The following is a 71,375-nucleotide window of genomic DNA, read 5'->3' as shown; positions in this document are numbered from 1 at the left end:
TTTTTTAATACTTTTTATTCTAGAATATAAAAAATATTACCATAAAAACGTTAAATGGTCGTCGATTTTCCCAAAAGTTTTGAAGTTGCACATAGGAAGTAGTGCTCATTAGGAATTCTTATGTAGTTTTATTATCGCCTGTGCTTTTGGCTAAGATGTCAAAAAACAATTGTACGAAATATTTAATCGCCGAAAATCTTTTAAGACAAGTAGTTAAGATTTCCCAAATGGCAAAAGTCGTAGAAATATTGTTTGTCGTCAATACGTAGTACAACTACGTCAGTAGTCTATTATATAATAAGTTCAACTGTCCACGCTGTTGGCGGCAATTTCAAATTAGAAGACGAAATTCGTATCTTTTCAATTTGGAGGCAGGGGTTCAAATTAGCGCAGGTCCGAGGTCCGCGACCTTCCACTTTCGAATTGGTTACTAGCCACGCCCGACGGGCCTTCCACACTGAGACAACTATATCACAGTTATAGTAGTCTCAGTTCCACTTGAAAGAAAATAAAAAATAGCTTTGCAAACCTTTTCGCCAAAGTCTCCAAATCAACGATCTCAAAACTTATTTTAATCATTATTATTCATGACAGCGATGTCAATTTAGTTCAACCGCTAGCTATATACAGAAAATCGCCGACAAAAAATGTGTTAATACGAGTAAAATCGTATCTGACTGACAAAAACAACATTGGAACACAATGACAATGGCTGCCGTGAAAAGACAATTACAATTTCGGATCCGATTCCGGAAGCGGATAATTCCGGGTTTTTGGTGAATCTAGGCAGGTGACAAAATACATCTATACATGGTAAAGGAATATAAACACTAGAATTGAAAACCAAAAGATATATGTAAAAGAAAGAAAAAGCAGAAAATATTTTAAACAGAAACTCAAAATTACTTTTGACAAATTTTAATGTCAAAATCCAATACAATGTGACAGCTGGGAAAAGTATATCTAACAATATATATGTTCCTGGTCACAGTTTAAATTTTCTTTATCAGTGATAAATGTTGATTATGCATGTAAGATGCTTTTAAAGTGTAAACATATTACTGCAATTTTGAAGGGGTATTTTTTTTTCTCAATTTTGAAGGATCAGTTAAAGTAGCTGGAAGATTCTTACTTTATTTTCACAAATAACTACCTGAATGTAGGGAAATCATATGATATATAGGTGGCGTCCTTTGGGCCACTCTACCCCCTCCTGTTTGATAACTTTGAAACGGATGACCTCTCAACCATATACATTCATGTATGGGACTATATATATAACTAATCAAATGTAATATAAGAGAAGTCCATGGGGTGACCCACCCCCTCCAGTTTGGGAACTTACGAAACGGTCGAGATCCCCACCCCTAAACAATATATATTCATGTATGGGTCAATATAACTAATTAAATGAAATATAGGGGGAGTCCCCCTACCCCCTCCTGTTTGAGAACTTGGAAACCGATGAGATCCCCACCCCTAAACCATATATATTCATGTATGGGACAATATAACAAATCAAATGAAATATAGGGGAAGTCCCTGGGGTCATCCTATCCCTTCCTGTTTGAGAACTTGAAAACCCTCGAGATCCCCACCCCTAAACCATATATATTCATGTATGGAACAATATAACAAATCAAATGAAATATAGGGGAAGTCCCTGGGGTCACCCTACCCTTTCCTGTTTGAGAACTTGAAAAGCCTCGAGATCCCCACCCCTAAACCATATATATTCATGTATGGGACAATATAACAAATCATTTACATTTACTATGGGCAGGTCAGTCAAACCTCACCTTTGGTCCTTGTAGTAGTGAACATTTGTCTGATTTGTGTCGCATAACTATTGTACTATAGAACACATACTCAGTTTTCTTTACAGGGAAACCAGTCCATTCATAGTTCATACTATTACATGTTCGTACTAAGTCAACACGTACTACTAACAGTCAACTAAAACCAACGTTAACTACCAACTAGAACAACTACAATCATTGCGAACTTGTACCACTGCAGACTCACCATAAAAAATATACATTTATATATTCATTGCTATTGAAACCTTGATAACAGATAAACTATTTGCCTTAATAATTAATTCATTTGATTAACATAAATGTATAATATATGAATGTTTAATGCCACATCAGAGGCGGATTTAGAGGGTTTTTCAGTGGCCCCCCCTTTTCCATTTTTGAGAAAAAATTTGGTTGATTATATAGGGAATCACTGAAGCATGACTGGAGCAGGTCCCCTGTTAGGCAGGCAGTGGGCCCCCACTTATGAAAATTTCTGGATCCGCCACTGCACATTATTACGTTTGCCTGGTTTTTGGTTAACTGCCTTCAACGCTTACAGCGCTTTGATTTAGGTACAGTAACAGACTTATAGATGGTGCCTTGACATGGGGATCTGTGTTTGAAACATTCAGGGATGGCCTTGACAATATAAAGCTTGTTATAGATGCTCTGCTCAGTCTACCACCAACAAGTGTCAATAACGAAACTACATTCAGCAGAACCAAACTCAGCAAAGGCAAGGGTCATTTGAAGACGGACACATTGAAGGACTTGATCCAAGTCGAAATTGAGACTGCTAATGTTGAGCAGTTTGACCCAAAGCTGGATGGTAATTGTTCATTCAAAATTATTTTTTTGTCTGCATGACAGAAAAAATTGGATAATATTAGCTCAAAGTTGAATATATTCCTGTTTACTTAATTATTTTCAATACTTACTGTCCTCAGTTCACTGTATCATTGTATGCCTTTTAAAACACATACTTAATGTCTTATGTATTTTCTCCCATGCTGTTAAGCTCTTTCAAGACAAAGTTTTAATAAGTTTAAGTTTCCTCTTTGATTACATATTAGTCTGAATAATTGTAAACTTAATTAAAATTTCTGACAAACACTGTTTATTTTTTTTAAATAATTATACCCCCGCTTTAAAAAAGGGGGGGTATACTGTTTTACCTCTGTCTGTCAGTCCGTCCGTCAGTCCGTCCGTCCGTCAGTCAGTCCGTCCCATGAAACTTTGTCACAATTTTCTCAGGAACTACACATCCACCCTTTCTGTAATTTGGTATCAACATTTATATATGTCAGCCATACCGTGTGATGCGTTTTCAGATTCATCACTTGACAACTTCCTGTTTACCGAACACTTGTCTGATTTTACGCATGATAGCCAAGTTGAAAATTTTTGTCAGATTTTTCTCAGGAACTACAATACAAGGATTTCTGAAATTTGGTTTCAGGATTTATATAAGTCAGCTATACCGTGTGACGCGTTTTCAGATTCATCACTCGACAACTTCCTGTTTACCGAACACTTGTATGATTTTACACATGATAGCCAAGTTGAAAATTTTCGTCACATTTTTCTCAGGAACTACAATACAAGGATTTCTGAAATTTGGTTTCAGGATTTATATAAGTCAGCTATACCGTGTGATGCGTTTTCAGATTCATCACTCGACAACTTCCTGTTTACCGAACACTTGTATGATTTTACACATGATAACCAAGTTAAAAATTTTCGTCACATTTTTCTCACGAACTACAATACAAGGATTTCTGAAATTTGGTTTCAGGATTTTTATAAGTCAGCTATACCGTGTGATGCGTTTTCAGATTCATCACTCAACAACTTCCTGTTTACCGAACACTTGCATATTTTTACACTATTAATATTATCCACTTGCCGCGGGGGTATCATCAGTGAGCAGTAGCTCGCAGTTTCACTTGTTTGTCCTGTTTCAGATTACCCCTTCAGACAGAAGAAGGAGAGTTGGCTATTCCAGACCATCACGGTTGACCGAGACACTCCAAACAAACACAGTCGACCAAGAAACTGTTGTGGTTGGTCATGATGAGATTGATACACCAGCTGCTGGTCAAGACATCCAGGTATTTATTGTATTTAAAATACATCACATAGTTCATAAAAGCATTCAAATATTTGTAATTTAAAAAAAAAACATAAATACTTTTAAGATTGAGAACCAGCAAAGATATAAATTTCTGCAATATCTTAATTCTAATACACAACACAGCATAAATTATTTTTCTTTGTAGAGAACTAATTACTATATATCATGCAAATTATTATAGTCCAAAGTTGTTGTAATTATTATACCCCCGCTTTAAATTATACCCCCGCTTTAAAAAAGGGGGGGTATACTGTTTTACCTCTGTCTGTCCGTCCGTCAGTCCATCCATCAGTCCGTCCGTCCGTCAGTCAGTCCGTCCCACGAAACTTTCGTCACATTTTTCTCAGGAACTACAATACAAGGATTTCTGAAATTTGGTTTCAGGGTTTATCTAAGTCAGCTATACCGTGTGATGCATTTTCAGATTGATCACTTGACAACTTCCTGTTTACCGAACACTTGTATGATTTTACACATGATAGCCAAGTTGAAAATTTTCGTCACATTTTTCTCAGGAACTACAATACAAGGAATTCTGAAATTTGGTTTCAGGGTTTATCTAAGTCAGCTATACCGTGTGATGCGTTTTCAGATTGATCACTTGACAACTTCCTGTTTACCGAACACTTGTATGATTTTACACATGATAGCCAAGTTGAAAATTTTCGTCACATTTTTCTCAGGAACTACAATACAAGGATTTCTGTAATTTGGTTTCAGGGTTTATCTAAGTCAGCTATACTGTGTGATGTGTTTTCAGATTGATCACTTGACAACTTCCTGTTTACCGAACACTTGTATGATTTTACACATGATAGCCAAGTTGAAAATTTTCGTCACATTTTTCTCAGGAACTACAATACAAGGATTTCTGTAATTTGGTTTCAGGGTTTATCTAAGTCAGCTATACCGTGTGATGCGTTTTCAGATTGATCACTTGACAACTTCCTGTTTACCGAACACTTGTACGATTTTACACATGATAGCCAAGTTGAAAATTTTCGTCACATTTTTCTCAGGAAATACAATACAAGGATTTCTGAAATTTGGTTTCAGGATTTATATAAGTCAGCTATACCGTGTGATGCGTTTTCAGATTCATCACTCGACAACTTCCTGTTTACCGAACACTTGCATATTTTTACACTATTAATATTATCCACTTGCGGGGGGGGGGGGTATCATCAGTGAGCAGTAGCTCGCAGTTTACTTGTATTCAACCATGATGTACATCCACATCAAATTGAAATGATTAATATTACAAGGTTTTGATATATATTTTTTTCAGATGATTGTTATCAACCAAGAAGAAGATTGCAGTACAGATGAGGATGAGGACAGTGGTGAAGAAAGTGAAGATGAAAATGAACTTGCTGAACAGGAGTTGTTCAGCAAATTGAACAAATAAGTGCCTTAGTGTATGAGAAACTGGAGATAGCATTATATACTGATCCAGAGACAGTAATCATGGTAAAAATGCTGAACAATTACTTATGGTTGTTGGTATGAACAAACACTACCAATAATCATGACATGACTGAGGAATTGTTCAGCAGTTATTTCTGTTAATTTCTCTGAGTCAGTATTTGATCCTATGCCCAGAGTCCCATATAACCACTTGTTTGTATTTTACCAATAACCATGATAACCATGAGAAATTGTTCAGCATTTATTACTGTTTATGTCTGATCAGTCCATAGGTGGATTTTTGAAAGGTCAAATTTCTGATCATATGGGCTATCCAATTTACCAGCCAGTGATCATGGTGATAGTCCAAATTTCCTCCTCATCAAGTCCTATTACAGGACCTACCTGTTGTCTATTTATTTGTTCTTGTCTTGAAAGTGCATGAATTAGTTGCCACTGAACATTAAACAACCAACAATCAATTAAACTTAAGGTTAACAGGGGTAATGCCATCTGCGGTGTTAAAATACATGTAACTACGCTAAAGTCTATTTTTCTTTGCAATATAATGTTTTTTCAAATGCTAAAATTTTATCTTTGTATACATGTTTGCTAAAATTTTATCAATTTTCTGCAAAGCTAAAATTTTATCTAAGTTGTGGATGCTAAAATTTTAGCTTTTGGTCTGAAAAAGAACCAGCTAAAATTTTAGCTCTCCTTTACATTACTTACTGATTTAAGCTAAAATTTTATTTTTTGCTTCAGGACTGATGAAGATTGTACAGCAGAATAAAAATGATTGCTCATTTGGGATTATCTCTTGTCCTTGATATATAGTTAAACAAGTGCAGAGATATTTTTGCCTGAGCTTTTGTTCTTTTTCATCAATGTTCAGAAAGAAGAAATATAGAAGAATAAAGAAAAAATTGGTAAGTTTTTGAATATTGATAAAGTTATAAAATTTTGAGGTAAAATTTTAGTTTTTTGCAATTTTCTTTAAAAAATCTACTCTTGAGAAAATGAGACAGTCTCAAAATATAAAATCCTCCCTTCATTATAGTTTCGAACATCATTTATGTAACTTAATAACTTTATGATCAAAGAAATAAAATGTTAATGGATTTATCAATTTGATACTGTGATGATCCCCAGCCCCCCTCCACCCGCTAAAAAAACCGAATTCAATTTGTCCATCGGCTAATCTATGTGGACATGAAAAATATTTATTTTAGTTTGATTTCAATATATTTATATAGTCTTTATAATTTTGTCTAAAACAATAAAAGAAACCATGATAAATGATCAATAAAAGTATACGATAGCATGGATAGCCTACTTCCATACTCAAAGATGCTTGAATTTTCCTTTTTGTTTTGTTTAAATTAAGATAACAAACCCAATTATGCTTACACTTTTCTCTGGGTAAACATATGTATTTATTGGTTATAATAGGCTGTAAATTAGCTTTCAGCTTCTTCGCGTATATTGTGGTGCTTTGTGTCTGCTTTGTGTCTTTTGTGTCTTTAGTCGTTACGTTAGTAAATGTTTTTTGTTTTTTTTTTGCTCCCCACCTATTTAATTTATTAAGTCTAAGCAATTGCAACTGAACTTAGCATAATCTTATATGATGCAGTGTAAAACGCAGTCCCAATTTGGGTTGCAATAAAATGTCAACTGATATATAAAAAAAGAAGATGTGGTCTGATCGAGACAACTCTACATAAGAGACCAAATGACACAGATATTAACAGCTATAGGTCGCCTTAGGTCTTCAACAATGAGAAAAGTCCACAACTTACTTTACGGTATATGTTTCTCAAAGTGCAGTTATTCGAAACAATATCCGTTTGTCTTTGGTGTAAGTTATTTCATTGTCATTCACATCACATCTCCATAAGATTTCAATATCCAGTTTGTTAATCAAGGTAGACTCATTTGAATTTCATCCAAATTCTATCTTAATTTTTGGAACACGTTTTATAAATCTAAATGTGACGTCACTTTGGGCGTTGCATTGGCTATCGCTAACAGGGCTGTGATTTTGTAATGTATTCTTTTTTATTCAATAGCTAGTCACCAATTCAGTTAAATCATGTATATCTATTATATAAAATTTACTGTTTGGACAACTATGTATTATTTTTGATAATAATGATGTTTTTGTCCAAGGCGGATAAACTTGGCCTCACAATTTTTTGTAACTTTTGGTCCTCGGCGATCTTCAACTTTGTAGTTGTTATGGCTTTCAAACTTTTTACATCCGAGCATAGTTTTGTGTGGACATAGCTCGCGTCTGACGTATACAAATATGTTTTAACCTGTTACCTTTTGATGGCTATTATTCGTTTGTTTCTCTGTCCTATATATTTTCCCATTTATCTGTTTATTTATAGTAACCCAGTCGTGCAATGATGTCATTTTAATATTATAATTAACACTGCCATTAAAACGGGAGGTTTGGCATGCCTCAAAACCACATTCAACCCATCATTTTTCATAAAAATACACTGTACCAAGTCAGGAAAATGGCCATTGTTACAATATAGTTCGTTTCTGTGTGTGTTACATTTCGGTGGTGTGTCTCTGTTGTGTCGTTGTTCTTTTATATTTGATACGTTTCCCCCAGTTTTAGTTTGTAACCCGGATTGTTTTTTTCTCTATCGATTCATGAATTTTGAACAGCGGTATACTACTGTTGCCTTTATTTTTTATATATCAAAGGAGCTTTGGTGATATATTTTGAAACTTTTCAATAGTGGAGAAAAGAAGCAGGAGTTAAGTGTCATTCAATTAACCATAAACAAAATTGAAGCAAGCAGCAATCATCAATAATAATTTTATTACACTTGAAAGTTGCATACATAATTTGAAGGGCTAGACATGAATGTCAAAAAACATTGAATAGTATTATAACAGTATAATAATAGCATAATCTTTTTTCTTACTACTCTACCACTTAAACTGCTTCAAATGGTTAACTATATGTTTTAACAATTAAAACATATAAAAAGGTACAATATTAGAATGATGTTTACCTCTTCAAATTTGAAATCTCAGTGATAAACAATCCAGTCAATCTTCGGACGTATTATGATATCTGGGTCGTTAGAATGGACCGTCGATAGTTGACATCGGTTATTGGTAGGGTTGTAATTAACAGAAACACATGAGGATGTGTGCATACAGTAAATAAAACAATCATTCATATATAATACCACTATGTCATGTGTGGTCATATCTTTCCGAATTTTATAATAAAAAAGTCCGCTAAATATTTTCTCTCTCGTTTCACAGCGTGACATCATTATAATAATCCCGAATATAAATAACGTTCCAAATATGTGTTTCATTTTTGTTGCTTTGTTCTTAATACTGCATCTCTCATAAACACTGAATATCCGTTCACTTGTATTTCAAAGGATGTATATACAATTATTCTTCGGAACTTTTCTCTTTTGAATTGATGAAAATCCCTGATATAAGAACATCTGTTTCAACCATTTTTCATATATCAATTTCAAGTTTATACTAAATGCTAATTTACACACATTATTTAAATTATGCTTTATATTAATATTAACATGTATTTAATATCGTCTTACCGATTTACGTTAAACGTTGTTCCTGCAATACAAAAAAAATGTCCATTGAACACTTAGAAATTATTAAATAATAATATTTATTTGAACCGTTTACCCTTAGTACTCGTTTCGAGTTTATCTGAAAGTTTGATAAACCTTGTCTGTATTAGACGTTTCTTTGACAATCATAGTCTTTGTTGCGTAAATCTTTTCAAGTATAAAAAAAATTGTGAATATATGTTTACTGCAATTCAATAGCACAACCATGTAAAAAATCTTATTACAACTTATTTTCATTAAGAATCAATCAAACTTCATTTCAATCTTATATATATTTTTTTAATTAACATTAAAGAAATCAGTCTATACAAGCCCTGGAATATTGTTTCAACTGAGAGATATATACTCCGTATGTAGGCGCTGCTGGAATGTTACTATATAGAAATGAAAAGTTCACAATAGGGAAACTGAAATTATCTCTTTTGTCAAAATACTTTTGTTTTCAACCGATACTCATTGTTAATTTCTAGATGTAAGCCGAGTTATGAGGCAGACTTAACTGTACAAAGCAACGTTCCGGGAAGATCACCGTCAAGTGTTAACTCAAAGGATAGTAAATGCATGTATAATAGAATCATCCGTTCAACGAAGAAATATTGGATCAGTTCGATTATTCTTATATAATATAAGGTAATAGTCTGTATAAATTTGACATGTCAAACGATCATTTCCTGTCATACATTGACCCTCTATTAATAAAAGATTAACATTCTTTTTGTTTTCTCTATAAGAGGGACATTATTTTGTATTGACAATGAAGATCAAGCGTATATCTATCAGTGCGTTTTTGTGAAACCTTTAAGTTTTTAAATCTAATAACTACATTTAATTGTTTGTTAAGCTGAATAGGTTTGATATCAGTAGTTATTCTCATTTAAAATATGTTAAAACACCAAATCATCACTTCGAGATATCATACTATGCGTTGGCAGGGGACCGTTTTATCCGGTATAGAACCAGCCGTCGATTGACATAGGGAAGCAGATTGTATTCAGCTTAACAAAAAATTAGATGTAGTTATCACATATTACGCATTGATAAATTTACGCTTGCTTTCCATTGTCAATACACAAAAAAACATATCGCTCTTAAAGTCATATGAACGATTGAGTGATGAAAATAATATTTATCCAATTCTTAAATTAATGCATGTTAACATCATAAACTTGGTCTCATGTGCACGATTTTATCATTTTTTCGAATCTATAGCGTAGATTCGTAAAAAAAAACCCGATACTTTAAATAGTAGAAATATTTGATTTAGTCCTCGCCGCGCTTTTTGCGCTCATGCGGAGTAAAGCAAACACCTATCAATCAATCAATAAAAAAACAATTATCGGTCTGTTATAGTGTGAAAATATGGCAGCTTATCAATAGTCGTGTTTTGTGGCCGTAGTTTACCTATTATCAGCTTATAGTGAACAATCCACAAAGAAGCATGGATATTGAGCATGTGTATGATATTTAGAATACGATAATAGTTTATTTCAATGACAGATCCATGCTTATAGAGTTCACCGGATTTTTACGAGTAAAGTCAAGCTGAGTTCAATGCATATGAAAAACATATCGCCGTATTATTTACTGAAAGCAAACAATTAAAAAAAAAGTTTTCTACATTTGGACAAATTATACAACTCTCTTGAGAAAAAAGTATGATACATTAGTTTTATAATAAATACAAGCCATTTAGTAAGAAAAAAATATGAATCATGTTTTTTTTTATTTGAAGTTTCATATGACTTTAAGGGAGAAAGCTAAAAACTATTACTAATAATCTATTATGACAAGGTCAATGTATGGCAGGAGATTATTATTTTGCATGTCAAACTTATACAGACTATTAACTAATATTATATAAGAATAATAGAACTGTTCCAATGTATCTTTGCTGAAATAATGATTCTATTATACATGCATTAACTACCCATTGAGTGTACACATGACGGAGTTTTTCTGGACATGTAGTTTTGTATTGCCTTAAAAACATAAACAGAAATCAACGGTACATTGCTTATTAGTGTAAATTCTTATAATACCGCAGTTTAACCTTGAATTGATTCCGTTGATTTTAATTAAGAAAATTTAAGATTGAGATGAAGTTTGATTAATTCTTAATGAAGATAAGTTGTAATAAGATGTTTTTACATGGTTGGCAACAAGGTCTTGGTATTGAAATCAATTGGACACATATTCACAAAAATGTTTTTTTTTATTCGGAAGGATTTACGCAACAAAGACTATGAATATAAAAAAAACGTCTAATAATGGCAGGTTTAATTAAACTTTCAAATAAACTAAAAACGAGAACTGAGGGTAAACGGTTCAAATATATAGTATTTTCCAAATCATTTCAAAGTGATTAATGCAGATTTTGTTTTGGTATTTCGTGAACAACGTTGAAAGTGAATTGGTGAGAAGACGTTGTTTTACTCAACTTCTTTTTAAGTATTCTTATGAGGCAAATTTATTTGTGTAACTTTGAAATAAGTAACTTTGAATAGATCACAAGATGGTTGACGCACATATTCCTTGTTCAGTGAACTTTATCAGTCAAGTTACTTAGAATAAGTGTATTGTACTTCCTATAAAATACTACACAGGCAAATTTTGTTCACGTGAAATTAGCGTGATATTAACGTGATATTAAACGTGAAAAAATTCACGTAAATTTCACGTTAATCGAGCTTATAAGCGTAATTCACGTGAAATATTGCACGGATATTTAGTGGTTATACATGGTACAGTATTAAGAACCTAAAAGATGAAGTTGATGTTGAGAATGATACTTATTTTCGGAATAATAATACTTATGTCAAATTGTGAGATGAAAGAGAAAATATTCAGCGGAATTTCTGGTTATAAAATACGAAATAATATGACAACACATACAATATTTGTATCCTATATGAATGATTGTTTTATTTACTGTATGCAAACATCTTCATGTGTTTCTGTTAATTACAAACCCAAAAGGAAGCGTTGTCAACTGTCAACGTTCCATTCTAATGACCCGGATGTGAAATTACGTCAAAGGATTAACTGGTTTACTTTTCACTAGACTGGTACCTAGCCGTTATCGGCGTTCCATGCTAATGACCCGGATGTTAAATTACGTCACAGGATTAACTGGTTTACTTTTCACTAGACTGGTACCCGGCCGTTATCGGCGTTCCATCCTAATGACCAAGATGGTTAATTACGTCAGAGAATAAACTTGTTTACTTTCCAGTTAGATTCAACATCAGAGAGGCATTTTACAGCATTTTGATATTCTACCTTAATGTATGTTTTATTGATAAAATATATAGTTAATCATCATGAGCAGATTCAGTGGAAAATTAGTGAGAAAGTACTTATTGTTGATTTTAAGAACCCGAAACGCTCTCGGAAATTCTCGTGTAACCACAAATCATATACTTCACACCGGGATGATATCCAACTCCTCCAAAACCAGCTGTTTGGAAAATATCTGCTAAATGAAAAAGGAAGGCAGATATTAATAGCCTCGTATATATATTTTTACGTAGCAATTTGAAGACTCTTGACATTTAAACCTGATATCATTGCAAATCATTTCGAAGACTTCCGTATTATTCTTCTGCTATTTAAGGAATGACTGTAATATTTTTCCTGTCTATGAAGAAATAACATCACCAATGTGGTGCACACTACAGTCTTTTCTTATAATTTAATTCTAAATTCCATTTTAAACAGGTTTAAACCTTGAAAACACTTTGATGACGTCACGGTCACACGACAAAATTATGTCTATGGGCTGATAAATATAACAACGTCACCCAATCAGAAGACGCGTTACATCCAAAATTAAATTATTTTAATACGTACTTGAAGATACATGCTACATAAGACATGGATCATCAACGGTGTCCGAATTTTGATGCTTGCTCAAAAATTGACATTACATTGTCTGTGGAGAAAAAAAATTATTTCAAAGACAAATTAAGGAAGAACAAAACATTACATTTACACATCATATCACAAATATTTCCGAGACAAAAAGACGGTAAAAGACACAACGCGTAGGAAACAATTATATCTAACATTACATCAACGACCAAGAAGAATACCTATTCGTAAGTAAAATAGATTCTTAGAAGAAATCTTTCTTAAATATCGAAGACACTAATTTATTTACAACAATAGGAACTAATTGTCAGAATAATCTTAATGAAATCTTCTAAAATGTAAATTTGTAATAAAATATCTTCAAAGAATTTCATGATAATGGACTTACAACACTTCATTGACAATTTCACGATTCAAGACAACATAATGCCGATCTGCTTTTAATAAATTTGAGGATTATTTGTTTGTTGTATCCTACAACAATGTAAAACTTGCATGAAATATTTGCTATGTTCAAACATCTATGATCACTTTGTCTAGTATTTGCTGAAGGTATCAAATTCGTTATTAGTATTACATTAACGAAATCACAGTGACTGTAGATTTATAGAATGGTCAACAAGCGGTTTATTGTTTACAGTAATTACTATTTACTATCTGCAGATTGTAGATTGCGTACTTATATTTCTCGTATATAGAAAACTTGGAAAACTATAAATTTAGTATTTATACGGTAAATATAGAGAGCGTGATTCTATTCGTCGAGAATTGTGTGTAAATTGTAAAGCTCCCTTTTGCTCGCATGTAATTGCAGACCACGTAAATGTGATACAAAGATACTGCCATGGAACAAGCATATTATTCAAAATTATATCGCATACTTGGAATTGTTTTGATCTTTACAGTAATGACTATACATGGTAATGTAAAAGAAAGAATCTTTGACCGTCATATGCCTGGATGTAAAATTTTGTGGGATTTTAGTACATATGATATTATTGTGACTGCAGTGGTGGATTGTTTTGTACACTGTATGCAGAACGCATCGTGTATTTCTGTAGGCTACAAAAAGGCTGCCAGTCGCTGTCGGTTGTCTCCCTTTCATCTAAATGAAACGGCGATACGTTGTCAGAATAATCATTGGGATCTTTTCTATTGATAAGTTGATTCGGATGTATAATTGGATTATTTTCGAACTATTTCTTTTGTTAGGAAGTAAACTAGTATTTACTCAATGTATTACCTTAGTGAATAAACATTTCCAGCTTGATAATCGAGTTTGATAACGAGTATGTTGGAAAACAAAATATCACTTATAATTATATCAATCATAAAAAAAAATATCAACGTTTCATCAACAGGAATTAACGTTGACTGTACTTCGTATCAGCTCTATCAACCGAAAAGATCATAATATTAGGTCAAAATTAGTTATTCCGTATACGATTTTCGGGAAAGGACTAATTCATAAGAGTTAAAGTGGAATAAAAGAACTTGTGTAATACGTATTTTTAATCATTCAATATAAAATGTGTTTGAGTTATGAAATTTATGTGTTCAATGTGTACTTTATTTCAAAATTTTCGACTGGGTATATATTAATCTTCTTTGAACCCCGATCATTCAGTCTCTCTTAGGTGATCTGTCATTATCATATAATAAAATGTTTCATTCTGAATTGTGTTGGAAAAAAGAGTTTCTTACCTAAGTGAAAGTTGGCGAGAAAATTGAATTTCCAAAAATTTCTTGTGCCTTTAAGTAATTGAAAAGTGTTGCCATTTGTAGAAAAGTCTTCTTACAATAAGATGATATGTTTTTCATCTTTCAGTTCACCGTTTCAGAATCTAATGTACTCTGGGTAATATTTTCAAATGCATATACGAAAGTGTCGTGATTGGTTAAGAAAGTTCTAAACAATTGAAATTCAACCCTATCAAAAGTGTGGCGTTATTTTCTATTTGTGGTAGAAACACTAAAATTCGCCGTTTCAGAATCTAATGCATCCTGGGTAATATTTTCAAAAGCGTACACCAAAGCGTTTTGATTGGTTTAAAACGTTATAAACAATGGAAATTCAACCAATGACGTAACGTTATTTTCACTTTGGGGTACGAACAATGAAATTACCCATGATGCTTTAGATTCTGAAACGGCCAATTGCTCATTGTCCTTTTGATTCTATAACGGCCAATTATACATATAGAAATGAGAAATTGTAATCTTAAACTTAGAAAAAATATACGCTTTTAATATTTCTGCAAAATTGTTAAGAACCGGATTACATTTTAAACAGTAGATCTTTACAATTTAAGAATCAGATTATGATCGACTCCAATTGTTGAATATACCTCTTTGTATTAGCCGATATGCATACTGAAGCTGATTAGGAAACATCGAGAAGTATTTCATCATTGTCATTTTTTTTTTTGTATTGGAACATTAATGGTGGTCTACATGACAAACTGTCTAAGCCTAACTTTTTGAATTATATATGTTCTTATGGTGTAATTATTTTATCAGAGTGTTGGATTGATAATGCATATGATAATGCTTTGGATTGTTTTACATGTAAACCAGTTCCTTTATTAAAAAGTAAATATAAGCAGGGAGGAGGAATTTTCCCCATGATTAAAAACTGTTTTTCTAACTTTATGAAAGTTGTTAAAATTCTCCATGATACAATTATATGGTTACAAATGACAATTTGTGGTCAAGAGTATTATGTTGGTTGTGTCTATTTACCACCAATTAGCTCAAATTATTATAAAATGTATGAAGATGATATAATTTATGAACTGATTAATTGTGTTGAAAACTATTCAACTGAGTCTTCTAGGGTATTTTTATTAGGTGAATACTAGAACTGCAATAGGTAATGATTTTATTAAACACGATAGTTTGTATGGATCTATTTTTGACGATTTCAATCACATTTTAACTATATGAGTGACAATAATTTACCTGTTAGAAGGAATCCTGATCAAGGTACCAATGAATACGGAACAAAACTCTTAAATTTGTGTAAAATTACTGGACTTCGAATTGTGAATGATCGACACAAAGATGGAACGGTTAACGATTTTACTTTTTGTGGTTCGCGTGGTATGGGTTGTCTTAGATTACCTGATACTACCGTTTGACTATTTTCACATTGTGGAACAGTTTATATTTAGTAACTTGACCTCGTTCAGTGATCATGTGCCTCTTCGCATACGTCTACAATGCAAAGCGCTGTCTTATACACATGAACAAAAAAACCGTAATGTATCTTCAAGTACATTTGACAGTTTTCGATGGAACGATGACTTAAAAGAACAGTGTTCCGAATCCTTAATTTTGAATAGTGGGTTACTCAGCCAAATAGTTTTTGGTGATGCTCAAAAATCACAAGATGGTATTGACAATTATATTTAAATATTTACTAGCCAGAAAACGGACATTGTTGCGCAACTTTTTAGAAGTACCAGTAATAAATCAATTGACTCTCAACGTACTAGCCGAAAATTTGTATGTAAAACTACTGATAAACCATGGTTCAATTGTGAATGTAGAAGGCTTCATCATGTTTACTTAAGTGCGTTAATTATGTTTAATAAAAACAAAATAGCAGAAGATCATCAGAGACTTATCTCTACGAAGAGACAATACAAAGTGTTAGAAAATAAGTTAAAACGGCAGTGTAAACGGCAGTGTAAACGTGAAGAAGGTAACATGCTTAAGCATGTTGAGCATCTACGTAAAAACAACCCTAAAAAGTTATATCGAATGTTCCAAATAAAGCGCTTATAATACAGAAGTCCCCCTTTCGTCAGTTTTGAAACATTTTAAAGAGTTATCATCAAGTAACACTCCAATAGTTAATGACACAATTGTACAATCGACTGACATCCTGCTGTACATGTGGCAACCGTCGTCCTATTCATGCTATTCTAAATCCTGTAAATAGTGTTTTTAGTAGGTCACATTCATGAAAAGGGAAGGGAATTGTAGTTACGCATAAGGAGCATAACCGATATCATCTGTGTATGAAACGTTTATTCCATTAAGCTCAACCAACTCGTGATGGCGTCCGTAAAATTTGTAAAGGGAGGGTTTCAACTTCACCATTTGGAACTCTTAGTTTAATATAGAGCTTTATTGTGAGCAGCAACCCTCTATGAAGGAAATCATGATATGCTACACAGTTTCACACCTAACTAGCGATATGTTTTCGTAGTTTCTTCAATGCTCTTAAACTTTGTACTTGTTTGGCTTTAAAATTATTTTGATCTGAGCGTCACTGATGAGTCTGATGTAGACGAACTCGCGTCTGGCATATTAAACTATAATCATGTGCCTTTGATAACTATCCCAACTTACTAGCGATATGTTTTCGCAGTTTTAAATATCTAAATTCTAGTCGATCGGCAATCCTCGGGTGAATTCGCTTCTGAAGGTACGGAAACGGCCGAGTTGTGACGAATGATAGTCTAGTATGAAAAATAAAAGATGGTGTATTGAGACCAAATGTGTTATTATCTGAAATAATTTATTTTTGGATGTAACGTGTCTTCTGATTGGCTGACAGCGTTTTGTCTATCAGCTCATAGACATAATTTTGTCATGTAGTCGTGACGTCATCGACGTTTTTTTTTTCATTATTCATTCTGGTTTGAAATGGAATTAAGAATTTAATTATAAGAAATGACTAATATTTTCCTGCCTATTTGATATAACATCATAACATTATAAAAAAATAACGCGCGAATGTGATATCATATAATGGTGATCTTTTTTTTTTCTCAGTGAGGACAATCATTCACATAGCTATAAGAATTTGTTTATAAGTCACCAAACATTCAATCCGTGTATGGGACAAACATATTTTGTACTTTGATTGTAAACAAATAATTCTTTTCAAGTACTTTTAAAAGGCACAAGAAATGTTCTCATTTACATTTAAAAAAAAATTCACACCACCATTTCCTACAATCGAAAATGTCTGTACCATGTCTGGAATATGACAGTTGTAATTTATTCGATTGAAGTGTTTGATCTTATGTGTTTGCCATCTGTTTAGGGACTTTCCGTTTAAAATTAATTTATTCGATTGAAGTGTTTGATCTTATGATTTTGCCATCTGTTTAGGGACTTTCCGTTTAGAAATAATTTATTCGATTGAAGTGTTTGATCTTATGATTTTTCCATCTGTTTAGGGACTTTCCGTTTAGAATTTTCGACATATGGGTTGAATCAGGATAAGACTATTTTTTCTGGCCACATATTATAGAATGATTATTTAACTGGAAATGTTTATACAGCCCTTGGATGGTGTAAAACAAAACGTGTATGGTGTATAGAATATGGTGCAAAGGCACGTGTTATAAAACCTTAATGGGCAATATGGCACCAACTATGATCTAGAGGATTTAAAGGATTGAAGATATTCCATATAAGTCAATAGGACAGCAGCCGAACGATAAAAAGACCTCTGAGGTATATTTTGGGATAAAATTAGCCACAGATGGACTTAATCGATGGACAAAACTATGTTAAGCTATTTACCGTCACCGCTATTATAGCACTTTTTAGCATACTGAATATTATGATGTTCTTACTTTTACCACAGGTCCTGATTAAATGTACATAAGTCAAAGGGAAACAGTCAAATGATAAGAATACCTCTTAGGGATAAAATTAGCAACAGGCGAAGGGGCAAAAGTATTCAAATATGCTATGTATCCCACAATTTTTCGAGAAGACTGAATAAAATAATGTACTAACTTTTAGACCTGGTCTGGATAAAAAGTTACCACATCCAATACAGATAGGTCTGTGTATGTTGTTACATCGATATTGATGGGCAGCCTGTAACGCTACAACGGCAATTACTGTAAACCAAAACGCGAAAATGAATAACTCGAATCTTTTCTTATTCAACTATTTCAAGTAAATTAGATAATCGCGAAATCAAATCGGCGCAAAATGGATTAGAAAGGGCTTAACGCGAAATAAAGTATCAGCGAAAATAAGTTGGTTTACAGTATATTCTTGAAATAAACCAGTGTTTCAGTGCTTTGACAATGTGTTTTCAAAGCAGAAATATTTTTAGAATAATCAGACAGGTTTGTAAGAACTCAAATGATTTTCATACTGGACAGTGGTCACCTCATTGGCAATTTCAGTGTTTCACGCCGTGAAATGAATGCACAGGTACAATAAATAACAATGGAAAACACCTGTTCAACTACTTTTACAAGGCGAAAATGAAAGTCTAATCGTGAAGCCAGTAAACAATTGTTTTTTTAATCTAAGCGTGCAAATTGTAGATAATTATATATTTTTTACATTAAACATATTCGCAGAACAAAACCATTTATTAAGAGAGTCCCAGACACTATATTCGTTGACAGTTTTCCTACTAAATCCACGTGTTTCCAAGTTGTAGTAAACTCGAAGTAGCCCATAATGCATTGTAATTCATTGAGTCGACTGGTCAGTTTTTCAAGGCCATGTTCTCCTTCTTTTGGGGAAATTAATGCGCAAATATATTCTGACGTCGGGAAATTTAGAGTTCCCGACCTTTTAAGGGAGAACTACAAATTATGCATCTATTTTGACAGGGTCAATGTATGGCAGGAGATGATTGTTTTGCATGTCAAGTTTATAAGACTATTAACTTGTATAAAAATAATCGAACTATCCAAATAAATTTTCGTTGAAAGAATTATTCTATTGTACAGCTTTATATTGCATTAAAAAACATAAAAAGAAAATCAACGGTACATTGTTTATTAACGTAAATTCTTATAAAACTGCAGTTTGAACTTTGAATTGATTCCGTAAATATTAATTAAAAAAATGTAAGATTGAGATTATGTTTGTTTGATTCTTAATGAGAATAAGTTGTAATAAGATGTTTTAACATGGCTGGTAACAAGGTTGTAGTATTGAATTCCGTTGGACACATATTCACAAAAATGATTTTTTTTTGTCGGAAGGATTCGCCATGAATGGGAAAGAAACGTCTGACACTAGCAGATTTACTTAAACTTTCAAATAAACTCTAAATGAATACTAAGGGTCAATGGTTCAAATATATATCATTGTTCAAATCGTTTCAAAGTACTCAATGAGCTTTACTTTTGTTTTTGTATTGCATGATCAACGTCGCATTGGATCGGTGAGACGACGTTTGTTTTATTCAGTTTCTTTTTAAGAATTCATAGGAAGCATGATTAGAATAAGTTGTGTAACTTTGAAATTAGTAACATTAAATTGATTAAAAAATGGTTGACGCACTAATTCCTTGATCAGTGATTCTTATCAGTAAAAATACTTAGAATAAGTGTATATCCCTCCTTAAAACACTAGGGCATGGATATTTAGTGGTAATAAATGATGCAATATTAAGAAGTTGATGTTGAGAACGATACTTATATTCGGGATAACTGATTAAAACAGATCTTCTTGGACCAGTGATATTTATCAGAGTTACGTTTTTTAAAAATAATTGTGTATTCATCCTTAAAAAATAGTGAATGGATGTTCGGTGTTTATTGAAGATGTGGTATTAATAACCGAACTATAAACATGAAACTCATGGTAGGAACGATACTCATATTCGGGATAATTATAATATTGTCTCGTGGTGAAAAGAAGGAGAAAATATTCAGCGGAATTTCTGGATATAAAATACGAAATGATATGACAACACATACAATATTTGTATCCTATATGAATGATTGTTTTATTTACTGTATGCATACATCCTCGTGTGTTTCTGTTAATTACCAACCCAAACGGAAGCGTTGTCAACTGTCAACGTTTCATTCTAATGACCCGGATGTAAAATTACGTCAGAAGATTAACTGGTTTACTTTTAACTAGACTGGTACCCGGCCGTTATCGGCGATCCATACTAATGACCCGGATGTTAAATTATGTCATAGGATTAACTTGTTTACTTTCAACTAAGATTCAAAACATTAGAGAGGCATTTTACAGTATTTTGATATTTTGAGTTATATTCGAGTTCTATTTCAAACGTTGTAGAGAGATAAAAATAACTACAGTTTTATTTCTTAAATCTAAAATTCTAAAATGGTAACAATGCGTAGGACGCATAAAATTAAAAAAAAAAACAATTATATCTAACATTACATCAACGACCAAGAAGAATATCTATTCGTTAGTAAAATAGATTCCCAGAGGAAATCTTTCTAAAATATCGAGGACACTAATTTATTTACAACAATAGGAAATATTGCCTGAATAATCTTAATGAAATCTTCTAAAAATGCAAATTTGCAATATTATATCTTCAAAGAATTTCATGATGATTGTCTTACAACACTTCATTGACAATTTCACGATTGAACGCAACAAAACGTCGATCTGCATTTAATCAATTTTGAGGATTATTTGTTTGTTGTATCCTAGAACAATGCAGAACTATAAACATCAAACTCATAGTAGGAACGGTACTCATATTCGGGATAATTATAATATTGTCTCGTGGTGAAAAGAAGGAGAAAATATTCAGCGGAATTTCTGGATATAAAATACGAAATGATATGACAACACATACAATATTTGTATCCTATATGGATGATTGTTTTATTTACTGTATGCAAACATCTTCGTGTGTTTCTGTTAATTACCAACCCAAACGGAAGCGTTGTCAACTGTCAACGTTTCATTCTAATGACCCGGATGTAAAATTACGTCAGAGGATTAACTGGTTTACTTTTAGCTACACTGGTACCCGGTCGTTATCGGCGTTCCATACTAATGACCCGGATGTTAGTTATGTTATAGGATTAACTTGTTTACTTACAACTAAGATTCAAACCATTAGAGAGGCTTTTTACAGTATTTTAATATTTTGGAAAAGTAGTGAGAAAGTATTAATTGTGGATTTTAAGTACCAGAAACGTTCTCGGAAAGTTTCGTATTACAACGAATCATATACTTTACAACGAGATAATATCCAACTCCTCCAACTCAAGCTGTTTGGAAAATATCTGCTAAATGAAAAGGGAAGACATATGCTAATAGTCCCAATATTTATTTTTATGTAGCAATTTGAAGACTCTTGACATTTAATCAGGGTATCATTGGAAATCATTTCTAAGACTTCTGTACGATTCTTTTGTTACTTTTATACATACATGAAGATGCACGCGAAATCGCAGTACAATAATGCAAGTTAACTGTTGCATCATAGAGTTTTCAATTTCGCGGACGGTACGTAAGACATGGATCGACAACGATGTCCGAATTTTGATGTTTCCAAAAAAATGGCGTTTTCTGTGGGAAAAAAGATTGTTTCAAAGACAAATTAAGAAGAGCAAAACACATTACATCAACGACCAAGAAGAATACCTATTCGTTAGTAAAATAGATTTCCAAAGGAAATCTTTCTAAAATATCGAAGACACTAATTTATTTACAACAATAGGAACTAATTGCCAGAATAATCTTAATGTAGTGCTTTGAAAAGTTAATTACTTTGAAACTGAGAAGCGAACTCCCTTAATTACTATTAACTATCTGCAGAAATTATACTTATGTTTATCGTATACAGAAAATTTGGAAAACAATAGATTTAGTATATATTCGGGAAAGATAGAGAGCTTAATTTCATTCTTCAAGAATTGTGTGTAAATCATTCGTATGAAATTGCTGAACTCGTAAGTTTGATACGAAGATACACCATGGTACCAGGATATTATTCAAAAATAAATCACATACTTGGAATTCTTTTGATCTTTACAGTTATGATTATACATGGTAATGTAAAAGAAAGACTCTTTGACGGTTAATGTAAGGGAAATATTCGTAATTCCATACACGACTTCTTTTTGGAAAGGATTATTTTGTTCTCTCTTTCAAATGAGTTTAAGTGAAATATAGGAACTTGTGTGATACAATTTTTATAAATCATTAAATATAACTTATGTTTACTTACGGATTAATGTGTTCGGTGTTTACTTTATTTCAACATTGTTCAACAGGATATGTATAATTCTGTTTGGTTTGATACTAAAATGAAAACTTGTATTTCGTGCCTAAAAATGCATTTTGTCTACTAACTGAGGTATCTTAAGGATGTACACCTCTGATGAGACAAAAATTTCTAGAATTATTTTTTTTTCTTTACCTGATTTTTGGGTTTATAAGACTGTAAAAAATATATTGGTTAAGAAAAAATCATATGGTGGTGCACTTCTTTTTTTTTTTTGCTACGGTCCTTTGAAAATACCTAATTTTGGTGATTTTTTTTGGGCTATTATCGTGAAAAAAATCACAATTCTGTAATCATACTTGTTTTCATACTTTCAATAAAGACGATGTGGACCAATAAAAAAAACTATAGGTAGGTGTTAATATAAGAAAGTTTTATCATATTTTGATGCTTTTTGTGTAAAATTTACCATTCTGTTAATTTTGTAAATTTGTGATTTTACTCAATTTTAAGAACAAAATGCATATTATTTCAACTTTTTTGTTATATATGATACACAGCTAAGAAATTTGAAAAGACAAAAATATTATGGGATGTACATGATCCGTGTAAAATAATTTTTTGTACCCCTCACCCATTTTCCCTAAATTTTGGCTATAAAGAATAACTTGATTGGTCGTAAAATTTGAAAACTGGATTACTCAAAAATTATTCATAGTAAACACACAATTTTTTCACAGATTTATGTTTGATTATAAAATTTTTAAAATTCATTGATATTTTCCACTTGTACCACATGTTTTGGAAAGAATTCCGGAACTAGATTTCAACGAGACTGAAACGTCAGCATAATACATCTGTAAGCGAAACTTTACTTTGAACCCCAACCATTCAGTTTTTGGGTTTTTTTTTTTTTTTTTTAGATAGGAGCAGTTGGATGAAGGGTCATTGTAATATGATAGATTGTTTCATTCTGAAATTTGTTAGAAAAAGAGCATCAAAATAAGTGAGAGCTAAGCGATAAATTGAATATTTGCGAAATGTTTTCTTTTTTTACAGCAAGGTATGGTAAGCTTTTTTTTTCTTTTTTTATGTTTTATCTTTTTGCAGTTATTTTATTTTCTATTTAGTCATTTATTATTTTTGTTTATGCATTACCTTTGCTATAGCTGCATGCAGTCATTTGTTTGTGCTTATAGTGTTTAAGTTTGCATGTGCTACTCTGATATAAATACTATATGCTACTATATATGTGCTGATTTTGAACATTTGTTTTAATATATCTTGCTTAGCCTTTTTGACGTATTGAATTTTAAACCTGATGTCTTTTGTTATCTATTATGCATGTGTTTCTTTGCCTAATATGTTCTCCTTTTTATTTGTATTGTAGTCCTGTATTATTATGTTGTCATATAACAATGCCATTAAAGTGCGAGGTTTGCCACAAAACCAGGTTCAACCCACCATTTTTTTCTTTAAAAATGTCCTGTACCAAGTCAGGAAAACCGATTCATGAGAGGACTTGTTTTCCTTATGACTCGGTCGGAACTGGTTTTGAACAAGGAGGATACTCTTGCTAACGAATCTCCATATAACACGAACTTAGAGGGGCGTAACGTGAAATATGTAAACAACAAAGGATAAAAAAAACATATGAAACTGCTGAAAATTTAGGATACAATACATTTGGTGTAGTTTTGGAAAATTCCAGGTGTAGTTTAATATTCTACGTAGTTTTCTGCAAAGTTTTTTTTTTGTCTCAAAACATGTGCTTATATTGGTATCATCCAAAACTTTATTAGCGAATAATACATTTGACATGTATGTATTTCCTCGTCATTGAATATGCTGTCACGTTTTTGAATAGCATTTGGCTAGCAATGTCTATATCAACTGCAACCAATTTGAACTTATCTGAAATTGAACTAATAATTTAGTGTTTTGGGCCTCTTGCAACAATAAATTTTTTTTATAAATATATCTAAACAATTTACTAATAGTTTGCAATTGAATAATTACCAACTGTCTGTAAACAGGAGATAATAAACCATTTATAAATACGGTGTTAACTGTAGTTGATATATGTATGTAAGACGTACAACATGACCAGATTATGCGCTTTTGTTTGTGATTTGATTGTAAAAACATTACCAATACCAAATTTCCTGGCAATAAATCTTTCTTCAGTGGTGCTCGAGGATGAATGCAAGATATTAATTATTCAATATATTAAAGAATACAGATCGAGATCAATTCAACGAAACTATATTTTGAACAAGCAAACAAATTCCATATAAATACTTCTCGTGGTAATCTCTCTGTATCAATACTACGAGAGCCGTGGTGTAGTGATTAGCGCATCAGACTATTAACACAAAAATTCCTGGTCCGATTCCCGTTCCGCGATGAACATTTCAGGGACTGAATGTATGGCACTCTCTTGACACTATTTGCGGGTATGGTCTTGAGGTAACGATGATAGTCCGTCGGAAGGGGACGATAAATGAGTGACCCGTGTTAAGAGAGATCAATATCTCTTGCACGTTAAAGACACCGTTGTAGATTGAAAAAGAGCAGGCTAATGCCGTTACACGGCATCACTCCCGCAAAGTGGAAAGGGATCAATATAAGTTGCAACACTTGTTTCCCAATCCACCATAAACATGATAAATAAATATGTCTAAACTAACACTACTAAAGAAAACATACATTGAGACGAACTATATTTACTCAGCAGTGATAAACTACATCAACATTAAAACCAAAAACAAGCCATCGAACGTATAGAAATTCCATTAAGTGATTCGTTGTTCTAATGGAAATTGTTTCTAACGACTATTTTATTTCTAACATCTGTTATTCGCAGTTTATCTATCTGTTTCCATGGGTATCAACCATTTTGAAAATTAAATTGTACTGTGGTTCAAATATTAAAACCATAAATTAATGTGTTTCTAAAAAAGAAAAAAGAAAAAATAATTGGTTATAGAATAATTTGTCGTTGAAATATATAAAGAATAGAGATTAATGAACTCTCTTTTATACCTGGTCAATATAAAATTATGGTTGACGAAGGCAAAGCCTACATTCAATTCAATTCAATTATCTTATCATATAATGCCGTATACCTTTATGAAGATATATAATGAAATTGAGAATGATAATGGGGAACATGTCTACGGGACAACAACCCCACCAAAGAGTAAATAACAGCCGAAACCTAACCAATTGGTCTTCAAGGCAGCGAAAAAATACCGCACCCGGAGGTGTGTACTAGTTCAGGCGACATGGTTAACTCTGATTATAATTTCCTGAGATCATAAATATGTACCATGTATATTCTCAGCTGTTTGAATTAAGGATAATCTTGCCAAATTAATGTTTGATTGACTTTTTTATATGTTGTTATGTATGTTTATACAATTTTAGCTGCTATATCAAAATGCTAGTCACATTCCCTGTAATGTCTATTGGGGTTTCTCACATAATTCTGTCGACGTAACTATTATCACCTGTCATACAATTGGTAACGTGTTCTTCTGTAGGTCAGTCCATATCGTAAACTTGGATATGTATGATGACTCGTTTCGAAGCTTAGACGTTTTCATATATGTGGTTAAATTTTCGGGCTACGAAGTGAGATTACTTTTCCCGTAAATTAGCAAACCCCGAAAATCCTTTCGTAATGCGGCTCCTCGTTTACACAAAAAGCTCTTTGAAAATTTAAATACTTTGAACACATTTAATAGCTCCATAGTTTTCTACACATTTATTCTATATTCTCCTTCTTTCTAAATCAACACAAATGATTGAGCTCAATCCCTTATTTATCATAGAACCGTGTCCAAGAGAAGAGATTTGTTGTTTACATACAACTTTTGAGTTCCTCATTTGAGGCGCATTAGGAATATTGACGTAATTGGCAGGTTAATCTGTTTTAATCCACAAATTTGTATGTTACCGAAATTTATGATTATTTTCTGGAAGGCATAAATTTTGTATTTGATATCAAAATTGAACTTGGTGTATTTTACCTAATATGTAAGATAACATTTCGTATGCAAGTGTATCTCTAATAAAATGTAAAAACACCTGCAGTATATGTTGTTGATAAAAATGTCAAAATGACAGTCGTAAGGGTTGTAGATAAAATTTGAAATAAATTTGAACATGGATAGTTTCATACGGATTTTTTCTGTTATAAATATACAGCTAATATTTATTTTTTCTACTGGTAAGACTATTTTATATCACTGTTATTTTATGAGTAGAGTACATTTTTTTCAAACTAAAAGCATAAGACAACTGAAGTAATTTGTGACGTAAATAATGAGGGACTTATTTCTTGCTTCTCATGACCAGTGTAAACGTGGTTTTAGGTTCTCTTCAATTTGTACATTCAAAAGCTAACCATTTTCCCTCTTGTACAGCAAACAATACAATATATCAATATAACGATATAACTCAAAAGTCAAAAAAAAAAAAGGTCAAAGAAACGAATTTTTTAATTCATCACCGCCATATGTATCTTGATGTTCACTTATACTCTCTTAAAATAGTGACTTACGATAAAAGTACCAGTTCTCATCATATGTTTTGTTTTACAGAGTCTATATCTCCGCTTAGTACGCAAATATATTCAGAATACATTTCCGTTTCCTGGTCAAGTCAAACCCGACAAAACGCGACATATCATCTTGTTTATGATATCATGGGTACACATCTGCATCGTGTCGTCGATGTGGACAAAGGAGTCACGAATACAACCATCATTTCGGAACATCCTGGATCCATGTACAAGTTAGCATTAGTTGAACGAACTCGAAACGGACTAGAACATGTGATTGGACTAAGTTTTCTAAGGACAAGTAAGTTAGAAAATACTTTATTTCACGATTTTGACTCTGGTAATTCGTCTAATTGGATAAATTGTGAAATTTAGGAAAACGTCAACGCCACCGTTTCGGAGTTGGTGTCAGTGTCATGAATAAATGCAATAGTAGTATCCCGCTGTTCAAAAGTCCTAAATCAATTGAGAGAAACCAAATCTGGGATGCAAAACAAAAACGAGAGAAACACAACAACTATAAGAGTACACAAAAGGAACAGGAACACTGAAATGCAATATAAACAAACGGCAGTATACATAGAAACGAACTATTTGATAACAACTCCTATATTCATGATATGGAACAGGACATCTAAAGCAATATGGTGTGATGTACCTGGCTAACCTCTCGCTTATACGGCAATGTTAAGAAATATCACTTAAATGACAACACTACGTGACAAAATACAGCACAAACACACGCAAGAACACTGACCACAGATAAACACACAAACAAATAATGACGCTTGAATAGTGTTAACTCTTGTATATCAGATTTAATTGAGAATGGAGAATGAAAAAACGATTTAATAATTTACTAGAACTATATATATATATTTTTTTAATTATAGTCATTTTCTTAAAATTAGATTTAATATTATCATTTTAACATCATAAAAAAATTAAGCTAGAATGTGTATATGTCATTCGGAAATGATATTGTTAGGACTTAAATTTGCATATTACGGTCGGGTGCTTTACATGAGGAAATTCAAGTGCAATTGGATTACATATATTATGCTAGTAGTCCATTAAAAGGTGTTGATGATACTATAGGCTATAGCATTTCTAGTGTATCTAGAACAGTCAATTAAGTTTAAAAAGAAGATAAATGTTACTGGTATACTAGTATTTTAAAATTATTAATTTACAAATAGAAGTAAAAAGAGTATATAAAGTTAAAACGAGCATTGCAAAGTTTTTGCCACATTCCTTTAGATTCTTACATTGTGTAGTAGACTCCTCCTCGCCAAGTAATTCAACAGAGAAAAACAAATTGGTAACGGGAAGGCAGTTTGGAAATCATTAAAGTGCTTTTTAACTATTTTATAATTTCAGTGTGCAGTCAATCCTACAGAAACATCACAGTTAGGGACGTGATACTATTGAATTCTGCAGGTTACCCGCATGATATTTTACCCGGTGTCGTCTGCAAATGGCACTTTAACAGCCAATCAGCTGTGTGGTACAAAATATTGGCGGTAACACAGAATTTAACCTCTGCATGTAATAGAGTTCTCACTGTAAATCAAATAAATGTTTGTTGGAATGATTCTTTGACAGTTTACAACAGCTCTATACAGATACTTCATCAAAACAGGCAAGAAATGAAAAGTTATAACATATCTGTAGAAGGTAAGGAACTCACTCAAAGGAACGTGACTTCTTTTTTCAGATCCACTATCTAACATGTAAAACGGTAAAAAAAAATAAATATGATCTCTGAACATTGGTCAACATTCTCGGACTATTGTGTGTGAATATAATACTTTCAATGCAGACTATTTTCTATCAATAAAAAACGTTATGGTGACCTTTAGATGTGCATATTGTTTAAATTATGTTCTAACTATCATGTTCGCCTATATTTCTATAACTTTTCTATATTCATCAAAAAAGTTATCTTTTAAAATCGGGCAATATGGTCATAGAGTTTTGAATAAAGGTCACACAAATTAAAACATCCACTCTGAATTTTTGTATTTGGTTTTTTTTTTTTTTTTTTTTTTGTATAATTTCGCTTAAAGATGATCTGAAATTATAAAATCAGCAAGCAACAGAAATTAAGTCATGAAATGTGCAAGTTAATCAAACATGATGATATAGTTGCCGTTATTTGGAGATAAGCGTATATATATTTTACACTTATTGCCTTGTTCCTTTTTCTTAATAAAAAAAAGCTTGGTGACGTATGTTTATTTTATTTGATATTAAATTTTAAAGGTTGTTTGAAATTAAACACATTTGATTCTATCTAGTGATGGTATTTGTCCTGAATTTTTAGTCCGAAAGATAAAATTCAATAAAAATCTTTTTATTTCAGTTGTGCCAGCTCTTCGTCCGTCGCAAAACATATCCATTTTATCATCGAACAATGCTTTTCACATTTCATGGGATCTACTTTCAACAGATTTTTCTGATTTCAAAGTAGTTGTGTCATATTTTGTTTATCCGTTCAATGGTACGTGGACGGATATGAACCTTGAATCTAATATAACAGGTCACATGGTAGATACATCGAATAACAGGGGAAGCAAATATGGAATTACATTGTTTTTGAGATCGCAATATGGTGAAAGTACCCACACAGACATAATTGATGCTCGATCTGGTAAGAATATAGATAGTTAAAGACGAAACATACTACACATAAAACAATTTACCAAAAGACCTCAACATAGGATCGGGTACGTTTAAACTCAGGCTTAGAATGGGAGAGCAGTTTACTTTCGTGCTATCCTTCATTTTGTTTATAACTACAAAAAGATATATGTGCAATTACACAAAGACAGGAGTGACGCAAAAGAAAAGGCATAATGACCAAGTGATACCAATCGTCTCGATTTGTTGAGCAAATCCTGCTATATATAAGCATAACCTAGTGGAGTTTTAACTGTCCACATTCTTTGTTTTTGTAGCGTATCAGTTGCTTAAATGTTTTGGGTAGCGTGTTGTTGATTGCTATTGGTTCTTCGTCTTATTTCTGTTTGTCATTTGTTGTATATTCGTATTAATTTTATTTTATTTTACACTTTTGGTATCTTCTCTGTTGTTATTCATTCTTTTGATGTGTTTTAGTGTTAAATTTAGTCATATGATTAGGTACTTTTCATTAAGAATTTTCATTAGAGTTCGGTATTTTTGTTATTTTACTTCCACTTTTTTGCCATGATTATTGAATCAATTTTCTTAAAAGATACAAACAACTGATGATCTCACTTTTCTTTCTACTTGTTTGGCTTGATAAATATGTTGATATGAGCGTCACTGATGAGTCTCATGTAGACGAAACGCGCGTCTGGCGTACTAAATTATAATCCTGGTATCTTTGATAACTATTTTCAAGAAATATCCAACATTAATTTATTTCGTTATTCATTAATTCCCCTTATAAGTAGTGAAAACCTAATTTTATCAGTCAATCTAATCAAACGCCGATTCCACTGAATCTGAAATCATTAATGAACGATTGCTAATGAAAACTTTATCCTAATTCGTTCTTATTCAAATTGAATTTTAGTTAAGTAATTATCATTCAACACTTATGACAAACTATAATTGTGCTAACTAAAATTAAACCACAAAGAGTCCTGTTGACACTTATAGGACACTTAATTGAGATCACCCCGGTTTTATTAAGGTTCGTTTCGTACAGTTTATAGTTTTCTATTTTGTGTTTTATAAACTGTTGCTTGTCTTTTCGTCTTTTGTAATGGTTTTATTGGTCTATCTTTGACTTTCGAGCTTGATAGCTTTAGTACTTTCTGTCTCCTATTTTTCTATTAATTCAGGCGATGTTATATTACACGATCTTGTTTTACCTCAAAACTTTGTCACAAGCATTCATGATAGCGGTTATAAGATACAATGTGTTGTATTCATATCTTTTTGTTTTCACAGCATGCGTGAACAACGTTACTTTGAAACCACAACAAAGTTTGGCTTTGGATTCTAAAAACAATGAAAAAGACACGTTTTGTCAATGGAATATAGACGTGGAATCAAACGTTCACTGGCTAAAAATATCGACCAATCATAAGGATTGTACAGATAGTATCTTGGTAATAGCTAACCGGACGTTGACGTGCAAACAATCTAAATACTTATCGTGGATAGAACAAACATCGAAGATACGAATAAGCTACAGAACTGACACAACAATCGATGGCACTGGAATAAGTTTTATTGTATCAATTGTTGGTAGGTAAAGGTTAAATCAATTTGCAATAAAAATAAGTTTGCACCAGCCTATTGATCAGCACTCTGTTGTGAGTTTTAGTATTTCATTCCTATTTTCATCTGTCGTATACTAGTATTGTAGTTAATGTTGAATTATTAAAAAAAAAATCTCCAGACATGACCTGACCTTAGTCGAATGTAGCACAATTTAAAGTTTCAATATTTCCAAGTCTTATGTCAAAATTCATATGCCCTGCATCTTTGAATTATTGGTACTCCCAGTAGATGCATATTGAGCTGGAAAGCAAACAGAAGATAATGTCAAAATACCGAACTGTACTTCATCCGACCTCTGGTAAAACTAACATTTTTTCAGAGATTCGATATTTGGTCATATTCTATGTATGTTTATTTTTGTCAGATAAACCAACGAATCCACCAGACGATATAAATGTAATAACAAGAGGTTCTGCTATCGTGTTATCATGGAAGCGTCCAAATGATCGCCCGGAAGTCATTCAACACTACATAGTAAACTACCAGATAGGTAGCAATTCAGCAGATCATATGATAAGAACAAACCCGAGCCAAACGTTCGTTAACATAGATACAGCTGAAAGTCTAGGTCAGATATTTGCCCTCAAGATAGCATCGGAAACTAATGGTGGAGTTGGTCACTTTTCAAAAGCAAATTTTATTCGCGCAGGTAAGATAACTTGATGCCCATTCGAATATACACCAGGATGCTAATAGTGCATTTGCCAATTGCAGATTTGATTCTTTTATGACATACTATTCAAACAAATAACGTCCCTTTGTCAATCGTAGACTGATTCTATACCGGACGATGCAAAGCATGATGAATTGAAAGTCATCTATCGACGGTTTAACTAATTTTTCAAGAAAAATAATTTCTGATGTCAAAAGTATTTAACTTAACAACAAATTAATGTAATTAAAAGATTTAAAAACCTTAAAGATTACTCACATTACCCACAGGTAAATTTGCTCTTCCTGCTGGCTCTCCAGTGCAAATAAAAATTAATGTCCCTCATAAGAGGACAACTAAAAAAGGGATCACTCATTACAGGGTCAATTACGGGAGTTGACAAATAGACTATTAAAAAACTAAAAACTAAAATACCAAATGACAACTTGAATTAAAACTAATTTACAAAATATATACACAAAAACAACCTAATGATAATGTAACTTTGTATATAAATAAAGTTAATATAGATAGCATAAATACAGAAATTCCCTATAGTCATATCAAATGGGTTATATTTATATTTTATCTACTTCAAGTTCAGTTATTTTGATGGTTAGGGTGGAATTTCATCAAGTTAAAATATCCAATCGTTATACTAATTTATCGCAGGCCATGTAAAAACATTCGTCCGTTCATGAATATCAGCTTTTGGTCAGCAAAACAGAATTCTAATAAGTTAAATGAGACAAGGCAAGAGTGTTCTTTGAAGAGAGTATCATCGGTTCAATAGTCAGTGTTTTGGGACTGACATGATTGGTCGTGTATAGGTTTTTAAAATTCTAAAATGTTCAAAAACTAATAGATCATTGACGTTCACTGTATTGGTTTGAGCGTTCTTGGTGACTGTAAATCAAGAAAAGCGCTAATAATTTTCATTCTCACGTAGATATGTTTTTCAGCTTGTGGTGTTACTAAATTCATCTTACAAAGACAGTCACAAATTATTATTTTCCCTGGACATAGCCAGGCTACATATCTCCCGAATGTCCAGTGCACATGGTCTTTCAACACGAGTGTTTCTCTTTGGTTTAAGATTAACATCGATACTCTGAATTTAGAACATTCTGATGGATGTAGGAAGGATTATCTCCAAGTGGGAAATTCTACATTTTGTGGAAGGTTATATAATAAAGAAATAGTGCATCGTAGTAATACGGTAAAAATAATGTTTGTTAGTGATGGTTATATTGGTGGAATTGGATTCATACTCAGTGTTTCTGCTGTAGGTAATAGTTATATTATTTTCATTTTGAATTTCGAATCATAGAAAACTAACATTACCTATAATTGCGTATAGCAAATACATTCGAATTTTGGTGGATTGTACGTTGTATATAATTGGCAATTAACTCAAATCTTCTTATTTTTTATATAGCAGAGATATGGCATCTATAATCTGATAAATGATCACAATAAACTAATTTGCACTCTTATACACTATCTCGCTATGCGCATGAGTTCTATTATCTACAATTATAGTTGATGCCTGTATAGCACGAGTTCCAGCAGAACATATATACACTATCTCGCGATGCGCATGAGTTCTATTATCTAAAATTATAGTTGATGCCTGTAAAGCACGAGTTCCAGCAGAACATATATACACTATCTCGCGATGTGCATGAGTTCTATTATCTACAATTATAGTTGATGCCTGTAAAGCACGAGTTCCAGCAGAACATATATACACTATCTCGCGATGCGCATGAGTTCTATTATCTACAATTATAGTTGATGCCTGTAAAGCACGAGTTCCAGTAGAACATATATACACTATCTCGCGATGCGCATAAGTTCTATTATCTACAATTATAGTTGATGCCTGTAAAGCACGAGTTCCAGCAGAACATGCTTTGTTTCAAACATTCCTTTATCGTCTCGGCCATCTTATAGTCGATTTTCTTCATTCAGTCATGAAATTTGTTAATTCTGACTCTTTTCCTAACATACACCAATAGCGTTTGTGTATATTTTTAGAGGAGGGCTTTTATTACATGAACTTGCGGTTATGAGAAGTATCATAAAAGATGCCGATTTGCTTAAGTTATAAGTCATAACTAGTAGAAAACCAGACAATCAATAATGTAACCAAAAAATCATATAGACAAGCAACATGTACTAAATAGAACACTTTGGACGAAGCAACACAAGTTTTGCCAAATATTTTATTAGAATTCATAGTCTCGTTGCACGGTGTTAATACCTCATATTAAAATCAAAAAATTGTCAAACCAGATTTTTGAAACAAAACAAAAACGTACCTTAAAGACCATAATGCTTTAAATTTTAATTTTAGGAACACCTCCTGACAAACCACGAAATATATCCATAAAACCAGGAACGTATGGGTTGATGGTCACGTGGGAACGACCTTTATACAAAACAGATTTCATAGAAAGCTACAGTTTGTTTTATGAGCATGAATACACATCGAAACCAGTCAAAATGCTGTTATCAAAACGTCAGTTTTCTTATGTAATTGATACAACCAAATATCCAGGTACCAGGTTTGAGGTTTGGATGAGCAGTAATGGAGATGGAGGTACCAGTTCGGAAACAAGTCACGTGTTTGCATTTTCTGGTACATGGCTAGTCTCTCTTTATATATGCGTGTATTTTAGAGTCTTTAAATTCTTCTTGTCGTAACTTTAAATGAGATTTGAAAAAACCCTTCATAAATTAAAATATATACTCTTTGATAAAATCATCATAAAATTTACAGTTAATTACATATAAATGAATTTCATTTTGAATGTATAACTGCAGGGTTCGACACTAACGGTAGTCCGGTAGTCTGGTGTCCCCCTAAAATCTATGAGGACTACCAAAACATGGTTAATCAGTAGTCCTGTGGACCACCTGGAAATTTGTATATGGTCTGGCTATTTCAAAGCTAAAAATTGGCATAAAAGTCCTCCCAATTATGTTTACAGTGATGGCATTTGGAAGAACGTAAATTTTATATTGTTATTATGAAAGCACTTTTGAGATCCAGATTTCTGATCAGAATCTTCACAGTGTTTGTAACACATGGGATTTTCAATGTACAATGAAAATGTCTGATAACCAAAATGTGAAGAAACTGCGTAATAGACAGCAAAGGTCAGCAATAAAAACGTAAGTGTCAGAGTTAAAAAAAAAATACTTCCCAAATTTGGATAAAAAAAAAAAAAGAAACAGGAAGAGGTAGTTTGAAAAAAAAGCCAACAATATTTTTTGGTGGCTTTCTTATTAAAAAAACACCCATATATGCATGTAATTCAAAATGGTATTAAAGGCATTTTGTTTTAGCAGCATATTCACTGAATTGCTTTCAACAGTGATGATGAAGTTGACCTCTAGTTCACAAACAAAGACATTGTATCACTACAAGAAAAATCTTATAAACTGTTTGAAGAATTAATGAAAACTTTGACTTATTTTTATCCTTTTTTTCTAAATAATCCTGGAATAAAAGGTCAAATAACTCCACCTAACAAGGCCTTAGAAATTGTCTCAGATTGCAGATTTTGCATTTCATTTTTCAAAATTTTCTGACGGTAAAAGTAATAAAATTTATTCACTGAATGTCAACTTTAATTTATCTGAAAAAAAAATATATTTTCAAAACTCAAATGAACATTTGTGTGCTTTTGAGGTGCTCAGATGGCAGGAAATTGCATCTTATTTTGAAAAATTTTCAAGGGGGGCATGCCCCCAAACCCCCCTAGCTAGTTCGGGCCGCGTTACGGCCCTCAACGGTGATAGAGGTGGACTACCAGGACTACCCAAATTTTTTTCTTGGTAGTCCTGTGGACTACATCACCTCTAATGTTAGTGTTAAACCCTGAATTAACTATAACTTTGATTTATCATCTTATTCGTCTCAAAAACACGTGCTAATTCGACAATTGCAGAACCTGGTATTAGATCTTTGATGATCGAAATCAACGATAATGATCGATTTGTTCAAGCTTCATGTATAAAATGGTACAAAAAGTGATGTGATTAGAAGAGTTCTTTTTTTCATTTCAGGGTGTGGTGGAAATATAAACATATCTAACACATCCTCTTTCATTATCACACCATTTTATGGAAACTGGCGCCCACGTGATGCTTTCTGCAAATGGCACGTGACATCACAATTCAGTTTTCTCTTGCAAATTATGGATGTTAAATTACCTCAATCAAATTCGAGTAGTTGTGATCATGTGACTGGCCAGTGTGGCCACCTGACTAACAAATGCGATCGTATAACACTGGAAATCTCCAACTATGGTAAAATTTGTGACCAGCAGGAGGTGTTGAAAACTTATCACATTCATGAGAAAGAAGCTGATTTTTCTCTCACAGCTAGAAACAACAAAGATGACATTAAGTTATTCCTTAGAATAAGTACCAGCGGTATGTTTCTTTCAATTTTTTATATGTGTAAAAATCTAAAATGGAAATTGTTTGTTAGTAATTACGTTTTTGATTTCTCCTACCGACAAAGATGGGTATTGACATTCTACAAGTTCTTAATTTGTCATGTGTATTCAAACAATTGATCTCCAACCTTGCTTTTATTAAGGTGAGTAGTGTTTGGTTACCTGTGAACAGTTTCTAGAGTGTCTTCTTAACATATCTTTTGTTAATTTTATGTCCTAATTTTATGATGCGACTTACAATTTGTTTGCCAAGTTGTTCCGTATTTTTTTAACAAAAAGTTTAGGTGCCGTCTTTATGGTCGACTTGTAAACAGCAATCCACATGCAGACCGTGTAATCAAAATATGCATTCCATGAGACTGGGAAGAAAATTTTGCTTGGGGCTTAGATAAAATTTTATTGTTAAGATCTAAATGCATGTGCAGGTTTCTTGTGATAGGACAATTTGTATGTGCATTGACTGTTCATATTTTACTTCCAGAACTGATGGACACAACATCCCCATCAAGAACAAAGCAACCAGTGTCAATGTCAGGTAAGTCTTTCATTATTTGACTGTATACTAGTTCTACTGTTATCTTTCATGGCTAGTCATCATATAAAAGTTATCTATTTTTAAATTAACAAACGCGAACACCGAAAGATAGCTTGAAAACGGATGAATGATTATGTATTTGAAATATGTCAAATTTTGTATCAGTTGACCAGAAGTAGTTGCTAAAATAAATGGGTTATATATGAGGTTAAGGGGTGATATAAAGCAGTTTTATCAATGCTTATCAAGCCCTTATAAATACAAAACAGAAATAAAATGATATGAAGCATAGAACATATTTATGGAAAGGATTGAGACAACAAAATTTAAAGTTGATTTAATGAAAAAATATTTGAACGTGCAAAAGCATTTTAAATTAAATTTATTGGTAACTTCTTTAAAAAAATTATTTTCTGCTAGGTTCGAAAAAAAATCTACACGAATAAAAAAAAACATGATCACAAACTTTTCAAAGTCATATTGTCAAAAAGCCCGAGCTTTTGCTAGTCACAAAACCAGGTTCAACTCAACATGTTTTCTTTTAATGTCTTGTACCAAGTCAAGAATATGACAGTTGTTACCTAATAATTTCTATGTATGTTACATTGTCGTTTGTTATTTGTTGCATTACAGTGTTTCTATTGTTTTGTTGCTTTCCTCTTGATGAGTTTCAAACAGCGGTATACTACTGTTGCCTTTGTTTAAGATCAAATGAATTATAGGAACTGTCAGATTTGGTTGAAAAAAAGAAAGATCAACACATTAATGCTACTCTTCGTCAAATTGTTTAATTCTTTACTTACTTAAACTAAAATTATGTTTCTTTTATTTTAGGTTGCAGTCAGTATATTCTAAAAACATTTGTGTTATTATGTCACCCGATCGACAATGTCGGGTGACATATTGCTTTTCCTCTGTTTCTTTTTCTGTATTATTATTATTATACTTCCACCTAATTTTGTCCGCCCGCTTTCTCAGAGCCAAAAGTACCAATCCGAATGATGGTGCACTATAACAAGGAACCCTGACTCCCCAGAGTCTGTGCAAAATTGGAACTAAAAAATGGCTGCCATCACCATGGAAACGGAAAAATGGTGAAAAAATAAAATTTTGGAGTTCCTTGAATTATTTGAGAATGCTGGGGCTTAAAATCTTTAGATTTTAATACAATGTAGGTGCCCACTATATACAGGTTTTGGATGATTTTGGCACATTTTGGAACTGCTATGTTGCCATGGAAACTACACCAAAAATTTCAAAAATATGGAAATGCTCCAATTTTTTTGAAACTTTAGCATAACGATGAGCAACTTTGGTAGATGTGGAATTTGGCGTTGGAATTTCCAAAATGTCTGCCGTTTCCATGGAAACAATGCAAAAAGGTCAAAATGCTCCAAAAACTTCCGGGTTTGGTGAATAACTTTGGTATGCTTGAACTTAAAATCATCAAATTTTTATGCAATATAGTTGTCCACTATATACAGGTTTTGAATGATTTTGATAATCATTGGAACTACTATGTTACCATGGATACAGGAGCAAAAATTTCAGAATGCTTCAAAATTGATGAAACTTGATATGATTGTTAACTGTCAAGTCTAGATATGACTTTTGAAGTTGGAATTTCCAAAATGGCCACAGTTGCCATGGAAATTGCAAAAATGTCAAAAATTCTCAAAATGATTTTAACTTAATGAAATTTGATATTATTGGTAACTGACAAGTTAAGATGAGACTTTTGACTTTGAAATTTTCAAAATGGCTGCCGTTGCCATGGAAACGGTATAAATGTGAAATGTGAAATACTTTAAAATGCTCTGAATATACTGAACATTTACAAAAAGATGAATAGCCATGCATATTTGTGCATTTACTGTTAAACAAGTTTGAAATGGCTGCCGCTTAGTGGCAATAGGGGGAAGGGTGACATCCGCTATTGCTTGCAATGGCAATTCTAGTTCACAATTGTTATTTGTCATATTTCTACTACGTAGATTAAAGTTTTGACAATAACCTCATCTTAGTAAAGAAAGTGTGTGCTTCAGTATAAGTCTACAATATAATAAAAATATACAGCGTATGTGGGAATAACAACATTGTACCATACAAGCATGAAACAAACAAATAAATCTCAAAGTTGTCCTTGGATTTCTTAATGGACAGAAAATGATTGTCTTTACATCAATTTGTATTGTTTTCGACCCCCGTTCCTGATGTCTTTTACCGATCCTATAACCGTTCATATGTTACAGGTCATCGTCTTTTGTTATGTGTGTAGTGTTTTGTGGACTTTTGTATCAAGTTGAAGCTGTACCTTGACCTATAATTGTTGATTTTTATTAATTGTGACTTGGATGGAGAGTTGTGTCATTGGCACTCATACCACATCTTCCACTATCTATTGGTTGTCTTTTCGTCGTCTTGTATTTTTTGACATGTTGTTGTCAGTGTCTTGTGGGAGTAAATGTCTCCCTAGTATACCTCCCGTTTTTCTTCACTGTCTAGCCGAGGACATATTATGAAGTCATTCTTTCCAATAGTACAAGAGAAAACAGCGATGAAAATGTATGTTTGACTAACGGATGGACAAACAAGGGATATGAAGTTTGCCCCATTCTTTCATGTAAGATTGAGCATCGGTCAAAAAATGTGCTGTCTAATAAATCAAAGGACTATGGGTAATTTTATTTTTTGAACCGAAAAATAAAAATATTGCCATTTCAATTGGTTGGATTTCCATTGTTTGATGCAGGAGTTTAGACATTTCAGTTTGAAATTCAAAGCCAATGATGCTTGTCATTTTGTTCTACCTTTTAAATTTATGTATTTTTACAGTCATTGTTCTCTGCAACAGAAAAATGATTTAAATCTATGTTTTAATAAATAATATATTCCTTGTTATTTTTCTGAATGAATTTTATTAGATACTAGTAGCCTAGGCAATTTCATGATTTTTTTCTTCAGTTTTCAAACAATGAAAACTGGTGCTAAGTGACTTTGTCAGTACAGTAAAAGCAAAGAAAATAAAAAAGATAGATTCAAGGTAGGGATGGCCATTTCTTTACAAGATGACACCACTGCACACCTCCAACATTCAACATTGAGCAATGACCATCAGACCATTATGAACTCTATAGCTAATGGCAATGGATTGATTGAATGGTTATTTTAACATTTTTTTAGTTGAGTGAATTCACTTTCAGCACGATTTGTTATATCACAGCAGTCAGATTTTATTGGTGGTGGAAGCAGGAGTACTTGGAGAGAACCAACAATGCTTGGAAAGAAAACTGGCAAATGAAACCAAGACATGATGGGGGCTAGATCACACAACCTCAGTATGAAAAGGCAATTGATAAGTGTAAATAAACTACTAAGAAAACTGTCACAAACCATCAGTTGTGGCAACAATATACATGATATAATTTAGTACATAAAATCAACCACAATACAAATATCTTCTATTTTTATTGACATTTTATATATTTATTTATACATAATGAATATTTACAGTGACAACAAAAATGATGGAATTAAAATAATACTCAATGTCGCAATCTTTTTAAAAAACATCAACTTTGTGGTATTTTTACCCAATATTAAAATTATTGCAAAACGTTCAAAATTGACTGTGTAGAATCATTTTTTTAAGGTATGTTTCAACTTATTAGCTCTGACAATTGATGCATTATTTCTTGCAGAATATTTAAATATATGTGTCTATGATTTCCTTGACCCAAGCTTTTCTTTAGTTATTCTGCTGATTAATACTGTCAAATTTTATTTTCTCTCTTGAAACAATATTTTTTTACTTTGACCAAAATATATTTCACACCACCAACAGAAAAAAATTGCATAGAGGATCCAATAAAATGCATCTGAAAATTAAAGATGCATTTCTACACAAAAGACGTAAATACCCATTTGAACCAATTTTAAGAACATTATGAATATTTCATAGTGTTTAAAACATATAGGGACAGTTTTCATTATTTTCAATACATTTTATAGGAAATCTTAAATATCTTCTTGTCCTTTCAGCATATTAAATCAAAATTCAAACACTTCAGGGACCATCTCAAACACATTTTCTTCACTTAGTCTTTCAAACAAATGTCACATTAATTATCGAACACATTGATCAAGGTTTCCATATTTTTAATAGTCCATCTTCTGAGTAAGTCCCCAGTAAATTTTGATGTGGATGATGTGTTATTCCTATTACATCTTTTTCATGTACCTGTAAAGAAAGACAAAAATCTGAATAATTTTTCATGGATTTTATTTAGGGGGTCTCATTGGGGGTTCCGATCCCGGATCCCGCTTACTGTTTTGTCAGATTCCTGTATCCCGCTTACACTATGTACGTAAGCAATTCTCATTTTTTTGTCATTTCCCGGGTCCCGCTAGACCTCATTTCCCGTTTTCACGACACAATAATTTGACTTTCACGTGTCCCGCTTACAAAAAAACGGCAATCCCGCGTCACGCTTGACCCCAATGAGACCCACTGTTAAATACTTCCTTCAGTAGCTCATTATATTTCTGAGTATTTTAAGGAATTGTTGTCTTATAAACATCATCACAATATACTTTTTGTTCTTTTGTGCAATTGATTTATTGATATATGCAAACAAACTCTTTGCCTCACAACAGCTTGATTGTTTGATTGATTGTTGTTTAATGTCACTTTCAATGCTATTGTGATATTTTGTGGCTGTCATTTTTATCTGTCGAGAAAGACAAGAGTGCCTGGAGAGTAGGTAGTAAAAGTCAATTAAGATGTAAGTCTAGCACACCAGCCTCTTGTGGGAATCTAACTCACAACCTTTGTGTTGACAAGATTGTGATACAGTAGTTCAACTACTTACACCACTTTTGTTTCATGCATTTGTTATTGCATATGTTGAACAATTGAAGAAAATGTGAGAATATTATTTGCAATTTCTGGAAATTTTACATACAAAAAAAACTATCTTAATTCAAAATATATTATTTTTCTAGAAAACATCAAACAAATTTCTTAATTTACATCAATTTATTTTTTATTCTGTCATGGTTGAAATATAATTTTACTGAAATTCTAGTATATGAAGATACAAAACAATGTTAAAACTCATCACTGTCAAGCCGTTGCCAAAAATGAAGTCATTCAGTTCAGTAATAATGTTTGAAAAAAATGTGATTTCATAGCATTTGCAAAATAGTTGAAGACAGTTCTTATAATACTTAATATATACTACAATTCTGCACTATAAAAATGCTTGACAAAAATAAAGTCATTCTGTTCAAGTAGTATCTAAGAAAAGTGTGATGAAAATATGATGGAAGAACAGACAAGATGATTGACAAATATAGAATATACTACCGTCTCTAATGAAGGGTATAAAAATACACCTGTTCTCCACTCACAAAATTATTTCTACCAATATTTGAATTATAATAGCATGGAATCTAGTGAATACTTACAGTTAAAGTTCTCTCAAGTTTGCCGGTACTAATACAGAAACAATATAACACCATATCTTCTCCAACACAATAGATCCATTCTCCTCTCGGTGATAATGTACAACAAACAAAATCTCCTCCTTCTCTCTTACCACTGGAGAAACTTCTGACAATCTAAAATTAAAAACCTCACATTTAAGTTGATTTATTATTAATTAAGGTCCTTTTTTCTAAGTTTAACTGTTTCAGTTTTTATAGATTCTTATTTCTGAGACTGTGAACGTTCCTGATAAAAGTAAATCCAGGAAAGCGCCTACACAGCTACTTTTGCATTTAGTACTGGAAATCTACTTTTAATATTCAGTACTATTTTGTTACTCTAAAATTATTGTAATATTTAGGTACCTGTATTTTACAGTACTTTATTTGTACTTGAAATTTAGGTACTACAGATTTTTGGTTACTACCGTTACATTTTCAGCATTTTGAAAGTTTTTCTATTTCAAATCGCTTTAAGTTATGATTTTCAAACATGGAATAACATGAATAATGTATTATTTCTGTACCAAGATATTTAATACAAATCAAGTACATGTACTGTAAAATACAAGTACCTAAATATTACAATAGTTTTAAAGTAAAGAAATAGTACTAAATATTAAAATTAAATTTCCAGTACTACATTTTTTTAGTGCAGAAATAGTACCTATGCAAAAGTAGCTGTGTAGGACACATGAAAATTATATGGTGCTGTTTTCACTTTTTTTATTTAAGTTGTACAGCTTAAAAATAAAAATAATAAACATGAGGGAGGGTAGAAGGGGTCCTGATCCCGAAATCCCGAGCTTAAAAACACGAAATCCCTAAATTCGAAAAAAAGAATTCCCGGATCCTGAAAGGGTCAATCCCGAAATCCCGAGCTTAAAAACACCTGATCCCTGAGTCCCGATAAAGGTCCTACCCCCCCCTCAAACATGTGATCCCTCTAAATAATAACATACCCCTTTTATTAAAGCAACTAATGGCATGACATAGCCTCTTTGTTTACTTAAGAATTAGTACTCTGTAAATGGGAAATTGATAAGCAATGAATGTAGAACATATCACACTCACTTGAAGCTTGATACCAAATTTCATGCTTCAGTTCTTTTAAAGAACATCATAGTGAAATGAATGGAGTAAAGCAGTACAACGCCTCCTTCTGATCTTAAAATTAAAGATCTTTATAAACAGGTATCATTGAAAAAAACAGAAAACAAGAATGTGTCCATAGTACACAGATACCCCACTTGCACTATCATTTTCAATGGACCTTGAAATTCGGTCAATAATATAATGTGGCATTGAAATTAGAAAGATGGTATCATAGGGAACATGTGTACTAAGTTTCAAGTTGATTGGACTTCAACTTCATCAAAAACTACCTTTAACAAAAACTTTAACTTGAAGTGGGACAGGTGGACAGACGAATGAAAGAATAGACGCACAGACCAGAAAACATAATGCCCATAAATGGGGCATAAAAATATCATGTGACATACCTGGCCTTGCATGTTCATAATGACAACTGTATTAGATCTGTTACAGACGACAAACTGTTCAGCGTTCCTCGGCAAAGGATGCACACTATGTACTGTGGTGTCACTTCCTGCTGTACCGCCAAGAGATTTAAACGTGTTTGAACATTCCGTTGTTTTGAGATTCCAAACTTTTATTGTTCCATCTGAACTGGCACTGAAAAAAATACATAAAGGATGTATCTAAATGTCTCACGCAAAATTGATAGGTCATCTCAAAGTTCTATAACTTGTAACTTAACCATAGAAGTCAATACATACACAGTTTTCATGGTTATTTTATCTTGTTAATCAATAGATATGAGAAGATATGGTATGAGTGCCAATGAGACAACTCTCCGTCCAAGTCACAATTTTTAAAAGATAAACCATTATTGGTCAAAGTATGATCTTCAACAAGGAGCATTGGCTCACACGGAGTAGTAAGCTGTTGCTAACAGTAAGCAAGACTATTTAATTGTTTAGTTTAGACAACTTTTCTAATTGGTCATTACAGCAATTTGCATTGAGTGTGTAGGTAAAGGTATTATCTTTGGTTAGCTTGCTTGCTAGCTGAACCGTGAAGTCATTATTAGGTAAGGTATACTACCCTCCTTTAGAAGTAACCTAGTCTTACAGTTAGGTTATCTGTCGGACTAGTCTACTTTTAAAGGACGGTAGTTAACCTAACAGTCACAAAAAGTCTCAATATCTTCTTCAGGATTCTAACCCAGCATGGGATGCGACCTTCTATAGTTGATGATTTTCAATTATTAGTACGGCATTGTCTGGCTATTTTTTTTTAGGAAACGGTCTTATTTATATTAAAATGTGAAACCCTTGCACTTTTGCATTTGATTTTTGACTCACCTTAGTATGTGATGGTTGTCTTGTGTAAACACTGCATCATTTACAAAGGATGTGTGACCTCTGAACTCCTTCAGTAGTTTGCCAGACTTCAAACCATGGATTCTGAAAAAGATAGCCTCTTTACTACATGTACTAGATTGCATCACAATAACCAGACTTAGATATAATAAGGATTAATATGATTCTGATATTTATTCTAATAATATTTTGTACATGAGAATGGGCATAATACATGTTTAAAATTGTAATATGCTGTGTTGCCTTTACACATATACCAAGTTATACTTAAAATATAAAAATAAATAAAAATATCTATCTATCATTACCAAAAATAAGCAGTTAAGAGTAAAAATCACAAAAATACTGACCTTCAAGGAAAATTCAAAGCAGAAAGTCCTTAATTGAATGGCAAAATCAATAGCTCAAACATAGCAACTATCAAAATGACAGAATAGAAGGTTTTTGATCTGTTTGGTATGGACCACACACCTTTAAGGTGGTACCTAACACTACAGGGAGATAACTATGTAAAGTCAGCTAAACGTTTTAATTACGTTGTGGTGTAAAAGGAATATTAAGCTTCTCAATGATCAAAATTGGTGTTTGTCAAACTGCTATATAACCAGTGTAATTTTTCTGACAAAACGGTTGGTTCAAAATTTTTGAAATTTTTATGTTTTTGTTGAAGGGTCAAAGTAAATACATAGTCAAAATTTTATGAAAATTAAACGAGCCAAATTAATTTTAGTGAAAGTGTTGGGTACCACCTTAAACCCTTTGGAAAGCACATATTTGCCTCAAAAGAAAATCTAGATATTAATTATAACAACACAAAGAAAGTTTGTGACTGCTTACCTAATAGCCTGGTCGAATGAACAACTCAGTATTTGACTGTTGTCTTTAGAAAAGTTTACACAGGTTATACCCTTTGTGTGACATCTTTCTATTTTTCGTAGACATTGTCCTGTTAAAATTTTCCACACCTGAAAAATTCCATAATGAAATTTGTAAAACATGTATGTATACAGAAGAATGAGAAATAAAATTTCTAAACTCAAACAATAAAAATATGTGTATGATGCTCAATGTAAACATTATATACCAATTCAATTTCCTTGTTTTATGGTCAAGTTTTATATCTAACATCATATGTTGTCAGTTGTATCAGTTTTCTAAAAGTAAATCACATATTACACAAAAAATAAAATGTGAGCAGACTAAATTCAAGAAAATAACAATTTTGACCAAAAAAATACTGAAATTTAACTGCCAATGTAAACAAGAATGTGTCCAAAGTACACAGATGCCCCACTCGCACTATCCTTTTCCATGTTCCATGGACCGTGAATATAGGGAACATATGTACTAATTTTCAAGTTGATTGGACTTCAATTTTATCAAAAACTACCTTGACCAAAAACTTTAACCTGAAACTCCCACTTTCATTTTTCTATGTTTAGTTGACCGTAAAATTGGGGTCAAAAGTCTAATTTGGCTTCAAAATTAAAAAGATTATATCATAAGCAACAAGTTTACTAAGTTTCAAGTTGATTGGACTTCAGCTTCACCAAAAACTACCTTGACCAAAAACTTTAACCTTAAACTCCCACTTTCATTTTCTATGTTCAGTGGACCGTGAAATTGGGGTCGAAAGTCTAATTTGTCTTTAAAAGTAGAAAGATCAATTCATAAGCAACAAGTCTACTAAGTTTCAAGTTGATTGGACTTCAGCTTCATCAAAAACTACCTTGACCAAAAACTTTAACCTGAACGGATGGATGCACAGACAGACACACAGACGAACAGAGCCACAGACCAGAAAACATAATGCCCCTCTACTATCGTAGGTGGGGCATAAAAAATGTAACCGAATGAAAGAGTGTGAAATCCACAATCAACCAAAGCCAAGTTTACCTTGAGTTTTCCGTCTTGTGCTCCTGTTGCTAACATTTCAGCATCTCTACTAAAACACATACATAAAACAGCATCGTCCATCATCATAAAATTATCCTGAAATAAATAGAATTCATCTGAATAAAAGTATACAGGATTATTCAAAATTTCTCAAAATAATGCATTATACATTTTAATTTACAGAGCTGGTAACATTAGAAAATAAGAGGGTGTCCTTTTCATAATCAGGAGATTAATTTACATGTTTTGCACAACTGTTAAATCAATGCAAACATTTCACTTCTGAAAAACATTAAATCTGGACAATCAAAGCCTTATACAGTCAGTAATTTTGCACATCTCAAATGTTTATATGGCTGCAATTTGACTGTGCATAATAATAGCAAAGATGCAGAATACACCTCAAAGATCCCTGTTCAGTGGGGATAAGGATGGCTAAATATTTTGTTATATACTGCAGCTGTGCTATTTGAGCAGTCAAATTGCATTGACCGTATATTCATATGTGATATACAGTCACTGACCGTATATCACCTTGTTTATGACGTTGACAATGTGTTTCCGTGGAGTTTTATTTATGACGTCAATAAAACATACAGGTTTGCGGCAATTTTACGTTGTCCGCTCACAATTAAAGAATGACGGTTTTTACCCTAAATACTTAATTTTGAACAGTTATAAGAGTTGCAGTATATAAAGAATAACCATACATTGTCTCGAAATATCAATCTGTTATTTGTACTCGGCTCGAAACAGGTAGAAATGCTCGGCACAGCCTCGCTTTCTACCCGTTTCTAAGCCTTGTACAAATAACATTGATATTTCGAGACAATGTATGGTTATTCTATATTTCTCACTTTCTGTGTAGCACTGTATATATTTTCCCTTTTTAGTTTTTGCCATTATATTTGTTTTTTTGTTCATTCATAGTTTTTTTTTATGTCTTCTCATAGATGCCAACCCCCTTTTGACACAATCAGTAACAATCTATCAAATTTTCAGTAATTTTGAAAACTTTTCAGTAATCATTCAAAAACATGCATTTACCAAATAAACACTGACGAATTGATGCAAAAAGATGTGCAAAAACATGTCTCTTCACATACATGTATGTTATCTGTAGTATGTATTCCATTCGTAAGTTGTTCATAATTAGTCTTGTTTCTAATAGACATTTTGATTGACATTTTTGTACCATTGTTTTTGTTTATTGGAATTTGTTAATGTTTACTGGCATGTTCTTTTAATTTATATATTTTGTATGTCCCTTGATGTTAGTACATCTTATATCAATGACAATACTTCAACTTGGGTGTTGGAAGTAGTTTTATAAAAAGAATAGTAAAGTTAAATGTTTTAATGTGACAAGTACATTGTTCATAATCCTTTATGAGTTCACACTGTCAAACTTAAAACATATATAAAACAGTCAATTAAATTCTGGAACTGGACAGTCAATTCTGTAATGCCTGGTATGTTGCTGACTTAGCACTTTTCAATTGTTTTGGTGTGTAAGTGTGTTCATAACACTTCTTGTCTGTGGAGGTCATGTAAGTTTTCACAACCATCAAAGAAGACAGAGTTGACACTGATAAATTAGGCCGAGTTTCAGTTCTATTTTTTCTGACTTGGCTGAAAATTCTTTCACTGTCAGCATTGCTGTGTGGGATAACTAGTATGCCAAGCATTAGTTTAGACAGTTCTGAATACTTTGGTTTTCCATCAGTTCCCTTAATCTTAGCAATCATATTCCAAGTAGTGTCAATTCTCTCTGCTTCAGTGATGTCAGGCGAAAGATTCTCAATTTGATAATGGGAAAATTGGACTTCTAGTTGATCTTTCATGCTGTTTTTATCTGATGCAGTATCAGATACTAGTGCCATTGACAACTTATCAATAAAATATTCTACTGAGCAGAACTTTTGATTTGATCTTACTTTTACATCTACAACTTCTGCATGGTGTAAGAGAGGGTCATTTACAGGAAGTTTTTTTATTATATAGTCACAAGCAGCCATAAAAAACTCTCTGATGGATTGATAAAAAGTTGTTTCTTCTTCAGAAGTGAGTTTGACAAGTCTCAAGTGAATTCTGGTTTCTGCTCCAATGGTAAGGTCTTCCCTACTTTTTTGATTTTTCCTTTCAGTGTAATTAACTTTTAACAGATTACTAGTGGATGTGATAGATGAAGGCTTCACAAATCTGGTGTATAAGTCAGTTAGTAATGCAAGAATTTCTCTCCTTAATACATAGATTAAAGGTTTGTCACTCTGTAGAAATGTGTTAAATGAATCAAATAATGGAATTGTTTGTTTCAGAAAAAGACAGTACAACTTGGTCTTTGGACTACTTAATAATCTGTGTACTCTTTCTACCCTTGATGGCAATATGACTTCCTTTTGTTTAGGTTTAGATGTTTTGTCATTTGAAGCTTGCCTTGCCATAAATGTTGATGGATTGCTTGGTTTAGAAACCGTAACTGTGTTAGTTTTTGATCCAGAAGGTCTTGATTCAGTTTTTGATTTGTCTTTTTTTTTATCAGTTTTTTGTTTTTCTTCATTTTTGTCAGTTTTTGCTTTGCCCTTACTTTTTTCAGATGTCACAGTTGAGGTAGCATTTTTCTTTTCCTTTTTTTCACTAGCTAATTTTTGTTTTTCCTTTTTTTTCTTTTCGATCTCATATTCTTGTTCAAAAAACATTTTCAGTGCATCCCACTGCTCAAGAAGTCTTTCTAAACATTTGCCCAATGAAAGCCATCTTGTAGCAACATGTTTTAAGATTTTGTGGGTTTTTATTTCACACATCAGTTGACAGTTTTTTAATTCTAAATTACGCTTAGAACTTTTATCTAAATAATAGTAAATATCAACAAGCAAATCTTCAAATTTTATTGGTATTTTCTGAGCTGCTTTCTGTGCAGCGATATGTACAAGATGACAAGGACAACCACTTATATAGATATTTTCATTCTGATCGGCTACAAATTTAGCAACACCCTTGTGCTTTCCAGTCATCACTGACGCATTGTCACAACCAAATGAAACACAATTTCCCCATGGTATGTTGTATTTCACAAACTCCCGATTGAGCAAGTTGAAAATATTTTCCCCAGTACAACTTTCATTACAACTTGGCATTGATAACAAAGCAGTCATTATCTGATCAATTTCTTTATTATAATAACGAACTACTATGGGATATAGTTGTGTGTTGACATCATTACTGCCATCTGTAGCACATGCAAAAAAGGTTTTTTGAAGTGTTTCCACAATAGTTTCAATTTTGTCTCTTGAGAGATTGTCAATTATTGCAGACGTTTTGGTTCTTGCACAACCATACTTTTTAGCAATTTCAGTGTCAGGAAACATTTTCCTGAATAAAGGTCCTGCGTGATCACTGACGGCAATTGGGACGTTATGTTCTATAATAAAATTTGTAAATAACATTTCTGCATTTGTGACTTGGAGTTCCATTGGAGATACTCTCTTTTCAAAAAAAGATGAAAGCTTCGAGTTGTTATTTTGGAGATTTGCATTGCTCTCATGCTTTTTGGACTCGACATGCCTTTTACAGTCGTCCCGACCTCCGTGCAAAACACTTACATCTTGATTGCAGTATGTGCAAAACACGCAATTTTCCTTTGTTGACTTTATAAGGCATGGGTATTCGATTTAATATTCAGCCCTATATCGCTGACCCTTGGCTTTCTTTTTAATTTTGGGGGCAGACGGCCCAGACTCTGACATTTTTATTCTGCAAAGGAGAAGAACAGAAACGGGGAAAGCCACTAGAAATCATGGTTCAAATGCGTGTTTGACTCTTCGGAAGTCAGTTAGTTACCTAACGATACTCGATAACTCCCGAGAAAACGGAACTGAAACTGGAGTTTTCTAAAAACCGGACCATGCCGGAGAGGCAATGTAAAAAATCCGCGTTTTTCAAAAATTGAACGGCGGCGACTAGGAATCCGTAAATATTGGACTATTGACCGTAATAGCGTAGTTTTGATGGCAAAATCGTAAAACTACGGGAAAATCGTAATGGTTGGCATCTATGTCTTCTCTTTATTTTGGTATTTTCTTTAAAATAATAAATTGAATCCAGCTCAAATCTATGCTTAAGGCTATAGATCTTAAATATGCAGTTAAACGTTGTTTTTTCTCAATGCATTAAGTCTCACACTCTGATTTAAAGGATGAAAACACCAATAAAAGCACTTTTATCTAAAGCATGTAAAGTTTCTAGAGCCTCATAAAAAGACTTACTTGTGCTTGGTATCTCAAATCTTTTCTTATTTTGCCTGTAGTAAAATTCCAAACTTCTATAAATCCATCTACTGACCCAGTGACCAGATATTGACCATCAGGAGAAAATCTGGCACATTCAATGTGAGCTTTTTGTCCAAACTGTAAAAAGATGAAAACCAGATGATCACATACCAATTTATAATCATGCCATGTGGATAATATTATTTTCTTATTATTTTTCATAAAAATACTGTATGGGTAAACTATGTTGAACTAAATTTAAAATTGATTTTACACAATAATGTAGAATAATTTGTAGTTTTGATTTAATTTTTTATGTATAAAAAATGTATATAGCTATTTTAACCATGCTATTCTGACAAATTGGTGTAGCTTTTCCTTGGTATTTTTTCTCAGTTGTAAAGAATATTTTGATATTCAGTTGTGTAAAGATTTTTTTCTAGTTATCTTTATTCAGTTGTGAACAATATTTTTTAGTTGTTATTTTATTCGGTTGAGTATTGTACTTTTTTCCTTTTTAGATTAGCTGTGTGCAGAGTTTTTTCCTTGATTTGGTTGAGTAAATTTTTATTTTTTTTTTATTTTTCTCAGTTTTGTATGATAGTTTTTCTCAGAATATTTGCATTTTTTGTGTTAGTTTTGAAACACATTTGCAAACATTTTTCTCTGGTTCTTTACCTTAATAGTTTTACTAAGCTGTGTAGGATATTTTTCTTCTTCTTGTTCCTTGACTGCTGCCTTTCCTCTGAATACATCTATTGTAGTTCCTAAAAGATAAACATTAAATAGAATATTTTGCTTATATAAAAATCATGCAATAGGTATGATTACCAATGATACAATTATCCACCAAATTTCAAATGAAGTAGATGTAACACTTTTTTCATAGAAGTTGAAGGTATAATAAATTTCAACAACTTTCTGATGCAGACTTATTTGTACTCAAAACCTATGTTCTAAATGCTCTTAGGAGCAGAATATGTTTCATATAATTGACATGGGGCTGTTTTATAGGAACATATTCAAGTTAGACCAAAGAAAAGCAAATTTCAAATATATATATGGGTGGGTGTTTTTCTACAGTGAAAGTGTAAAAGAAATTCTCATATTGCCTTCAAATCTGTCAAAATAAAGTAAGAAACATTCAATCTTTATTCACTTGACCTTCAATTTAAAATCGTAAGTAGAGATGGCTTACGCATAAATTATGTGTGTTCAGTTATTAAAAGGAAAAAAATGTCTATATGGAAGATGAAACAAAAGTAAATCACTTGATTGACTGATTCAATCAAAAAATCTGCATTCTTATACAGGTAAAACAGATGTTACTCTATATTCTTAACCTATAATACAAAATTAACTTAGAACAAGAATGTGTCCATAGTACACGGATGCCCCACTCACACTATCATTTTCTATGTTTATTGGACCGTGAAATTGGGGTCAAAACTTTAATTTGGAATTATAATTAGAAAGATCATATCATAGGGAACATGTGTACTAAGTTTCAAGTTGATGTAACTTTAACTTCATCAAAAACTACCTTGACCAAAAACTTTAACCTGAACTTTGCACTATCATTTTCTATGTTCAGTGGACCATGAAATTGGGGTCAAAACTATAATTTGGCATTAAAATTAGAGAGATCATATCATTGGGAACATATGTACTAAGTTTCAAGTTGATTGGACTTCAACTTCTTCAAAAACTACCGTGACCAAAAACTTTAACCTGAAGCGAACGGACGGACGCACAGACGGACGCACAGACGAACGGAGACACAGACCAGAAAACATAATGCCCCTCTACTATCGTAGGTGGGGCATAAAAATCCAATTGCATGAGTTTGCTATCCTTCATGCTATTTGTATATTTATATAACTTATATGACTCAGCAGTCTTCGGAGGTCAATTGTCTAATTAATAAGATGACTTAATACACAGGAAACGCTGCTACATATTATCTAGCCCATGCCTTGTAAATTGTTTATTTTAGACTTTTTCCATTTGGATATATGTTTTAGTATGTCATAAATCAAATATGATAATTTGAGTCAAATTGCAGAACATGAATTTGACAGCAATGGCCCATTAAAATAAATCTATGGTCAATTATGATCTGGACAAAATGGCAAATAGAGCTTGTGGAAATAACAGACTGCATAAGCTGTAGTGTAGTTTTACATTTCATTCTGTATGAAGTTCATACTATGAACTATAGATTTACCTGGAGGCAACAATCCTTGATGTTGCTGCCATTTTAAGGACTGTCCCAGTAAAGCCAACAAACGAGATGGTGGAACTACATTAACTTCTCCTGATAAGGCCTGAGCAATGGCATTTCTCCTTCTTTCCTTTGTCTGACCTTCTGGATATGCCTGCAATAAAATATATATGTAAGGAGGTTGTTTATTTTGACCAGTAAAATTAATTGCCAATGAATATACATTTCCCAATGAATATTCAATTAAAAAAATAAGTATGTTGCTGGTATTTGTCACTGTGAAAGCCAATTGATATTGTTATGTAAAAGCTTATAGTGAAGTTTGACTAGCCAGCAAGTTTTCTAAATGTCTTGTATGACTCATTATACCAATAATTACCTCCCATGGATCAAAGTATGACCAAGCCAGTATGCTTTATAAATGTACTTATTATTACCTCCCTCGTTTACTTTTACAAGTGTATCATAAGTATTATTCACATGTATGTCTAGTTGTACTTATAAACCAACAGGTTTTTTTTTCTTCTAATTTTCATGAGGTTTTTTTTACTTACCTCCCTTGGATCACCTAGCCAACATGTTTTGTAAATACATACATATTTCTCTCTGTTTTTAAAATTACCTCCCTTGTTTGATTTTCTAAGTGCATCATATGTATGGTTACAAGAGAACAATTATTCGTAATGCATTTTCCAAAGGGCACCACTGCTGTTAATTGTGCTCTTGTAACTAATACATAAATATCTGTTGTAATTATCTCATATGTTGTTTTTTTTTAAATTTCTGTCTGTTTGGTTGAACTCACCTCCCTTGGATCAAAATATGACCTAGCCAACATGTTTTCTAAATGTATATATCTGTCTGGTTGGTTATGTTTCATCATAATCATGGGATCTGTCTGTCGAAGTAATGTCTTTGCAGCTCCAAGCTCACGTAATTCTACCAACTCTAATACAATCTAAAAATATAAATATAAATATTTTCATGAATAATTAATATTTTCAGATTAATATGTAGGACCCCCTTTATCATATGAATGAAAGGAAATGCCATTGCAACCCAAAAATACAAAAAAATAATCTTGGTAGAGATACCTTGTATCTGCACATACTGTCTATGCACAATGAGGAACAGTCAAGTTTGAAAGCCAAATACATACAACATTTTTAAGTAGAAACTTAACAAGAGCAGTCAAATTATCTTTAAAAGTTAGTTTTCCTGAAGGAGATTAAGTAATATATATTTTTGTGCCATTATAGCTAGCACCTAGCTACATATACCATGTATCCAAAAAGTTCAAACAGTTCTTGATGTGGTTGTTTGATAATTTAGTTCCTGTATAGGTTAGAAAATGACTTCTCTTGCGATCTATGACATTGCTTATTTATTCAAAGCATATTTTTTATTCCAAGTCTGAGTGCTTGTATAGCTTGTGGCAAAATGAGCATTGTTGATGGCCATACAGTGACTTTTTTAATAGTTGTTAATCTCAGTGTCATTTGGTCTCTTGTGGAGAGTTGTCTCATTGGCAATCATACCATATCTTCTTTTTTATATTGTTGTCAATGTGACATTCATTTTGTCAGACCTAAGATCTTGCCTGTTTATTTATATAATCTTTAAGGTGGTACCCAACACTTTCACTAAAATTAATTTGGCTCGTTTAATTTTCATAAAATTTTGACAAAGTATTTACTTTGACCCTTTGACAAAAATATAAAAATTTCAAAAAATTTGAACCAACCACTTTATCAGAAAAATTACACTGGTTATATAGCAGTTTGACAAACACTAATTTTGATCATTGAGAAGCTTGATATTCCCTTAACAACACAACGTCATTAAAACGTTCTGCTGATTTTACAGAGTTATCTCCCTGTAGTGTTAGGTACCACCTTAAGTTATTTTATTAGTTTGTTGAAGTATCTCCCTTCCTTGTAGCACATTAGCCCTACTACCATTATTTTGAGCTTAGACCTCACCTGTTCATATAAATCTATAAGTTTTTGATCAGGGAGTTTTAGTGTCTGTATGGCTTGGAGCACACTGTCCCAGTGACCACTGTTGATGTCGGAGACAAACCCATCTACAGAATCAACAGTATTCAATGATGTCCCACTCTCTTCTTGTAGAACTGTAAGTGTCCGTAGTAAATTGTTTTCCTTGAGATACTGCTCAATCAGACGAACAACACTGAAAAAATAATTTAAAATAACATAAGCATTGTGATTTGATTTTCTGTGCCACTTTAAAGCACTGCTTTTGGGCATTTCATGGCTGCCATTTTATATTTGTGGATGGAGCTGGAGAAAATCTTCGACAGGAAAACTGACAATCCTGGTCAATTTAGATTGGAATTGAGTGCAACAGCAGACGCGGGGTTCCAACTAATAACCTCAGTGTTGACTGGCTTAGTAGTGATTACAGTAGTAGATACTTATAATTAGACAACTTGACCAACAAGGTCCATTATGAGCATTGGTGACTATAAAGGAAATTTACAGGAAAATAAATATTGGTCTGTGATAAACATACAAAATTTAAGGTCCAAACCTGGAGACCAGTAGGCATCTGCAGTAGGGTTACCAAGAACCGCCATATTCCACCTTCCAACACCAGAGTCTTTCCCGAACTAGGAAGAAGAACAACCAAACAAAAAATGCAAAAAGTGCCACATTATTATTATTAACCTAATAGAAATTGCCCAACTCTACTGTCTGTGCCCCAAGTCCTGTATCTTTCAAGGCTCAGCTTCGTCATAAGCTTTAAATGACATGTTTTTAAATTACACCCATTCTTTTTGTTTATTAAATTTCAAAAATATTACATGCACTCACTCTAAAATGTGACAGAATAGTCAACCAGTTGACAGTGGCTGCTTACAGGAAGAAGAAGACAACATGTACAATGAGCTGTCAAATGTACATGTAGGTTAAAGCACACTAAAGTATGTCCTTGTTTGTATACTATGATGACTCTAAATAGAGCTTATTTTATATGGGGACATACAGAAGAAAAATCAATAAAATAAAAAAAAAAATCGGGAAAAATTTCCTGAAATTTTCAATGTATACTTATGAACTCAAAATCGTTCAAATGTTTTTTTGTCGCTTTTTTTTAGTTTGCGCAGAATGCAGAAATCTACTTCCTTCTTCTGGTCTCGTTGTAGCACTTGAGACTTTGAGTAGTCTATTAAAATATAGGAACTCAAGGAACACAATACCAATATTTCATTTTTAATAATTAATAATTCCTTGTCTTTGTCTTTGATATGAATGTAAAAACGTTACCTGATGCATTGTGTTTCTTTGTTTACATTGAACATGACGTCATAACTTAAATAATGTCACAAGTAAAATCCCTAACAACAGAACCAAAATCGAAAACATTACTGTTTTTCCGTTTCTTTTTTTTAACAAATATGTAAGTTACAAAAAAAATAATTCGTACAGACTTCGTCCTTATTCACAGGTAATGCCTGTCTCATATTATTCATCATGATTGGAGTGTACCATTGCAGGTGCTCATTTATAATATGAGCTGGATTGTAGAACTTTTTTAGGGAAATATCTAAAAACTGAAGCTGTAGTTAATGTTTATCTTAATGACATGACTACAAGATGGAAACAAAAGAGTGTACGATGTTAAAATTCAATGTACACTGGTCCCTATGCGTTATATAAATAGTCAAATGCAACATTGCATTGATGAAATCACAAACAAATAGAATCACTTACTCTCTTTGCTCGATTTCGACAGCCATGCTTAATGTGATCAGTGTTCGTGGAAATATTAAAGGACCATTCTTTCGTCCGTTGTTTAAAACGCACGTACGACATGTAAACAATGTAAATCATGTGACATTAAATTTGTTCAAAATGGTAGACAGCTCGATCTATCAACTTGAAAGACAATCATTGAAATTAAGTTGATTGACACAGTAATTCAATTTAAATATTGTTTACGCAACAATTAATACCTTAAGTACGTAAATTATTTGATAATTAGAAGCTTTAGAAATAGCGCTAGATATATATAGAGTATAAAATTGAGAATGGAAATGGGGAATGTGTCAAAGAGACAACAACCCGACCAAATAAAAAACAACAGCAGAGGGTCACCAACAGGTCTTCAATGTAGCGAGAAATTCCCGCACCCGGAGGCGTCCTTCAGCTGGCCCCTGAACAAATATTTACTAGTCCAGTGATAATGAACGCCATACTAATTTCCAAATTGTACACAAGAAACTAAAATTAAAATAATACAAGACTAACAAAGGCCAGAGGCTCCTGACTTGGGACAGGCGCAAAAATGCGGCGGGGTTAAACATGTTTGTGAGATCTCAACCCTCCCCCTATACCTCTAACCAATGTAGTAAAGTAAACGCATAACAATACGCACATTAAAATTCAGTTCAAGAGAAATCCGAGTCTGATGTCAGAAGATGTAACCAAAGAAAATAAACAAAATGACAATAATACATAAAAAACAACAGACTACTAGCAGTTAACTGACATGCCAGCTCCAGACTTAAACTGACTGAAAGGTTTGAATTACAGCAATAATAAATGCTGTACTTGTAATTTGTAAAGTAGCTATTTCGCCGGCTCTGAAAAAAATATCTGAAATAACCAAAAAAATACCATATTTGTATAGTATATTAGTAATGACTTATTTGCCAATGCCTGTGATATATTTAACTAGTTATTTTGATGATTCATTCTAAACAAATTGAAATAAATGATTTTAAAATTTACAATAATACACGTATACATGTAATAGCATGAATAGTAAACTTTTATAAAACAAGTGTAAAAAGAATCAAATTATCACTGAAATAGTTAAAAATAAGATAATTATATTATTATTTATAAGATACATATAATCGTTTAATACCTTTATTAGAATTTGGAGTAATAGTAATTTTTTTTGGAAATGTTACACATGTCATGCATGTACAATAATTAGATAACTAATTACACACCAACGAAATAAACATGCATGAATGTATTATTAATTATGCAATTCGATTTATTACATTATGTAAAGAGGGTAGCTTTATCTAGTAAAATATTCAGGTCTCCCCTGAAATTGGCCTGAAAATAAAGTTTATTAGTGTGGCAATCATTGATGCAGTATTTTATGGATATGTCAAAATGGGGTTTATGTAAGCTCACAATCTGGGAATCTGCCTTTTAACTCTTTCGCGGCGAGTGTATCCTTGTATTTTTCATGATACATAAATATTGTCCCAATAAAAGCTGCAATTTTATTAACATGATTAAGAACAGGCTATTATTTGAACAGAATTTGCATTATTTCTTGTGTTAGAAATTTTTAATGAATTCTATGTTTATTCTGTATTATAATGTTCTGTGCCACGCACAACACTTTCTATTACAATGAAGTTAGCACATTTTCAATAGAATGTATTGTGCAGCACACAACACTATCTTTACAAAATACACTGTGTGGAAAGTGTTTTGCTCCGCTCAAAACATAATAATACAAAATAAACATTGAATTTATAAAAAAATTTCCAACACAAGAAATTATGTAAATTCCATAATTAAAAATAATTCCAAGTTCAAATAATAGCCTGTTTAAGGTACTTTTATTTCTGTTGAACTTATGGGAGATATAGGAGGGTGGTAATGGGGATACCTTCATGACGAATAACGGTAAAAATTCTTCCCAAATGACGTTTACAGTTATTTCTGGTGCATGACGATAAAATATGCCTTTTCTTTTAGACGATAAAAATATCTAATGATTTTGACGAATCACGTTATTTTTTTTTCCAAAAATAACGGTAACGATAATTATTTGAGACATCTGACTGAATCACTATAAGGATATTTTGACAAATCACGGTAAAATTTTAATGAATTTGACGCGAACGGTACTGGAAAATGGCTGTTTGAGGCCTGACTGTAAAAGGGCATTACTACCCTCAAATAGAGTTAGTCTCTGGTGCATGATTTTTTATTATTAATTGTTTTTGGCTTTTAAATGTAACTACAAAAAAATGTAGCTGTCAGTAACTGTGAGTACTCTCAAATCGTATTGTCCTGTTAATTTCGACCTGTTGATACTTTTTTATATGTTTTTTTGTTATTTATATTAATATGGATCTTGTCTTTATACTAGCTTTGATTATTTGGAATATCTACTAATTTTCACTTCTTCGTACTACATTTGTATGAACATCAAGCTTAAGAGTCCTTAAATCTGTACAGGGAAGTTTTAGCTAGTTCTAATTGTTTAGTTTTATTGTTGATATTCACCCCAATTTGTTTCTTGTCATTTTGCTAGTGTTGAATTGTGTATTTATATGACAGAACTTTCTTGGTATTCATGGAACTCCTAATTATTGGAAGAATTTTATACACATAAGTAGTATACATTTTGTACCTAAAACGACAAAATTATTTTTCATTTACCTAGAGATATTTGTAAAACCGTTTTTTTTCAATAGTGATTATTTTCGATGGGTTAAATATTTCACAGTGGTGTCTTTCCATGGCTTTGTTTGGACTTGTTTGTTTGCTTTTTGGCCCTGAATGTATGTCCCTAATATTTTATTAACTGTACATTTGCATTCAGGTATCACAGATCAAATTTATTCGTTCATAGTGTGTTGATTTACGTTTTTTGATTGAGTTAAGCCTTCCAATTGATATTTTATCGTGTGGTTTTCTATGTTGTGATGTTATGCTATTGTTTCAGAAAAAGGGAGAAGGTTTGGTACCATTAAAACGTTTAATCCCGCTGCAAATGTTTGCACCTGTCCTAAGTCAGGAATCTGATACAGTAGTTGTTGTTTGTTTATGTAATTTATACGTGTGTCTCTTTTCTCGTTTTTTATATAGATTAGACCGTTGGTTTTCCCGTTTGAATGGTTTTACACTAGTAATTTTGGGACCCTTTATAGCTTTTTGTTCGGTGTGAGCCAAGGCTCCGTGGTGAAGGCCGTACATTTACCTACATGTATAATGGTTTACTTTTATAAATTGTTATTTGGCTGGAGAGTTGTCTCATTGGCACTCACACCACATCTTCCTATATCTATTAATATCAGAATAAAAAAAATCAAAATTAGAGAAATCACTTAAACTTAAGAAACGTTTAAAAATTTTGCTGAAATTTTTGTACCCTCGAGCCTCCTTAGGCATGTTAGGGACATTAATATTGAATAACTTATTGTTGTTCAGAAAAAAAAGAAGGTATTCAAATGATCCCAGCATTTAATCATTAATATTATCGGCCATTGATTTAAACATTGATTCCTTCCTGCTTTTAATATGAAATCTGTTTTAAGATAACTAGCTTTCTTATAAAACTTATGAATAGATAATATATATCAGCCTTCACACTTAACTTTTGAGTCCACAAGCCAGATGCTCAATCTTTTGATAATTTTAGTTGGATACTGTTGGCTTGTAGAGAAGAATTTTATAAGCCACTGCCGTAGGACTTGGAGTTAAGTGTGAAGACTGATATTATATAATAGAACTATCAATGCATAAAAAATTGTTTTGATCTATTGCTATGCATATGTACATGTATGCACAAATATTTACTTTCACTTATATCCTGCATTTTATGTTTCAAAATATCTGCAATTTTCAAATAATGGTCACGGTTTCATTTTAAATTAAAATTTAGAAAAAAACATACAATTTGACTTTTAATACAAGTATTCTTATGAATTGATTATAATTTTCAAAAATCCATACACTATCAGGTCACAGCTAGATGCAAACAAAAAAAATTCAGATTATTACAATGTACATGTACCATGTTTTTAATATCCTGTAATTTGCATTTTTGGTAAAATCATAAAAAATGCTGAAGAGTTTAAATAGCCATCTCAAAATCCGGCATTTAAAACTAAAAACTGGAAAATCAAAATCATGTTTAATTCATAATATGAGGGGGTACGGAGGGGTCCGGATCCTGAAATCTCGGGCTTAAAAACATGAAATCCTTAGGTCCTGAATTTACAGAAATTTAGATCCCGACATCCCAAAATTTATAAAAAAGAATTCCAGGATCTCAAAAGGATCAATCCCAAAATCCCGAGCTTAAAAACACCCTATACAATACAGGTCCTGCCCCCTAATAGCAATGTCCATGATGTCTGTTTTATATTCTACAATCATTTACCCTAATTTATTTCAGATGAAAATTGAAAATGTTTCTGATCTTTGTGATGAATGAACATATGGATTGAATAAAATGAAGATGTCAGAAAAAAGAACCAGTTTAGCATACCAGGTATGTTTTTAGATGGTTAGCAGTCAAGATATAAAAAATAGAGGTAGTATGATTGCCAATGTGACAATTCTCCAACAGAGACCAAATGACACAGAAGATGACAACACGAGCTTGTTTATAATTCCCTTATACATTTGTATGTTCATCAATTTTTCTGGATATTTCTTTATATTGCTATTATTGACTTGAAATATGTCATTGTTGTGTACACAAGGTTTTAAGAACAAAGGTTTAAGCTGAATTTCAAAGGTACAGATAAACCACTAATTTTAATGTTCAACGAATTGTAAATTTTCCATTGCCATTGGCAAAACCATGAAATTAAATATCCACGAAAGTGTCAGTTTTCCTCAATCCACGAAAAAGTGATATGAATCCACATTAATTTCTTATACAAGGAAACACAACATTTTTATTCAACCGCTAAAAAACGATTATTCTGAGTCATGACTTATTGAATCACATTAAAGTTAAAAAAAAAAAAAGAAGAGAAAAACAGTTTTTACATCCAGCTGAAAAAGTTGAGAATAAATTTAACAAATATTTTTCATCAAGACCAAATTCTTCAAATAGCAAAAAAGTTTTAGACATTTTTGTGTGAAATCAATTTTAATCTGACAACAAATTCTAATAGGAGGCAGGCATTACCTGCGAAAGGGGACGAAGTCTGTATGAATTGATTATTTTAATTCAAACATAATTTAACTTCCAAAAAGAAATGGAATATTTTAACAAATTAATTTTGCAATGGTTCTGTTGTTAGGCATTTAAAAAAAAAAAAAATTCCACCGTAAAACGGGACTTCATCCCTTTATGATTAGCAATAGTAAAATAGTGTAATTTTTCAAGTATTTATAAGAAATTCCTGTATCATAAGGTCATTTCTATATGCTAATATATTTACTATTTTTTCAGAGTCTAACAGAGATACCAGTACAGTTGATAAAACAAGGATCTGATATAGAAGAACTTGATCTGACACACAACAAGATCTCATATCCTTTTACTACATACTTAAAATAACTACAGTGAAACCTGGCTGAACCAAATCCTGCATAAACCGAAAACCTGTATAAACCAAACATGTTCTAAAGCACCGTCATATCAAATTGTATCCGTTGTGAACCTGATAAAACCAAAGCATTGGTCAAAAACAAACAAAATCTTAAGTCCCGAAGACATAAACAAATCAGAATTTTCTGAATGATTGAAGTCAGAATACTTGATGTCATGAGTTACCTTCCATTTTTTAAAACCAAAATCTGACTTTATAAAGAGAATTCATACATTTTTACCATGTTAACAAAGATATTTCAAATTTTGTCTTCTTTCAGCTAATAATTTTCCAAAAATGCCAATCTTTTTGGACAATATACATGAGAGTCTGCAGTAAAAATTTAAGATGGATTGAATGGGCTGGCCACTATATAATTTACAGGTCAACATGAGTTGTTTATCTCTTGTATAATGAATTTACTTATAATAACCAGAACATTGTGGGGCTCATATGGAAGGATCCTATTTATTTTACCCCACCATATTTTGGTACACTTCAAAAGCTTCCACCGTTTTTGAGGGAATAACTTCAACTGGTAGGATATAAAAATCATTAATAATATGCTGTGAAAAATGTCTTAATCGAAAAGAAGTGTTACATCTAGGTTTTGCTAATTTCCAATAATGAGGGTTTGGATGGGGTTAAATGATTAAAGAATAATGCCCTTTAAAAATGACGATTAGAGAATAACGGTAAAAAAAAATGAAGATTAGAGAAATGCGTGGTCTAATTTTTTGAACATTAGAGAAAAAAGGGGTTATTTTTTTGAAGATTAGAGAAAAAAGGGGTTATTTTTTTGAAAATTAGAGAAAAAGGGGTGAAAATTAAATGTTTACAGAATAACAGACCCCCCATCCAGACCCTCAATAATGCTCACTAGGTCTTTTGTTTCTGGTTGTATTATAATCCTTGACCTTCAGTACAGATTTACGCTTCCTGATAGATTTTCCAAACTTGACCACACTTATTTTAGATCATAATGGAATCAATTCACAGGTCAAACTACCCAAGATGTCTTGCCTTCATACATTATGGGTCAACCATAACAGAATATCTAATCTAGGTAAGTTTATATTTATTATCACACAAAAGTTGTTCCTGTATATATTTAGTACATTGGTTTCATTGACAGTATTAATTGTGAGATACTTGTTTACATATATAGCATAAGTACATGTAAACCACACATTTAAATTTTCAAGGAATTACAAAGTTTCTAAAGAGCTGTATGCAGACCATAGAAAAACCATAAAATTAAATATCTATGAATATGATAGTATTCCTCAATAAGATAAGTTTTAGAGTTACACACAATTTTCAAAAAGACCTGTGAAGAATATGGTAGACAAATTGTTTGAGGTCAACTTTTACTTTTAGTTCTCTGTACAGCCTTCAATATTGAATAATACTCATACCCTTTAGAAGCTATAAAAGGATAGTCATGGCAAAAATGTGAAATATTTCATAAGGGAAAACCAATATTTATGTTCACATATTTAGTTTATTGTCATAATTTATGAAGTAGGCTTTGACTTATTCATCATTTACAGGATATCCCTCTGAATTTGGAAGCTTAAGAATATGGAACTTTATGAACAAGATCACTTTACTAATCATTTGAGGATAGGAATGCCCTTTATCCTCAAGTGTCATACATCCTTTTTTCACTACCTTTAGTTTCGAACAAGGCCCTGAATTTTAGTTATTATTCATCAATTTGATGTTGTTACTACTGTTAGCTTCAAATGGAGTAAAAAATTAAATACTGACATTGATTTAACAAATATTTACTATAAACCAAAAAATGTGGTATGATTGCCAATGAGAATACTCTCCACAAGAGACCAAAATGACACAGAAATCAACAATTATAGGTCACTGTACAGCCTTCAACAATAGCCCATATTACATAGTCATTACATTCATCATGTTGCAGGCCCGTAACCAGGAATTTTCAAGTTGTTTTTTTTTTTTTTTGGGGGGGGGGCTCACAAATTCAATTTTAACAGTCACAATTCAAACACAATGTTGACTTTAACAGTGCTATTTTGTTTTCAAGGACGGTTTGTACAAACCCCCCTGGCTACAGGTATGTGTTGGATACCCCATTACTACCCTCATTATATTGATTATATTTACAGGTACATTTATATCAACTCTCAGTAAAAACTGTCCAAAAATGAAGATTTTATCCATGATGAATAATGAGGCAGCACCTAGCTATTTTAATGGTGGAACATATCAACAATTTATAGATTATAGGTAAGAAAAAAATAGAGTTATCTCCCATTATAAGGAAAAGAACAGAGAATGAGGAATGTGTCAAAGAGACAATAACGTACCAAACCAAAGAGCATAAACAGCCCAAGGCCACAAATGGGTCTTCAATGCATCAATATGTTTTTTGACAAGGACCATCTGGAGGTTTATGTAGTATGTTAATGCGCAAGAGTATTAATGCTTTACAAAAATGTTCATCAGGTTATAGTAATTCGATCTGCTTTTTTATACAATTTGATAGTAAAACCTGCAAAAACCACATATGAACAAATTTCAGTTAGAAAAGATACACTTTTTTTTTCTTTTCATTTACTATAATCCAACTGAATTTACTACCAGCACTAACAGATACTGCTTCTACAGTTTACAAATTTAAATAAAAGCTTACAGATATTGTTCTCCTATATATATAAATCTTCATATATAAAAACATACAAAGTTTTTAGTTTAAATTCTTGGCACTTTTTTTATTATATATTTTTATACTTTTTGTTTGCTGTAATAATGCATATATACAAAGAACAGGAGGATTAGTTTCCCAATCAACAAAACATAGGTTATAAGTTTGATACTGAATAAAGTGATGAGGATAATTCCTCCATTTGAGTAGGGATAATAAGATGGCATTGTCAGTTTGTTTTAGATTTATGAGTTTGACTGTCCCTTTGGTATCTTTCGTCGCTCTTTTATAAAAGGCCAAGGAGAATCTTTAGAGATTTTGGTTGTAGTTTCGAAACCTAATTAAACAAGACTGCAAAATTTATGTTCTATTTTTTATGCCCCACCTACGATAGTAGAGGGGCATTATGTTTTCTGGTCTGTGCGTCCGTTCGTCCGTCTGTTCGTTCGTCCGTCTGTTCGTTCGTCCGTTCGTCCGTCCGTCCGTCTGTCCCGCTTCAGGTTAAAGTTTTTGGTCAAGGTAGTTTTTGATGAAGTTGAAGTCCAATCAACTTGAAACTTAGTATACATGTGCCCTATGATATGATCTTTCTAATTTAAATGCCAAATTATAGTTTTGACCCCAATTTTACGGTTCACTGAACATAGAAAATGATAGTGCAAATTTCAGGTTAAAGTTTTTGGTCAAGGTAGTTTTTGATGAAGTTGAAGTCCAATTAACTTGAAACTTAGTATACATGTGCCCTATGATATGATCTTTCTAATTTAAATGCCAAATAAGAGTTTTGACCCCAATTTTACGGTTCACTGAACATAGAAAATGATAGTGCAAATTTCAGGTTAAAGTTTTTGGCTTCAGGTTAAAGTTTTTGGTCAAGGTAGTTTTTGATGAAGTTGAAGTCCAATCAACTTGAAACTTAGTATACATGTGCCCTATGATATGATCTTTCTAATTTAAATGCCAAATTAGAGTTTTGACCCCAATTTTACGGTTCACTGAACATAGAAAATGATAGTGCAAATTTCAGGTTAAAGTTTTTGGCTTCAGGTTAAAGTTTTTGGTCAAGGTAGTTTTTGATGAAGTTGAAGTCCAATCAACTTGAAACTTAGTATACATGTGCCCTATGATATGATCTTTCTAATTTAAATGCCAAATTAGAGTTTTGACCCCAATTTTACGGTTCACTGAACATAGAAAATGATAGTGCAAATTTCAGGTTAAAGTTTTTGGCTTCAGGTTAAAGTTTTTGGTCAAGGTAGTTTTTGATGAAGTTGAAGTCCAATCAACTTGAAACTTAGTATACATGTGCCCTATGATATGATCTTTCTAATTTAAATGCCAAATTAGAGTTTTGACCCCAATTTTACGGTTCACTGAACATAGAAAATGATAGTGCAAATTTCAGGTTAAAGTTTTTGGCTTCAGGTTAAAGTTTTTGGTCAAGGTAGTTTTTGATGAAGTTGAAGTCCAATCAACTTGAAACTTAGTATACATGTGCCCTATGATATGATCTTTCTAATTTAAATGCCAAATTAGAGTTTTGACCCCAATTTTACGGTTCACTGAACATAGAAAATGATAGTGCAAATTTCAGGTTAAAGTTTTTGGCTTCAGGTTAAAGTTTTTGGTCAAGGTAGTTTTTGATGAAGTTGAAGTCCAATCAACTTGAAACTTAGTATACATGTGCCCTATGATATGATCTTTCTAATTTTAATGCCAAATTAGATTTTTACCCTATTTCACGGTCCATGGAACATGGAAAATGATTGAGTGGGGCATCCGTGTACTTTGGACACATTCTTGTTAGTTTTTTAATAACAGACCTGTATTTTATTTTTAGATATTATGTTATAAGCCAGTTGCCTAGGTTAGAGATTTTAGATGACAAGAAAATAGAACCAAATGAAAGAGAAGAAGCACTGAGAATATATAGGCGATCTGTAAGTACAATCATTTAATAAATTGATTTAAAACTCAGTTATGCCATGTTTTGTCTTATATAAGACAAGCTGTAAGTACTGTCAGTACACAAATTGATTTTAAACTCAGTTATGCCATGTTCTGTCTTATATAAGACAAGCTGTAAGTACTGTCAGTACTCAAATTAGTTTCAAACTCAGTTATGCCATGGTCTGTCTTCTATAAGACAAGCTGTAAGTACTGTCAGTACACAAATTGATTTAAAACTCAGTTATGCCATGGTCTGTCTTCTATAAGACAAGCTGTAAGTACTGTCAGTACACAAATTGATTTTAAACTCAGTTATGCCATGGTCTGTCTTCTATAAGACAAGCTGTAAGTACTGTCAGTACACAAATTGATTTAAAACTCAGTTATGTCATGGTGTGTCTTCTATAAGACAAGCTGTAAGTACTGTCAGTACTCAAATTGATTTAAAACTCAGTTATGCCATGGTCTGTCTTCTATAAGACAAGCTGTAAGTACTGTCAGTACACAAATTGATTTAAAACTCAGTTATGCCATGGTCTGTCTTCTATAAGACAAGCTGTAAGTACTGTTGGTACACAAATTGATTTAAAACTCAGTTATGCCATGGTCTGTCTTCTATAAGACAAACTGTAAGTACTGTCAGTACACAAATTGATTTAAAACTCAGTTATGCCATGGTCTGTTTCTATAAAACAAGCTGTAAGTACTGTCAGTACACAAATTGATTTAAAACTCAGTTATGCCATGGTCTGTCTTCTATAAGACAAGCTGTAAGTACTGTCAGTACACCAATTGATTTAAAACTCAGTTATGCCATGGTCTGTCTTCTATAAGACAAGCAGTAAGTACTGTCAGCACACCAATTGATTTAAAACTCAGTAATGCCATGGTCTGTCTTCTATAAGACAAGCTGTAAGTACTGTCAGTACACACATTGGTTTCAAACTCAGTTATGCCATGGTCTGTCTTCTATAAGACAAGCTGTAAGTACTGTCAGTACACAAATTGGTTTCAAACTCAGTTGAGACATACTTTATTTGATATAAGACTTGCTGTAAGTACAATCAGTCAAAAATATCATCTCAAACTCACTAATGGCAAAAAGAATTTAAAACTCATTTTTGACATGTTTTATCTTATATAAATATTTACAGTGTTTATATAGCACTCATCATAATAATTATTTACTATAAGTACTTTACAATGCATAAAAAAAATGATACAAGTACATGTATATATAAAAAATTTTTTTTTAAAAAATCTATGTGTCAATGTTTCAAAAGAACAGACACTGTTAAAACTACAACTTAATTTATGAAAATTAAAAGTTATCCATAAAAAATTTTTTTAAATATAGATAAATTTTGAAAAAAATATTAAAATATTTAAAACTCAGTTGTGAAATTTATTGTCTTTTATAATGTAAGTTTTGAGTACACTCCATCCTCTAATTGATTTTAAACTCATTTGGGACATTTATTGGCTTTTATAATATAAGTTTTGAGTACACTCCATCCACAAATTGATTTAAATATTAGTTGTAACATGGTATATCTTATATAAGACTTACTGTGAGTAAGTTCAATCCACAAACTAATTTAAAACTCAATTGTGAAATGTGTTGTCTTTTATAAGATGAGCTTTGAGTACACTCCATCTTCTAATTGATTTAAACTCAGTGATGGCTTTGTATCTTAATTTTCTAGAATTTAATTTATAACTCACTAGTTACATGTTGTATCTAATATAAGGTTTACTGTAGTACTCAAAATGATTTAAAACTCAGTGGGACATGTTTTATCTTATCCCTTTCCTCCATAATGACGCCTTTTGACGCCACCCCCTTTACTCCATAATGACACCTTTTGACGCCTGTGTAGTACCTCAGTTGAAATGCTTTGACTACAAAATGTCTGCATCAGACTTAAAAAAAATTGTATCCAATATGAAAAGGAGATTCATGAGAATTATCTGACGTGAATTTCATTGATGAAATATTGGTTTTCACAATGCATTAACACTTTAAAACTGATGATTTTTTTTAACTGAAATTTTTTTTTATGCGAATCAAGTATATTAAAAAAAAAAATCCATGGAGGAAAGGGTTAAATCAGACTTACTGTGAATACACACAGCCCACAAAATGATTTTTTAAAACTTAGTTGTGACATATTGTATCTTATAAAAGACAAGCTGTGAGTACACGTAGTCTAGGAAATGATTAAAAACTCAGTTGTGACATATTGTACCTTATAAATGACAAGCTGTGAGTGCAGTCATTTTTAAAAATAATTTTAAAGTCAGTGATGACCTGTTTTGTCTTATATAAAACAAGCTGTGAGTGCAGTCAGTCCAAAAAATAATTCTAAACTCAGTTCTGACATGTTGTATCTTATATTAGACTTACTGTGAGTACAATCATCCATAACATAATTTTAAATTCAGTGATATCTCATTTAAAGCAAGTTGTATGTACAGTCAGTCCAAAAAAATTATTAAAACTTTTTTCCAGGTCTCAAAACCAAAAAGGAAACAATCCTTAAAGAAAAGAGCAAGCATGGAAAATTTAGGACAATCAAACCTAGAAAATGGTGAACATTCAAACATGGATACAGTTGAAGAAATATAGATTCCTACACTGCAACAAGTGTATTACGATATTTCTCCACTCGAGACAGTTAAATTTTATTATTTAAAGCGCGAGGCTTGCCGAGCATTTTAAATAATTAAATTTAACTGTCGAGGGTGGAAAAATATCGTAATACACGAGTTATAGTGTCGGAATCTGTTTCTCTGATTACTTTAATCATTCTTTTTCAAAGATTTTCAGAAACTTGTGTTCTTTATATGCGACGTCATCAGGCAAGGTCGCCTTTTTTCATGACGTCACAATAGAAAAATTGAGAAGAAAACAAAACATTTTGACGTCATAATTAAATTTCGACTAATCATTTGCCGAGAACAGATCTTTCACTAGTTGAAGAACGAACTATTTTGGAGGATACTCAATAGCATATTTTCATTTGTTCAGGAGTTTGTGTAAACCAAATTATATTTGTGTCGAAGATTCTGTCATATTGACAAGCGCTTTTATTCTTAGATTTGTGTAAATCAATTGTCAATATTTTAGGTGTTATTATAACAGCATAAATGTATTTATACTGCAACTAGTTGTCTTTATTTCCTGAGTATAGAAACACAGTTATATTTTGTGCAATGTCAATTTCATCATGGAACACTTTTTCCACAGTCAGGGGTTTATTAAGGGATGAAAATAAGTTTGAAATGTGTGTTACAATTTGAATTGCTATGAATTAATTTATTTAAGTTGCAGTATAAAAACAATATTATGTCAATGTCAGAAAAAGTATCAACTGATTGCTCGGTGAAAAACTGGGGAAGGGCTCATTATAACCTCGCCTTTCCCCAGTTTCTCACCCTCATACAAAAAAGTTTATATTTTTCTGACATTGACCTAATATTGTATATTTATCCTACAATCAGCCAAATGTTTTACAAATAACAGGTTAACACTTAATTTTTACTTTATTTGTACCTGTACAAGTAAAGTCTCATGTGTTATATCCTGCTCCTATGTTAAGAGAATGATAATGTGAATTTTTTACAATCAATTTTGTGGTCCTATTCAGGCTCATGTGTTTAAACCATTGCCTGTGATGTCTATGAAAAATTAGAGGGAAATTATTTGACTTTAAACAACTAAACATTTAAGTGTGTTTGAATTGCAGGATAAAAACAATATATGCATTGTTGGAAATATAGAATAAAGGAGTAGGTTCAGTAAGACCCCTTTTTGGCCC

At 32.2% G+C, this 71,375-nt stretch overlaps 4 protein-coding genes across 5 annotated transcripts; 2 read left to right on the top strand and 2 right to left on the bottom strand.

Moving 5' to 3' along the window:
* Window positions 1-27,549: 27,549 nt before the first annotated feature.
* On the top strand, window positions 27,550-38,206 carry LOC143052022 (uncharacterized). Its single transcript, XM_076224997.1, has 10 exons — window positions 27,550-27,671; window positions 28,751-29,047; window positions 29,736-30,023; window positions 31,313-31,612; window positions 32,013-32,297; window positions 33,263-33,589; window positions 34,660-34,944; window positions 36,378-36,746; window positions 37,254-37,307; window positions 38,142-38,206. The coding sequence occupies exons 1-10, from the start codon at window positions 27,596-27,598 to the stop codon at window positions 38,204-38,206; spliced, it is 2,346 nt and encodes a 781-aa protein (XP_076081112.1). The 5' UTR covers window positions 27,550-27,595.
* A 2,556-nt stretch (window positions 38,207-40,762) lies between these two features.
* LOC143051611 (WD40 repeat-containing protein SMU1) lies at window positions 40,763-57,453 on the bottom strand. Its single transcript, XM_076224508.1, has 12 exons — window positions 57,325-57,453; window positions 55,570-55,780; window positions 54,393-54,545; window positions 53,591-53,741; window positions 52,042-52,130; window positions 51,361-51,501; window positions 47,096-47,191; window positions 46,037-46,164; window positions 45,182-45,283; window positions 44,297-44,489; window positions 42,777-42,929; window positions 40,763-41,547 (listed from the first exon to the last, which is right to left on the bottom strand). Exons 1-12 carry the CDS (start codon window positions 57,348-57,350, stop codon window positions 41,449-41,451), a joined length of 1,542 nt encoding a protein of 513 aa, XP_076080623.1. The 5' UTR covers window positions 57,351-57,453; the 3' UTR covers window positions 40,763-41,448.
* Window positions 48,039-51,145, bottom strand: LOC143051610 (uncharacterized). Its single transcript, XM_076224507.1, has one exon. The coding sequence runs from the start codon at window positions 50,566-50,568 to the stop codon at window positions 48,550-48,552; it is 2,019 nt and encodes a 672-aa protein (XP_076080622.1). The 5' UTR covers window positions 50,569-51,145; the 3' UTR covers window positions 48,039-48,549.
* A 12-nt stretch (window positions 57,454-57,465) lies between the features above and the next one.
* On the top strand, window positions 57,466-70,648 carry LOC143051612 (leucine-rich melanocyte differentiation-associated protein-like). Of its 2 annotated transcripts, none has more exons than XM_076224509.1 (8): window positions 57,466-57,571; window positions 61,772-61,867; window positions 62,783-62,863; window positions 63,849-63,987; window positions 65,066-65,186; window positions 67,445-67,544; window positions 70,067-70,178; window positions 70,541-70,648. In XM_076224509.1, the coding sequence occupies exons 2-8, from the start codon at window positions 61,829-61,831 to the stop codon at window positions 70,564-70,566; spliced, it is 618 nt and encodes a 205-aa protein (XP_076080624.1). In that variant the 5' UTR covers window positions 57,466-57,571; window positions 61,772-61,828; the 3' UTR covers window positions 70,567-70,648. The 2 variants fall into 2 exon arrangements, with proteins under 2 accessions (XP_076080624.1, XP_076080625.1); XM_076224510.1 differs by having other exon boundaries at window positions 57,509-57,527.
* The last annotated feature ends 727 nt before the right edge of the window (window positions 70,649-71,375 follow it).

The sequence above is a fragment of the Mytilus galloprovincialis genome, chromosome 11 (assembly GCF_965363235.1).
Source record: "Mytilus galloprovincialis chromosome 11, xbMytGall1.hap1.1, whole genome shotgun sequence".
NCBI classification, from domain to species: domain Eukaryota; kingdom Metazoa; phylum Mollusca; class Bivalvia; order Mytilida; family Mytilidae; genus Mytilus; species Mytilus galloprovincialis.
This window is presented reverse-complemented; position numbering and strand designations above follow the sequence as displayed.

Excerpts from the sequence above, each read along its gene's own strand:
- LOC143052022 (XM_076224997.1), top strand. The coding sequence starts at position 27,596 with ATGTACAAGTTAGCATTAGTTGAACGAACTCGAAACGGACTAGAACAT. Across the intron at positions 31,613-32,012 it reads TTTTATTGTATCAATTGTTG|ATAAACCAACGAATCCACCA; the intron begins GTAGGTAAAGGT and ends TATTTTTGTCAG. Across the intron at positions 37,308-38,141 it reads GCAACCAGTGTCAATGTCAG|GTTGCAGTCAGTATATTCTA; the intron begins GTAAGTCTTTCA and ends CTTTTATTTTAG.
- LOC143051610 (XM_076224507.1), bottom strand. The coding sequence starts at position 50,568 with ATGGAACTCCAAGTCACAAATGCAGAAATGTTATTTACAAATTTTATT.
- LOC143051611 (XM_076224508.1), bottom strand. The coding sequence starts at position 57,350 with ATGGCTGTCGAAATCGAGCAAAGAGA. Across the intron at positions 51,502-52,041 it reads AGCTTAGTAAAACTATTAAG|TTTGGACAAAAAGCTCACAT; the intron begins GTAAAGAACCAG and ends ATCTTTTTACAG. Across the intron at positions 46,165-47,095 it reads CACAAGACGGAAAACTCAAG|GTGTGGAAAATTTTAACAGG; the intron begins GTAAACTTGGCT and ends GGAATTTTTCAG.
- LOC143051612 (XM_076224509.1), top strand. The coding sequence starts at position 61,829 with ATGAAGATGTCAGAAAAAAGAACCAGTTTAGCATACCAG. Across the intron at positions 61,868-62,782 it reads GAACCAGTTTAGCATACCAG|AGTCTAACAGAGATACCAGT; the intron begins GTATGTTTTTAG and ends CTATTTTTTCAG. Across the intron at positions 63,988-65,065 it reads TAACAGAATATCTAATCTAG|GTACATTTATATCAACTCTC; the intron begins GTAAGTTTATAT and ends TTATATTTACAG.